This window comes from Cornus florida, unplaced genomic scaffold (assembly GCF_030987335.1).
Source record: "Cornus florida cultivar Cherokee Brave unplaced genomic scaffold, ASM3098733v1 CherokeeBrave_3.0.0_Hap2_Chr01, whole genome shotgun sequence".
In the NCBI taxonomy this organism is placed as follows: domain Eukaryota; kingdom Viridiplantae; phylum Streptophyta; class Magnoliopsida; order Cornales; family Cornaceae; genus Cornus; species Cornus florida.
The window spans coordinates 59,381,860-59,453,948 of record NW_026775571.1 but is presented as its reverse complement, the minus strand read 5'-3'; the positions used below and the strand labels follow the sequence as shown (position 1 = coordinate 59,453,948).

The 72,089-nt window shown below is 35.4% G+C and overlaps 3 protein-coding genes across 3 annotated transcripts; 1 reads left to right on the top strand and 2 right to left on the bottom strand.

The window, feature by feature from the left end:
- Window positions 1-24,461: 24,461 nt before the first annotated feature.
- Window positions 24,462-26,520, top strand: LOC132298366 (uncharacterized). The gene is made up of 2 exons (XM_059794973.1): window positions 24,462-24,880; window positions 25,084-26,520. Exon 2 carries the CDS (start codon window positions 25,325-25,327, stop codon window positions 26,063-26,065), a length of 741 nt encoding a protein of 246 aa, XP_059650956.1. The 5' UTR covers window positions 24,462-24,880; window positions 25,084-25,324; the 3' UTR covers window positions 26,066-26,520.
- Window positions 26,521-29,281: 2,761 nt separating this feature from the next.
- Window positions 29,282-30,097, bottom strand: LOC132273043 (uncharacterized). Its single transcript, XM_059774080.1, has one exon. It carries the CDS (start codon window positions 30,095-30,097, stop codon window positions 29,282-29,284), a length of 816 nt encoding a protein of 271 aa, XP_059630063.1.
- A 5,509-nt stretch (window positions 30,098-35,606) lies between these two features.
- On the bottom strand, window positions 35,607-66,424 carry LOC132298350 (protein transport protein SEC23 E-like). Its single transcript, XM_059794972.1, has 12 exons — window positions 65,426-66,424; window positions 65,163-65,336; window positions 58,209-58,370; window positions 54,550-54,692; window positions 52,877-52,952; window positions 52,551-52,723; window positions 52,189-52,270; window positions 51,341-51,418; window positions 50,747-50,908; window positions 50,344-50,607; window positions 48,452-48,556; window positions 35,607-36,419 (listed from the first exon to the last, which is right to left on the bottom strand). Exons 1-12 carry the CDS (start codon window positions 66,191-66,193, stop codon window positions 36,270-36,272), a joined length of 2,337 nt encoding a protein of 778 aa, XP_059650955.1. The 5' UTR covers window positions 66,194-66,424; the 3' UTR covers window positions 35,607-36,269.
- Window positions 66,425-72,089: the final 5,665 nt, after the last annotated feature.

Here is a 72,089-nt window from a genome sequence, read left to right as displayed (position 1 = left end):
ATAAAATAAACATCCAATATGTCATTCAACTGTTTCCGTTAACCTGACATGAATATATGTAGGATTTAACATTTTAGTTAATCAATTCCGTTATACATAAATAGGTAGAACTTAGAGTTTTGAACTAGTCCATCCCTAATATGCCACCGTCCCATACCCGTGCATATAATGCATATGATCCATAAATGATGCAACAATTAATATCAACATCAAATACATCCAGAATTAAGCATAACAGAAATCAGATATATACATGATCATATTATGCAGCCAATATATGATTAAAATCATATAACCTCCGTTTAAATTGCTAGAATAAAAGTAAACAATTTAAATCATCCATATCCAATAACAATATGTGAATTTGTTTAAAATTTCATATTGTTCTAATCATTAGCATATAGATATAACTTATACATTATGGGATTTTAAGAGGTCTTGAGAAATTATTTAGAATCCCCACAATCAATTCAAATCCATTCTGGAACCCTAAAACACCCAACAGTGCCTAAAAACACATTTTGTACGCATCGCAGCAAGAGAGCATGCTCTTAATTTTTGAGAGCAGGCTCTACCACAAAGGGAGCCGGCTCCATCCACCATGGAGTCGGCTCTACACATGACGGAGCCGGCTCCCCATCCTATGGAGTCGGCTCTTTGCTTGAGGGAGTCGGCTCCCAATTCCATGGAGCCGACTTTCTCTCTCTCTAAGAGCCCTAAACCAATTTTTAAAGGGAGCTGGCTCTATCCCCCTTAAGAGCCGGTTCTCCACCTATTTTACTCCTTCTTCCTTGTCTCCAACAAGTTTTAACTCTTCTGTTCTCCATTCATAATGATCCTAGGAGTCTGAACTATGTCCCGTATCATCCCAGTAATTTATAGAAATCAATTATGCATCATTAACAACAATAAAATAATTAATTATGCCATAAACTTCATGATCAATCAACTGTAATTAAATTCACAAAACTTGTATTAGATCATAATAAGCATGAACAAAAGATTAATTTAAACTCTGATTAATTCCTGGAGACTACCTAGGCATGCACAGAACACAAGTCTAACAAAAGGAGTAAGAGAAAGAACTTGCCTTTGGTTTCAGTTTTGAAACCTTAAACCGTATTCTCTAATTATTTTAACGACTCCTTAATTGCCGTTAAGCTCATTTGCTGCTCCTGGTTCAACCTACAAGCAAACCCTCTTCCTTCCTCCTTGGTCCGACCTTCAATCTCTGGCCAAAACCCTAACTTTTCTCTCAGACCTCTCTGTATATCTCTCTGCCTCTATGTTTATGTGATACCCGTCAACTCCGAGACATGGGTTAATCAAGCCCAAGCCCAAACCCGAGGGAATATCAAATAATTAATATATAAATAAATACAGATGACAAAAAGAATTAAGAAATAAAATAATAAAGCTGAAGGGAATACTAATATAAAATCCTCAAGCATAATAATGATTAATAAAATCCAATCCTTCCAAACCTCCAGGAATACAACTCGAGAATCCATCTAGTGGACCCCTAAACCAAAATCCCAATTGAAAATAACAACTGAAATAAATTCTAAATCTAAAACATGGAATGAAATCCTACGTCATTGGTAGAGTGAGTGTCTGTATCTGCTCTGCACGTCCAAGCTCTAACCCTGGAACTGACGAACACTTGAAAAATAAAAGAGTGGGTCAGACCCACATGCAAGTCATGTCCTACTATGATCCATATTGAAACCCGATACGCAGATACATCCTATATAGCTCAAAAATATCTAGAGTAGTCCATATATGTATAATTACACACTATAGGACGCTCACTAGTCCAATAGTTCTGTCTCAGCCTGAGTAGAGATACCATGCAAATCACACATAATGTGGTCATGCGTACCTAGACCTACCAGGGAACAACACCTATGTCTAGTTATCCATCCTAGGCAATATATGCACCCTAACCATGGTCCTAAGATTCAAACTCATACCATGGCACCGTATACTCCTAATACAAAATATCATCCATCTGATATAGTGGCCTGATATGTGTATAACAATCCATCCAGAAACCAAAATAGTCATTCAATTCTTTATTGATATGACATAAATATGAGTAGGACTTAACCTTTATGGTTAGTCCAAACCTCAATCCAAATTAGGTAGGACTTAGTATTTGAACTAATCCATCCCTAATATGCCACCATCCCATACCGGTGCATACAATCCTCCAAATAATACAAGTCTGTATAATTGACAAAACAGGAATAAATATTCATCAAACCATACTCCAGCATAAGCATGAATACAGTCTAACATGTGTGTGACCAAATTATGCATCCAATATAAGATTTAGAAATCCTATTCCAGTCCTTTAAATTGATAATGTAAGACTAAGCAATTAACTCCTCCAAACAGTCTATAGATTGATGTAGTTTATATAAATTACAACATCAAGTGCTCCAATTAAAGCATAAATATTTCAGATGATCAACTATGCTCATTACAGTGTTGCAACATGATAAACAATATTAAATCATGTAAATACAAATCACTACAAATTTCCGTAAGCAATTCAAACTAATTGACGAACCTTCCACATGCAAGCTTACTGTTTAACTTATATTATTTCATGCTTCAACATATTAATGTTAACATGCTTCCCAGTGGTTTTTTCATGTCTATAACAGGTATATACATCCATTCACAGCAACTGAAACCACATAAAATCCCTACTGACCAACCCAAACTCAGAAAACACGAAAACCAAAGAAAAAGAGGAGGGAGCCGCATCCGAAAACAAGGGAGCCTGCTCTCCCCTTGGTGGAGCCGGCTCCACCCTTGTGGGAGCCAGCTCCACCCCTTGTGGAGCCGGCTCTCTCATCCCTAGAGCTGGCTTCCTCCTTTGGTGAGTCGGCTCTCCTCCTTTGAGAGCCGTAACGCCTAACCTGTTCATCTTCTTTGCCTCCAACAAAGTTCAGAGCCTCTGTACTGTTTTTTATTACTTGTTCTAAGGTTCAATCTTAGTCCTAGATTAATCCTAAACCATTAATATACAACCATGATATGAATTAAACACAACTTTTGAAAACAACGGTAGCAGAAATTTAATTAAAAATTTTAAGCTGCTCATAACAGATTAATTCAATGAAATTAAATAGTCTTTAAACATGCATAAAAAATGTGTTTTAGCATTAGTTTAATCCCTGGAGCCTACCTAGGCATGCACAGAACACAAGTTTAAAGGAAAGAGTAAAACGGAAACTTGCCTTCAGTTTCAGTTTTGAAACTCTAAACCACCGTCTCTGAGTTTTTCGTCAACGTCCTAGACTGTCGTTCTACACTTCCGGTGCTCTTGGTTCAACCCAGAAGCAAATCCGTTCCTTCCTCCTTGAACCTCTTTGTTAATCTCTCAAGTTAACTCTCTGTTTCTCTCTGTCTCTAAATACGTGAATAGGGTTTATTTGTAACCCTATGCAAACGTATCATAATGTATTTATAGGCTTCACTTAAAAACCTAATTCTAATTCTACACCAACTATAAGTCGGCTACAGCGTGAATCATATAAGAAAAATAAAACCATACTTTACAATTAACGCATTAAACTTATTCAAATAATTAAACAATTACAATAATTCAATTAAAGTCAAATAATGAAAAAAATAATTAAATCAATTAATTCAAATAATACGCAATTAAACAATTAAACCAACTAAAAATGTAATTAAACAATTAATTAAATACCAGGACTATCCTTTTAAAATTAGGGGTATTACAGTTTATGTGAATAGGGTTTCTAAACCCTTGGCAGACATATAACATATATATATATAGGCTTATAAAAATCTAATTCTAATCCTATTTGCACCTTAAGTCTGCTAACTTAAGGGAAAAGAAAAAGACAAAAATAAAAATAAAAGAACAAATACATATTAGTCTGTACGCATAAATATATATACAATTAACTTATAACTATATATATATATATATATATATATATATATATATATATATTTATATTTATATACAACTAACTATAATTATTAATATTAATCATTTAAAATATTAATAAATATAATCTCAATAAATATACATATATACCCATATATATATGTACCTACACCGCATGGGTAAATATCCATACCCAATAGTAATAATCCTATCCAAGTAGTCCATGCGACTTATTGGGTGGTCTATTACTACTAACCAAGCCCAACTCCTTTAAAATAAAACAATTAAACATTTAACATACATAACAACTTATGTCAAATAACCACATACACAATAAATTTAAACAAGCAATTAAACAAATAACCAAGAAATCAAATAAATAACATAAAAATGCAAATAAAAGAAATAATTAAATACCGAGACTATCCTTTTAAAATTAGGGGTATTATACGACCCTAAACTTACTCTTGATCTCTGTAAAAAGAATGTTGATAGATCAAACAGCACTCCACGAATGCTTTGACCCCTTCAAAGTATGATCGCTTTGCCCATTTTCTTCAAGATCTGAATTTGATGTAGAAAAAATAAACCTGTTTTCTCTGATCGTTGTAGATGCAATATTCAATAGACTTGAACATGATCAGGATTTGAATAACACCCTAAAATTACTCTTGTGTTTAAGTGTGTGTTCTCAAAAATAAAATCAAAAAAATCAAATTGAGTTTCTGAATAAAAATCTCTCAAAAAAGATTTTTTTAAAAATGAGAAGTTTAATGTTGTTAAATATAAAAGAGAGAAACTGTATATTATATTGATGTGTATAGGATCTATAATACAAGAGTACATGAGGGTTTATATAGGAGAGGTCATGTGTGGACAGCAAGTCATTACCATATAAGGTAATACTATATATGGTAATGAGGATAGGTTAAGATAGCTACCATAGAAGGTAATGTTATATATGGTAATGATATATTATAGAATATTTTCTAACAATATATGGTAATAATATATTATAGAATATCTTCTAACAGCTCCCCTCAAAGTTAAAGTGGGTTATATGAAACCATCTTGAGTTTGAAGATTATCCTTTCACCCTGATGTAGTTGATGTGGCACTGATGCTAACGTGGTTGATGACATGACAACTGAAATGGCAGGTGACTTAGCACTACTGCTGACACCTCTGTTGCGTGGCAACTGATGTGGTAGGTTACGTGGCACAACTACTGGCACCGTACGTTGGACCGACACTGACATAATGTCAGGTAACGTGGGGTAGATCTGTGAAGATCTTGAAGGTAGGTGCAAAGCGTGAGTTTAAATGTTGCTGTCCCCGGTGGTAACTATTATAAATTGATGGGTAACGAATTTATGAAGATTCACCACATTGAAGGCGCATGTGAGCGTATGATGACCACTGATGGCACATGGTGGCGCGGTGACGGAGCTGATTTGACACGTTGAGGTGCGGGAGCTGATCTGACACGTTGGAGCATCTCTGAATGAGGCATCTCGTTAAACAATGAGGCTTCCCTATACGGGGCATCCCTAGGCGGGGCTTCTCTAAACGAGGCATCTCATCGGGTTTCCTGAAGGAAGACTTAGACAACGAGGCTTCCTTGGACGGGGCATATGAAGATCTTAGGAGTGCGGAAGCGTGAATTTACTGGTTGACTGCCGCCGTCGAAAATGGGGCTAATGGTGCCATCCCCAGCGGTGACTATGATAAACCGGTAGATTGTTTACCAGAGATCGAAAGACTCTGATACCATGTTAAATATAAAAGAGAGAAACTGTATATTGTATTGATGTGTATAAGATCTATAATACAAGAGTACATGGGGGTTTATATAGGAGAGGTCATGTGTGGAGAGCAAGTCATTACCATATAAGATAATGCTATATATGGTAATAAGGGTAGGTTAAGACAGCTACCGTATAAGGTAATGTTATATATGGTAATGATATATTATAGAATATATTCTAACAATACATGGTAATAATATATTATAGAATATATTCTAACAAATGCAAAAAGCCACACAAACCTAGATGTAAAAACATGTTTATATAGACTTTTAAAAACCTAGATATGCTTAGAAAATAACTTAAATTCGTGTATAGGTCTTTTGAAAAGAAATTTATATATAATAGGAAGTTTAAACAAATTAGGAAACAAAATTACCAAATATTTCTGAAGACCTTGAATCGGTTCAGAGTCCTCGAATCGGTTCGAGTTGGATAGTGAATAAAAAGTTCGAAGCATGTATCTATCTTGAACCGGTTTAACTACCTGGAACTGATTCAAGTTGACCAGACTTGAACTTGAAGGATTAACATTTAATTTATTCAAAAGACAACAAATTCTGAAGAAACAAATTTTAGTTGCAACATGGTGATGATTCTAACTTTTTGTGAGAATGGTCATTCAAGATAGGACAAAGAGCATTTCAACTTTAGTTTAACCTTTCCAAACATTAAAAATAAATCAAAAGTTACTATAAGACATTTTATTGCATTACATTTTTTTTGTGCACTGTGATACCAGGTTACTGATTTCAGCTTTAATAACAAAATTAGAAAAGTTAAAAAAATAAAAAATATATAACCTGATCAACCCGCTTCATTTGGTTGATCCTTGACCACTTTGAGAAAAAAGGATAATACTCTTGCCTTTTCTTAGTATTTTATTGAAATTTTCACTGTTGAGAATAATATAACTTTGTCTGCTAATTCAAAAATGAAGCCCATTCTTCATTGTCGATGATGTCCCGGGGATGGTAAGAGGAAGAACAACAGTAGAGAGGGGAGGGCGTGAATGTGGGAATGAGTGAAAGAGAGAATAGAGGGTGAATACACTAGGTTAATTACCATACGAAGCGGGTGGATTCGACTTTATTTTTCTTTTTAAGTAGTTTTCTGATTTTATCATGTGTTCATTTGTTGTTGGAAGATATTATTGGTCAATCTATTCAGTGAGTAGGTAAGTATTGTAGGTAAGTATTGTCCAAAAACCATCCATAATGGATAAACTTAAAAGAATATATATCTACTTGTAGGTGAGTATGTAGGTATACTCTACTAATCACCACTGATGTGGCCAATTAAGTATAGATATCATTTCTTTTGTTAAAGAATTATAATAAACGCAAAAAAATAAAAAAATAAAAAAATAAAAAAATCATCAATGACCGGATTCCATTCAGGTAAACACAACTCCATGGACATCATCTATGCTTTCTTCTCCCTCTTTCACCCTTCCAAGTTCAAGTCCTCTATTTGCTTTTGTTCTTCCTCTTATGCTCCCATGGATATCATCACTCAATAATCAAACACTTTTGAAGTGTTGTATTGGACGTGTCATCATCCAATAATCAACATCGATCATCAATTCCCTATATTATGTTTCTCTTTAGTTACGAAGCTTTTGGATATTAATTTTGAGACTATGTGTTTGTTTTATTTTAACGAGACATTATAATGTACTATTTTTTATGTAATACTTGTTATTTCATGTATTTAATTTTTATTTTTATTTTTTTATTTTTTGTAGTTGATTGGAAATTTCATATACTGGTCATGTTATTAGGGAGCTAACATAGTATTTCCTGACTTTCATATATAGGTCATTTTTTTTTTCTTTTTCCCTGGCTTTCATATATAGGGGGCAGCCTTTTGACAATATCAAAAAATGTATTGACATCAAAATTTTATTTTATTTTTTTGGTTTTTTATTTTTTATATTTTATTTTATTTAATGAGACATTATAATATGTTATCTTTTATGGAATACTTGTTATTTTATGTATTTAATTTAATTTATTTTTATTTTTATTTTTTGTGGTTAATTGGAAATTTCATTTACTGGTCATGTTATTAGTGAGCTAACTATTAGGATATGTGTGCCCTAGCATAGCAAATTCTAATTTTGGATTGTAAAAGTCATGGTTTCTTGTCTCGATATTATTATTAAAGCATTATACAATTGGTGAATGGAATGTATTATTTTTCGATTCTTTATGGAATTGATGGTATCCGCTTGATTACAAAATATATTTATATATGTATGTAATGGCAATTAATACTATGATATAAATTAGTAATCATAAATGGTTTAAAGTCGGTAATTATGGATGGATATTTAATTAGTTAAGACTTAAACCGAGTCCACGATAGATTGAAATATATTGTGAGAGCTGTCGTATGCAATTGTTCTTTATCACAGTCATGGCTTTTGACTCTCAAGCATGAGAGAAGTATAGACTCTTTTATTAATTAATAATTACTTTGATTTGTTCGGCGGATACCTCGGGATCCTTAGATCGACACTTTGGTTAGTAATGTAATTAATAATTAGAGGTCTATATTCTCAATATTTGCATCAGTACTATTTGTATTTATTTTGTTTTGATTATGGTTGATCACAAATTAAATTCGAAGGCCTTCGTATGTTTTAGACAAATGTTTTCTAAATCCTTGATTATTTAAAATCAATATACATACATACATACATATATATATATTCATCCTTCCATACAACTCATAGACAAATTAAACTATATATACACATATATAAATAATTATATATATATATATATATATATATATATATATATATATATATACACTTCCTTCCATAACAAATTATTAATTTATTATATTTACACAAATTAGTGCAACTAAATATGTCAGAAATAGTTTCCTTTAAATACTCCATATTGGTTTAAATAGTTTTCCGACACTTTCTCACTAAAACATAAATATCTCCTAGTAGGATGGGAATCTGATAATGAAATTGGTACCATTGGAAAGAAGACGAAAAATCCTTGAATTTGAGCTCAAGAATGACCCAATTTCGATTTAAAATGACTAAGTTATGACCGTTTTAATTTCTAGTGTCGAATTAGGCCAACATAGTTTCCCACGCGCGCCCACGTGCTTACTATGCACTTGCACGCGCTGGATTCAAGCCTCCTTGTGTGCTGGTATTGGCTAAGCTCTTTTAGCTACCATGAGCTCACCACACTGAATCCATCACTTCCTTTATGCCGCATCCAATGGTCATAAATGAGTGCGCAAATGAACACGCTCACACTAGATTATTTTCTATTAACTATAATAGATCTAAGGTCCAGATCAGCGAGTGCACCATCTTCTCATGGTCTGCAATACACCAAATAATCCCATAGTTGACCAGACCACTTCTATGGTCCAGATACACATGCGCACCAAAGTTTTATGCGCTGCGATGCACCATATCAATTCACATAAGTTTAATTAATCAAATGGCCCTAATTGGCGTATACACCCTATTATCCTACACCGCGCCGCACTGGATCAATTCTTTATTGTGCCGCCGCTCCCAGTTACCGTGTGTGTGTATATATATATATATATATATATATATATATATATATATAATTATTTTCCTAACAAATAATAGGAAAATAAATCCTAATAAATTCCTAAAAATATCAGAAAAATTCCAGAAAATTACAGAACAATTCTAGAAAATAAAGAAACCATAATTAACTCTCTTGGGTCACAAATCCACCTATAGATTGATTTTAAAATATACATAACACCTATATATATCAATTAAAATCCAATAATCTAAAAATCAAATATAATAGTTTATACTTTTTAATTATTCCGATCTAACCATAATTTTTAAACAAATAAATTTAATTAAAGCCTTGATACTCAAGGTGAAATCCTTATGAGTTCTAAGAGGAAAGTTAGAGAAAACTCGCCTGAAGGTTTCGAAACAAAACCGACGCTTTAAGCTTTAATTATCTCTTCCAATTCCGACGTCCTCCTTTTCAGATCCGACCTCCTCCTTGTCAGCCCTTCTTCTTCCTCTCTCTCTGTCTGTTTTATTTTTCTAACGTGTAAAACCTTTAACCCTAAAGCCTTATGTGTATTTTTATACACCTTAAATTCCAAATCCTATTCCAACTAGTATTATGAATTAAAATAATAATCTTTAAATAATTTATATCTATAAACATTTATATATATAAATATATATTCCTTCCATAATTAACTCATTAGTTAATTAAATCATATATACTTATAAATATCAATAAATATATATCTATATATATATCTTTCCATAACAATTATTAATTAATTATATTTATATATAATTATATATATATATATATATATATATATATATATATATAATTGATACAAAAGTGATCATTTAAATAATTAAATAACCACGGACCTTCATTAATTAACCCAATAAGGTTTCATACAAGCCCAAGACCACATCTTTTGGTCCAACTTTCCTTAAGCCCAATCCAATTAATTTAAATAAATAAGATAATTAATTAAATACCGAAATTAAAATAACTAATTACATGAAGCACATAAACAAACAAGAATTTACAACTAAGTCATATAATACCAATAAAATCAACACACCAATAATTCAATCAATAATCAACCACACAAATAATCAATCATCATACATAATCACGAAATATAACTTAATTAAAATAAGATAATTAATCTAGCACTCAATAAAATAAAATAAATCATTGAAAAATAAAATAAAATAATTAATCCTAATTAATAAATCTTTTAAAATTATCGGGGTATTACAAAGAAGCTCCTCAAATTCAAATCGATATAAACCATGCAAACAAAAAACCTCCTCAAATTCAAGCTGATGCAGACCATGTCACTGAAGACCAAGAAGCTCCTCTAATTCAACTTTGTGTAAACCATACCAATGGAGGTCAAGAAGCTCCTCAAATTCAGTTAACATGAGGTATGTCAAAGTTCATTATTTCTGTATATGTGTAAATTTCTTCTTGTGTTTTAAACAGCATGAAGGCTTTAGCACTCAATGTATTGTTTGGCTTAAAATCTCTACAGTATGTGTTGTTGTACTGGCTTGTAAAAATTTATAGTATTTGTCTTTAGAAAAGTGGAAACTTGGTTTTTTTTTAATCTTTGCCGTCTTACTTTTTACCTACTTCTCCTTTTTTAAAGTTGGACCATACTTAACTACGCATTGGTTGCTAGACATATATCTTCTACTTACCACTGATTGCATGATGTGATCCTATCAATGTAGAGACACATCTTCATTTATTAATGAATTAAATAAAAAGATAAATATATTGACCCGGATTCATTCGGGTTTTCAACTCCAAACATTTATGTTACTCTTTTTTAGTCCTCTCACGCCGGTCCGTGTCCGATTAAGGATGACAATTAAACGATTTGGGGCGAGAAATTTCATCTTCATCCCTATCCCCATCTCCATTATTGTTTAGCATAGTTACTCTCATTCCCGATTTAAAACTGTTTACTAAACGGAACAGAACAGGGTGGGTGGAGCGGGGCTGGGATGAGTTTTGTAAAGTACTTTTTCAACTATAGTAAATTTTTTTTTTTTTCTTTTATGCGTATAAAAATAAAAATTCAACTTCTCAATTATAACTTCAAACTTATAAGAACATCACAATAATATATAGAAGTTCTCAAATAAAATTAATACAAAATGATATGTAGTGTGAGAAATAGAATAAATCTTGTTTTAATTAATATATATCTCATATTATTAAATATAAAATAAAGTAATAATTACACAATTGTAAGTTATCTCTATAAATGGTGTGGGGTGGGGTGACTCTTCAGTTCCCTCTCTGGATAATATTTATTTTAGGAGGTACTCCCTCTACCACTAGTCAATAACCATGAAGAAGAGCATTGTGAATTGATGTATGCTTTGATACTTGTGTTGATCAGGTTCAGAGCTATTTGTAAGATTTTGTAGTTATATTAGGTGGTGATGGAGTGTAAATTGATTCGGTTTGACATTATTTGTACATCTCTCGTTATCTTTTTGTAATTCAATGATTTCAGAAATTTTAAGGGTGCATTTGAATACACAGGAGAGAAAAGAAATGATAATATTAGTCAGAAAAAAAAAAAAAAAAAAAAAAAAAAAGGGGGATAATAATAATTTATATTCTTATAGTAAGAATTTCTATTTATATTTGGATAGAAAGGAGAGAAAAAAATAAAATAAAATAAAGGATAGTCATTTTTTTTTTTTTTGAAAGATAAAGATAGTATTTTTGTCTGTATAAGATAAAGTAGAGAAAATAAAAGAAAGAATAATAACCAAATTACTATCCTACTCATTTATAATTGTAAGTGGTTAAGTCTCCTTCCTTTTAAGTTCAAGCAAAGAATACTGATTATGAATTTTTGGGACTGACCAAATGAAGTCCTATCCACCAGAAAAATGATGACATTGGATTATCACATAAGCCTGCTAGAATTTTCAAACCCTAGGTATACTACTTTCAGCTAGTTCCATTCATAGCATCAGATCGAAGATTAAGCCTGCATGCATTTTTAAATTTTACACAAGTTGCTAAGATTGACATACTATTTTCTTCTTTACAGTATATGGCAAATAATAACATAAAATGTTGATTAATATCAATTGGCTAAGAATAACATAAAATTGGCTAAACGAAGTGGTGGAGCTAGGAATTCCTTCCATATGGGGCAGCCTTTTGAAAATATCATAAAATAAAATATAAAAATAAAATACCAGAAAAATAAAATAAAATTTTGATGTCAATATATTTTTTGATATTGTCAAAAGGCTGCCCCCTATATGAAAGCCAGGAAAAAATAAAAATAAAAATGACCTATATATGAAAGCCAGGAAATACCATGTTAGCTCACTAATAACATGACTAGTATATGAAATTTTCAATCAACCATAAAAATAAAAAAATTAAGGGTAAAGTATACTAACACCCCCTGAGGTTTGGTATAAGGATAGGTAGATGCAAGTTGCTCTGTTTTTGGACAATCACACCCCTCAAGTTTGATAAAATGGACAAAGACACCCCGGCAATGGTGAATTGACTTTATTACCCTTTGATATAAAATTAACAAATGCAATTGACTTAAATACCCTTAAATTGAATAAGTTCAAATGGGTTATCGGGTACAACCCATCGGATAAACCCAAATTTTCTCTATCCTTACCCTCTTTTTCTCTTTCCCTTCTCAGACTCTAAAGCTTCTCCTCCATCTCTCTCTGTGTGGTGTTATATATATATATATATATATATATATATATATATATATATATATATATATATATATATATATCACCACCACAAATCAGCCCCACTGCATATACCGCTGCCGCATCATCATCGGCATCATCAATTCATCACGGTAATGAACAAGGTAGACAAAACTGTCGGAAATGGACCAGCGTTGGAGGGGTTGATTGTGAGAAATTCATGCTGCCGCCGGAGGAGCATAAGAAAGGTAATCCCACTATCTCCGTAAACCCCCTCCAAAACCCTCTATTTAAACCCTCGTCGGCCTTCCGACCCCTCCAATGCCGTCGGTGATGACGTTAAGGCCGAGGAGAAGATTGAGGCGGCGATGACAAAGGTGAGAGAGAATTCCGGCGAGAAAATTGGGGTTTTGTTTGAGAAGTAGAGCGTATCGTTTAGGTTTTCGATTGGAGATGAAAATGGGTCAACAATTTCACTGCGTTCTACTGTATTGGAGACAAAGATGGAGATTCAATCCGATTGGAGAAGAGATTGATTTTGATTACATAGATTCGTGTTGTATTTTGTGTTGTAGATTTGCTGGTAGAAAGATATAGACAGTAGTGGTGGGGGTTGGGTGGGTGGGTCTCATCGAGGTGTCACGATGGTGGGTTATGGCGAGGTGTCGGTGGTGGTGCAATGGGCGGCAAGAGGTGGTGGGGGTTGTTTAAGTGGTCTGATTGATGAATGGATTTAGTAATTTTAATGTTGTAAGTCTTAGATTGATTGGGTTGGATTGAGGTGCATCTCTATCTTCTCTGTTTCCTCCAGCGAGCCACCTCCACCATCTTCTCCGACATAATGGACCACATATGATGTCGGCAAAGACAGAAACTAGTCCACCGCTGATGAGAGGTTAGAGAAACAAAGGGGTCACCGTCTGCATTGGATTCACAGAAAGCAGTGGCAGCGAGGGTCACCGGACAAAGCACTGATAGAAGTGGGACGCGACGGTGTTGATCGTTGGTGGCTTTGGCCGCTGAGTGTACATATACACACACATTCATATATATATATAGATACAGATGTAATTAGTGTATAAGGGTATAAGAGTCTTTTAAAAGTTTTGATATTTTATAATTTAAATTAATAAAATATTAAAGGGCATTCTTGACTTTTTACAAAATTTAAGGGGCTGTTTGGATCAAAATTTTGACTAGGGGTGTGATTGTCCAAAAACAGAGCAACTTGTATTTACCTGTCCTTATGTCAAACCTGAGGGGGTGTTAGTGTACTTTACCCAAAAATTAAATACATTAAATAACAAGCATCCCATAAAAGATAACACATTATAATGTCTCATTAAATGAAATAAAATATAAAAACTGAAAAACTAAATAAAATAAAATAAAATTTTGATGCCAATATATTTTTTGATATTGTCAAAAGGCTGCCCCCTATATGAAAGCCAAAAAAAATAAAAATAAAAATAAAATAAAAAAAATAAAAATGACCTATATATGAAAAGCCAGGAAATACTATGTTAGCTCACTAATAACATGACCAGTATATGAAATTTCCAATCAACCACAAAAAATAAAAATAAAAATTAAATACATAAAATAACAAGCATTACATAAAAAATAACACATTATAATGTCTCAATAAAATAAAACAAACACATAGTTTCAAAATTAATATCCAAAAGCTTCATAACAAAGAGAAACATAATATAGGGAATTGATGATCCATGTTGATTATTAGATGATGACACCTCCTATACAACACTTCAAAAGTGTTTCATTATTGAGTGATGATATCCATGGGAGCATAAGAGGAAGAAGAAAAGCAAATAGAGGACGTGAACGTTGGAAGGGTGAAAGACGGAGAGAAAGCATAGATGATGTCCATGGAGTTGTGTTTACCCGAATGGAATCCGGTCATTGATTTTTTTTGTTTTCTTTTTACGTTTATTATAATTCTTTAACAAAAGAAATGATGTCTATACTTAATTGGCCACATTAGTGGTGGTCAGTAAAGTATACCTACATACTCGCAAGTATATATATATTCTTTAAAGTTTATCCATTATGAATATTTTTTCGACATATATATATTCTTTAAAGTTTATCCATTATGAATATTTTTTCGACAATACTTACCTATAATACTTACCTACTCACTGAGTAGGTTTACCGCTAATATCTTTCAACAACAAATGAATACACAATAAAATCAGAAAACTTATTAAAAAGGAAAATAAAGTCAAATCCCCCCACTTTGTATGGTATTTAACCTCGTGTATTCACCATCTATTCTGTCTTTCACTCTTTCCCATGTTCACGCCCTCCTCTTTCTATTGTTCTTCTTCCTCTTACCCTCCAATGAAGAATGGGCATCATTGTTGAATTAGCGGACAAAGTTATATTATTCTTGTTGATGCCAAAAATCTACACGCTCCGGAGCCCGTGACGATTCCTGCAAGACAAGAGAAGTGATGAAGTGATGATCGGCGTGGTGCCGGCCGGGTGCACTCCGACGGTCAAGTTAGTACTCGACGATTAAAATATCCAATAAGGATTCCATATGAAATTTATGGCGTACCTTTTTAGGTTGACTGATCCTTTCTTTTATAGAAGCATTAATGGTAGTAGTTTTTCAAGCGAGATTCTCCTTAATCCAAGATGATATCGTTCCCTTCTTACAGGAATGGTAACTCTGGTTACATATGGTATTATGATTCCATGGAGATTTTGGGTAAGATATATCCCTTACCCTTATCTTATTTCTCTTTTGACTTTGAGCTGCCTATTATTTTTATCCTTATCAGTTGCCCCCCATTCTCGTGCTTGCTTGTCAAGTATCGAGAATGTCAAAAGTGTTTTTTTGAGTGACGTCTCTTTGGCATAAATCAATCTCTTTTTTAGGTTAACCCTTGTTGGGCGACCTTTTTTGGTTGATCTCTTAAGATTTATTCGAACTTCATGAGTTGAGGGAGTAGGCTTTCTTTAAGCTGAATGAGCTTACCTTTTTAAAAAAAGAAGTATATTTACGAGCTTTACTCAGCTCGTCCTTTAAAAAGGAAAATATATTTTACGAGCTTCACTCAGCTCGCCCTTTAAAAAGGGAAGTATATTTTACAAGTTGATTTCAACCCCTTTTAATACGGAGGACAACAATTACGAGCTTTATTCAGCTCGGGCCCTTATAGTACGGGGCACTTTTATATCAATCCCTTATAATACGGGGATGGTAATTACGAGTTTCATTCAACTCGCCCTTTAAAAAGGAAAGTATATTTTACGAGCTTCACTCAACTCGCCCTTTAAAAAGGGAAGTATATTTTACAAGTTGATTTCGACCCCTTTTAATACGGAGGACAACAATTACGAGCTTCATTCAGTTCGAGCCCTTATAGTACGGGGCGCTTTTATATGAATCCCTTATAATACGGGGAATGGCAATTACGAGCTTTATGAACTTATCCTTTTAATATGGGAGGTTCATCCTCGTGAGTAACTGATTTTCTAGAGTTTCGTGAGCTCGTATCTTTAATAAGAGAGGTTAACTTTCTGCCCCCATTCCCAAGCTTGCCTCTCGCGTACAAGGAACACTAATGTTCTCTTTCTATTTGCAAAGTTAGCAAAGCAAAAATAAAAGAACAGATGTCCAGTTTGAATGGATAATATATATACATATTTATATATATCAGAATAGGTACAATTAAGACAAAAACTTATCATTGAGCATCATAGGACCAAAATTATCAGTGGAGCTAACGATTGTTCTCTAGAATAAGAAATTTTTTTTTTTTTTTTTTTTTTTTTTTTTTTTTTTTTTTGTGAACAATACCCTCAAAGCGTAGTATTTTATCGGAGGAGGGTCCTCAGGTGAACTACATCATTATGTAGGTGAACAATATTTTGTAGATAATTGGAAGCACATAAAAAATTGCTTCTCTTTAAATCATGTGAGGAAGTGTACACATATATTTTGATATACGCGTAATGCATGAAACTTACCCGGTTAACAGCGATGATGAAACAACTGCTAGCGGTCGGGCGGGACTTTCTAGCAATTTTACCGAATTGAGCAACTGTACCCTTACTTTTGGCCATGCAATCCATGAACTGTTCTCTTTCTTTTAGAGAAAGCCAGATTGTAAAGGGACTGAATTGCTTTTAAGTTTTGTCGTAGATTTTCCTTGTACGAACCATAATTTGTTGGGACTAATATACGTTCCCACAGACGGCGCCAACTGTTGATGCCAAAAATCTACACGCTTCGGAGCCCGTGACGATTCCTGCAAGACAAGAGAAGTGATGAAGTGATGACCGGCGTGGTGCCGGCCGGGTGCACTCCGACGGTCAAGTTAGTACTCGACGATTAAAATATCCAATAAGGATTCCTTATGAAATTTATGGCGTACCTTTTTAGGTTGACTGATCCTTTCTTTTATAGAAGCATTAATGGTAATAGTTTTTCAAGCGAGATTCTCCTTGATCCAAGATGATATCGCTCCCTTCTTACAGGAATGGTAACTCTGGTTACATATGGTATTATGATTCCATAGAGATTTTGGGTAAGATATATCCCTTACTCTTATCTTATTTCTCTTTTGACTTTGAGCTGCCTATTATTTTTATCCTTATCAATTCTCAATTGTGACAATTTCAATACAATACTAAGAAAAGGCAAGAGTATATTATCCTTTTTTCTCAAAGTGGTCGAGGATCAACCAAATGAAGCGGGTTGATCACGTTGTATTTTTTATTTTTTTTAACTTTTCTAATTTTGTCATTAAAGCTGATATCACTAACCTAGTATCACAGTGCACTAAAGGAATGTAATGCAATGAAATGTCTTATAGTATCTTTTGATTTATTTTTAATGTTTGGAAAGGTTAAACTAAAGTTGAAATGCTCTTCGTTCGATCTTGAATGACCATTCTCACAAAAAGCTAGAATCATCACCATGTTGCAACTAAAATTTGTTTCTTCAGAATTTGTTCTATTTTGAGTAAATTGATTATTTATAAAAATAAATAAATAATTGGGCTGCTAGGATATTAGAGCCAAGCAATGGTAGGAATAAACCTCTAGGGAAATCATTTCAACGGGAGACAATGTCATATACCAAACCACCACTTGGCACACCTCAAAGAGGCCTGAAAATATGAGGAACATTATTTATTAAATAAAAGGAAAGAAAAACACACACACAAACTACAAAAGCACCATAACAATAAAAAACACATGAAAAATTGGAACTCTAATGGAAAAGGAATAGCAGCACATATCAAAGGCGTGCCATTTCACATAACTATCTAAGCAATGGGAACACAGTCTAGAACAGACTTGAGCCATGCATTATATCTTTTTGAATGGTAATGATATCTCAGTAACTATTTGCTACCAACAAAATTCTGGTGGAGCAAATTAGGTTTAAAGTGAAAGATATGAGGATCCGAGTCCTTCAATTTGACAGGAACAAAATAGAGCAAAGAAATAAAGAGGTTCTTTCCTCGAACACGTCTCTAACTGTAGTAGAGTAAATGAGTTTGATTTTTGAGTAATGATAGAATTGACGATACTGTTTTACATCGGTGGTTGGCCGTTGCCCACCGATTTAATAGACTCAATAAAATCAACGTCCTTGGAGAAATTTAATGTGGACTTATCCCAATTACTTTGAACTCTCAATCACAAAAGTAATTAATGATATTTTGGTCCAAAATTAACGGTCAGTCAATTCAAATTATGCAACAAGTTCCACTCTACCAGTCCCATCGACTATGCAAGACATAAACTGATCAGTCAAGCCAAATTATGGAGTAGAATAGTCTAACTTGACAGTTTAAATTGGTAGTTGAGTCATCAAACTGAACTACCACGGATGAAATGTCGATAAACTCACATAAATTTTTATGCGTAAACTAATATGAATTAATGTTACCATAGGAATTGTAGCCGGATAAAGTAGCCTCTTCTTTAAATTGGGGAAGTTCAAGTCGCACAAGAAAAATGTGAATACTGAATGCGTTTCACATAATTGTGTCGGTTTTAAGAATTCCAACAAAAAATCTTTGTTGTTGAATATTGTGGGTGATATATATTTTGTAATCGGTTAATTTCAGTGTTAAAACAAGTCTGATCGACTTGTATTTTCAAGTTTAAAATTCAAAATCGAGATCGGTTACGGAATTGAAGAGTTGTTCATATTTAATAGCTTGAAATTTATGCCAAGGTATAAACAACACTTTAGGAACGTTAGGACACTAGCATACATAGTATGTTTTTCAAAATTGCATATTTTCAAGAAAAAAAAATTAATTGTTAATCCTTCAAGTCTGGTCAACTTGAACAGTTGAACCAGTTCAAGATACATACTTCGAATTTTTTATTCACTATCCAACTTGAACCGATTCAAGGACTCTGAACCGATTCAAGGTCTTCAGAAATATTAGGTAATTTTGTTTCCTAATTTGTTTAAACTTCCTATTTGATATACATGAATTTAAGTTATTTTCTAAGCATATCTAGGTTTTTGAAAGTCTATATAAACATGTTTTCACATCTAGGTTTGTGTGACTTTTTGCATTTGTTAGAATATATTCTATAATATATTATTACCATAGATTGTTAGAATATATTCTATGATATATTATTACCATATATAACATTACCTTATATGGTAGGTATCTTAACCTACCCTCATTACCATATATAGCATTACCTTAAATGATAATGATTTGCTCTCCACACATGACCTCTCCTATATAAACCCTATGTACTTTTGTATTATAGATCTCATACACATCAATACAATATACAGTTTCTCTCTTTTATATTTAACATGGTATCAAAGTCTTTCAATCTCTGGTAAACAATTTATCGTAGTCACTACCGGGGATGGCACCATTAGCCCCATTCTCGGCGCCGGCAGTCAACTAGTAAATTCACGCTTCCGCACTCCTAAGATCTTCATAAAGATCTTCATTTGCCCAGTTCAGAGAAGCCTCGTTGTCTAACTCTTCCTTCGGGAAACCCAACGAGATGCCTCGTTTAGAGAAGCCTCACCTAGGGATGCCCCGTATAGGGAGCCTCATTGTTTAACGAGATGCCTCATTCAGAGATGCTCAGTGTGTCGGATCAGCTCCGTCACCGCGCGATCGTGCGCCTCAAGTGGTAATCCCACTCTTCCATGTGCCTTCACGAGCACCAGCGGTAATTCAACACCTCAACGTGTCGGATCAACTCCGTTATCACGCCACCACGCGCCATCAGTGGTCATCATGCACTCACACGCGCCTTCAACGTGGTGAATCTCCACAAATTCATCACCCATCAATTTATAATAGTTACCACCGGGGATAGCAACCTTTAAACTCACGCTCCGCACCTACCTTCAAGATCTTCACAGATCCACCCCACATTACCTGACATCATGTCAGCATTGGTCCAACGTACGGTGCCAGTAGTTGTGCCATATCACCTACCACGTTAGTTGCCACGCAGTAGAGGTGGCAACAGTAGTGCCAAGTCACATGCCACTTCAGTTACCATGTCATCAACCATGTTAGCATCGGTGCCATGTCAGCTACATCAGGGTGAAAGGATAATCTTCAAACTCAAAATGGTTTCATATAACCCACTTTGACTTTGAGGGGGGCTGTTAGAATATATTCTATAATATATTATTACCATATGTATTGTTAGAATATATTCTATAATATATCATTACCATATATAACATTACCTTATATGGTAGCTGTCTTAATATATCCTCATTACCATATATAATATTACCTTATATGGTAATGACTTGTTGTCCACACATGGCCTCTCCTATATAAACCCCCATATACTCTTGTATTATAGATCACATACACATCAATACAATATACAGTTTCTTTCTTTTATATTTAACAGCATTAAACTTCTCATTTTTTTAAAAAGGTTTTTTGAGAGATTTTTATTCAGAAAATCAATTTGATATTTTTTTTGAGAACACACACATAAACATAAGAGTGATTTTAGGGTGTTATTCAAATCCTGATCGTGTTCAAGTCTATTGAATATTGCATCTACAACGATTAGAGAAAACATGTCTATTTTTTCTACATCAAATTCAAATCTTGAAGAAAATGGGTGAAGCGATCACACTTTAAAGGGGTCAAAGCATTCATGGAGTGTTGTTTGATCTATCAGCAATCTTTTTACAGAGATCAAGAGTAAGCCTAGGGTCGAGACCTGTTGAACGGGAAGTTGCAAAGCCAGGGATTGTCAGCAATTGGTTTTTGGTAGAACGATAGGGTGTGAGCCTGAGTCAAAGTTCATTGTACTTTGTTTCAAACATAGTTGATCATTTTTCTCTAAAGTGCACAATCCACAAGGTTTTTCCCATAACGATTGGTCTCTTCGACCAATCGGGGTTTCCTAGTTAAAAATCCTAGTATCATTTCTAAACTTTACTTGCATTTATTTTGCGTGTGATTGTTTAATTATTCAAGTAATTTTAATAGAATTAATGGAATAGTGAAGCACGAAAGATAAAAACTTAAACTTTCCACAATTTATTCCGCTGCAAAACTCACATTTGGTATCAGAGCCAATCTCTACACTTTCAGTTGATCATAGTGGGAAGTTTTTGCTTATTTTCAAAAATTCTTTCATCATGTCTTATGTTTTGAAAAAGGGTGGATCTAATCAACGTGGTCCCTTATTTGAAGGTGACAATTATAATTTTTGAAAATCAAAGATAAGAGCTTATTTACAAAATTCAGGAGGTAAAGTCTGGGCTATTGTTGAGACATGTTTTACACCTGTAACTGAGGAAAAAACTGCGGATGGTAAGGTTGTTCAAGCTTTAAAAGATACTTTCACCTTCACTACACTTGAAATTGAGCGCAATGATGCTAATGAAAAAGCTTTGTATGCAATTATTAATTTTATTGTTCCATCTTAATATACTAGAATTTCTGATTATAAAACTGTTAAAGCTGTTTGGGATATTTTGCAGGTTACTCATGAAGGGACTTCGAAAGTTAATGTATCCAAAATTCAATTTCTTTCTCATAAGTTTGGGAACATTATGATGAAAGAAGATGAAACTTTTTCTGATTTTTATTCTAATCTTCTTGAAATTATTTCTGAACACCGTCCCTTAGGCAAAAGAATTAGTGATAAGAAAATCTGTGAGAAAATCTTGAGATCTTTACCTAAAATATTTCAAATAAGGGTAGAAACTATCACTTAACATTGTGATTTGTCTAGTGCTTAAGTAAATGAGGTTGTGGGTTCTTCAAAAAAATTTGAGATACAGAATTTTGGTCAAACTCAAAAAGAAAAAAATATTGCTTTAAATTAAGTCAACTCAAGTTGAAAACATTGATAATAATTCTGATGAAGATGTGGCTCTCATATCTAAACAATTTAATCAGTTAAAAAGACAACAAAGAAGAAGGAATGGCAATGGGGCCTATCTTCAAAATTTTGATAAAGGGTCAAATTTTAAGATAAATGAAAAGAAAGGGGAAGAGTCTAAAGAAAGTGAACTTACTTGCTGAAATTGTGGTAGCAAATGTCACACTTCTAATGTTTGTTCTAGTCCTAAGAAAGATCAAAGGGATAGGAATAAAAGAAAAGCAATGAAAGTTTCAGTTTTTGAGAATTCTATTTCTAGGGATAATGAATCTTCTCATGATGATTGCAATGATTTTTCTTTTGTTGCTTTTCTTGATAAAGGTCCTCATATTATTACCTTGACTGATTCTGATATTTCAGATGATGAAAACAATGAAGTTCATGATGAGCAGGTTCAAGAGGATGAGATGGATGAAGAAAAATTAAAGAAGATGTTTACAGAAACTATTGAAGTTAATTAAATTGGCAATTAAAAAGTTAGCAAATGAACTTATTCGAGCCAAAGAAGAGAATGATGAATTGAGAGAACAGATTGATGACAAGAAAAAGAATACTTTGGAAAGCAATTCACTCATCACTGATCTCAATGAAGGAATAAGTTTTTTTCAAGAGGAGGTAAGTATAACTAAATCCTTGAAAAAGGATTTGGAATCTAGAGTTAATTTTCTTGATGTTAAATTGACTAAGTCTCAAGAAAAATTGATTATTTTTACTTGTGGACAAATCAAACTGAATAAGATGATAAATATTGGTAAGAGTGTGAATTATAAAACAGGCTTAAGATTTGTTAAGGGCTCATCGAGTAATTAGGGTAAAGCAATTTTTGTGAAACCTGTTAATCAAAATGTGCCTGATCCTATTTTAGTTGATTCATTACATTTTAATGTATCATGTGTGCCTAATGTGTTGCATTGCACTTTCTGTGGTAAAATTGGACATAACTAACATTATTGTTTTCATAAGAAAAAAAAAAAAAAAAAAAAAAAAAAAAAGGTTTTCTGATATTCATTCTCATAGGTTTCATGCTATGAATCGGGTGCATACTAAGAAAAAAACATAATTTTGTTTCACCAAAAAATTCTAAGGTTAAAAATTTGCTTAAGAAGATAGTCAAATTGGAAAAATCTTTTCAAAATTTGAGAGTGAAGACTATGTAGATCAAGAAAGAAGACTTAGTCAATTATGTACCAATTGACTTTATGGAACTAGTTTCCAAAAGGTCATTAGGTGCAAAACATACAAACTAAGTCCTAGGATGGTTAAGTGATCATGGAATGTGTTTATTGAAAAATTTGTTGCAATTGGATCACTTTTTGAGAGTCTAGGGTTTGGTTATGGATTTAAGGAAACATTAATCATTTTTTTTTTTAGCATATGTGAAAAATTCTTTCAGTTGAATTTATGATATATCTATGAATGCAAATTGGGACACATGATGATTTAATAAAAATATGGTTTGTAATCTATTCAATGAAAAATAATTTGCTTTGTTTATGTGATTTTTATATTTAAATCTCTTGTGTTCATATCTTTTTGTGCACTAGCCATCTCTGAGAAAATTAATTAAAAAGCATTGGATTGTTGACTAGGTTGTATTGCTCATAAAAGGTATAAAGGTTATTCTTAAAATATATATATATATCTAGAGCATGAAAATAAAAAATAAAAGTAAATTTTTTTTTTTCAACATAAAAAGAAAAGAACAAATTGAAAATGCTAAAATCTTTATTGAGGAAAAGACTACCTATTAAGTTTGGGTCGAAAGCTACTATTAGACTTTGAAATTGAGTTAATTATTTAAATAAAAAGAAAGGTGGAGACAAGTTGAAATAGAGAATTGTTATCTGCTCCTTAAAATGAAAGTCGCCTTGTTTAGAAAATTTACTCAAAAATAATCTTATCTTGATATTTTTCGATTCATGACTTAGACAATGAGTTGATGAAATTTGATTGAAATTTGATTGAAATTTGATTTCACACACACATGAACTTGCTAGATAAATCTCTAATTTTTTTTAAAAACACAAGTTGAATTTTATGTTGTGATTGCATTATGAGATTTGAAAAATATTTAAACATGTGTGGAGTCAAAAATTTGTGTTCATAGGCATTCATAAAATTCTCTAAAATTTTGGATCGTGTGTTGACTTGAAAATTATGAGATTGAATTACTTAATGTTTTGATTTAAAAATAAAAATAAAAAATAAAAATAAAAACACATACACATAAACAACAAAAGGATTTTTGTGTTTCTTTATTTTGATCATTGGGTGTTTAAGATAATTTTTGAGAGGTTCTGAAAAAATTTAGTCTATGGATTCAATTCTGGAAGACTTGAACGGGTTCCATGACCTTGAACCGGTTCAAGAATGCAAGGCAGCTTTGAATTGGAAACTGCCTATCTTGAACCGATTCCACCCCTTGAACCGTTTCAAGATGCCGAATCTAGGCACTTAAGTACTTCAGTTAAGTGCGTTGTTGGGTCACATTGTACCCCTCCTTGGCTGCACTTTTACCTCTTTCCATTTCCTCTCTTGCATACATATATACATATTATCCTATATCTCAATAACTTGCATCATAATCTTCTTTCCTTATTGCAATATTGTGATCCATGACATCATTGAAAAGTTGGTAAAGAATATTTGTGTTGTGTTTGAAATTGCAGTTTGGAATTGAAACTTTGAGGCACTTGTTGGGTTTGTATTGCAAAGCTCATTGTGGTGAAGAAACTTGAGGATTTGGGGTTGAATTTGTTGCGGTTTTGTCTTTGCTATTGCATTGTTGTTGAGTTTTAGGGCTTGGAAGCAGTAAATTCAGGCTTTTTGTAGAACACTTTTGCACACCAAGTGTTCGACGAAATTCCTGAAAGAGTATTGAAGCTTCAAAGTGAATTTTCTGAAGATCAAATGGCTTCAAGGCTGTCTAAAGAAGCTAAAGGCAATGTAATTGCAGCTCCTAAACCACCGAACAGTGCTAGAACCGGCATTGTCATTCGCGAGCCTCACGATGAGTTACACACTCCTTTGGATACGACATCATCTCCCATGACGTCTCCTCCATATGAGATACCATCTGGGTATCCCTCTGTTTCAGCCACTAGGAAGATTGAGTTCACTGTAGAACACTTCTACGATGAACACGCTTGGAAAGCTTACAATAATGTCTACAAGGACAAACCGATCAAGATAGAGAGGAATGTAAGTTTGAACAAGCTAAGAGACAATGCAGGGAAGAAACTTGTGGAGTACATTGAGAAGAACAATGGGCTCTTTTTTACACGAATGGAAGGTGGTTTCTCACCGGATATGGTTCATTACTTTTATTCCAATATCTGCAAAGTTTATGCCGGATACTTTGAGGTGTCAATCTTTAGCAAAGATTATCTAGTACGTGAAGATGATACCTATGATATTTTGGTAGTTCCTAATAGGGTGAATAGTACAGGATACATGTTACTTATTGAAGGTCCGGGTCCAAAATTGCCGAAAATTCATGATACTCTTTGTGTTTTGGATTCATACGGGTCAAACAATTCTGCTCCAACCATTTATGCTACTTTTTTTCCGCCCTCTCACGGCAGTCTGATTAGTGACGGCAACAGGGCAGTTTGTGGCGGGATATTTCATCCCATCCCCATCCTCGTTTAGCATATGTACCATATACTATTTCTATATATATGGTTGCAAATGTTGATTTTGTTAAAAAAATGCTAAAATTAGTGGGAATTGAACAAGGAAACGATAACTTCTCTCATGTAAGGTCAGTAAAAGGCTCTCTGTAACTATATTTACTCATGACTAACTTGTTCTATACAAAGGTACGAATGGATTTTTTCATCCTTGGAAATGAATCTCATCGGATGAGAATTATCAAGATCAGTGATCTAGAATGATGATGCTATCTTGGAAACAAAGGACAAATGAAATTATTCTTCCATGTGCTTACATTGAAACATAGAGGGGTGTAAGTGGAATATTATCAAATCTCAGGGGGTGTGTAGGTGGAATGTACCTTTTATATTTTGAAAAGTCCAATGGGTTTTTAGGAGAATAAAATAAATATGTCAAATGGTATTGTAAAAGAGATTATTCAGAGGATCAATAAGATTATTCTGCTCCATTTTTCATCTTCTTCATCTCTCTACACAAAAACTTGATAGTTGGTTAAAAGTTTGAAACTCCAGCTGACACCTAGGAATATCAAAATATTCTCTTCCTTCAAAGATGGGAGCGAGCCCTTTTTTTTTCTTGAAGATTATGGAAAGAAAATGGATTTGAAGTGTCAGACTCAAGAATTTGTTCACTGGGCGCCATTGGAGAAAACATAATTGAAGATAAATTTTTTTTTAAAAAAATAATAAATATAAGAACCAAATTTTAATTGATAATATTTTCCTTTATTGCATTTACAAAAATGAGAGGGGATATGGATGGTGGACGAATAACACAAAATTAGAGGGAAAGGGTCGAGTACCGTCTAAGAAGCATGGTCACCGCAAGAACATGACATGGACATACAATACAACAAATTTGCTATTTATGTTTTTAATTTAATTACATTACATTGTGAAATATATATTTTGTAATTGACTAATTTCGTTGTCAAAACAAGTCCGATCGAGTTGTAAAATTTTGATTCAGAATTTCAAGATTCAAGATCGGAAGCGAATTTGAAGAAGTTCAAGTGTTCATTCTTTAATATACTCCGGGATGATGAAACAATGTTTTAGAAAGGTATGTGTGTGTATGAGAACACTTAGGAAGTTTGGGAAGTTCAAAACACAAGGTTTTAGGAAGATTTTACATTCTGCCCAACTTGAACTGGTTTAAGAATCTTGAAACAGATTCAACTTTTGAGGTTTTTGGTGTTTTTCAAGTCTGACCATCCTGAACCAGTTCAAGTGTCAAAGTTGATTTGTCACGAAAATTCACTAGCCAACTTGAACCAATTAAACCACCCTGAACCGGTTCAAGGCCTTCAGATCAGTTTTGGTAACTTACCTTCCTGATCTGTTTTGATTCCTATTGGGGGTATCTTCCAAAAACATATGCACAAATTTGACTTGGTTTCCAAGTATTTTTTAGGTCTTCCAAACTTCTATATAATCTCTCTTTTATTCAACATTGAGGTTTGGCTTTTTAGAATAAAAATTCATTATTTTGAGAGAGCTTTTTGAGAGATATTTTTCAGAAAATCAAATCTGATTTTTTTGTTTCTGTTTTGAGGGCACACACATATATACAATAGCGATTTAGTAGTGTTGTTATCTATTTCATCAGAATTGAAGCATAATTGAAGATTCAGAAATTCCGAAAAGCAGATCTATTTCTTGTACATCGAATTCAGATTCAAATAAGAAGAATTTCCAGATAACACTTTGAAAAGATCAAGGCACTTGCGGAGTATTGTTGATCTACAAGCAATCCTTCTACAGAGTTCGAGGCATAAGTCTGAAGTCGAGAGCTGTTAGACATAAAGTCGCAAAGTCAAATACATTCAGCAGATTGGGTCTTGGTAGAGTGAAAGGGTGTGAGCCTGAGTTAAAGTTCAGTGTACTTTGTTTCATACATGATGGATCTTTTTACGCTCGGGACAACGCAAAAATCTTCGAGATTTTTCAATTGGTTTCCTCACTAAAATCCTAGTGTCATCTCTCTTACTTTACTTGCTTTATTTTTCAATTTATATCTATAATTGTGGATGCTTAATTGATCATAGTCTTGAGTAAATTAATCAATCACGAAAATTGGACAACTTGACCTACTAATCTCATTTAGGTCATTTAGGGACTTAATTACAACTAAATCAACTAACAACTATCGCACCGCCTAACTCACATACATGACCCCACTGAAAATTTGTTTGCTAGGTCGGTGCTTGATTTAGAATGTTTCAAATTTGCTGTGCAACGCTGATCTAGTCATGGATGCTTTTGGTTTCGAGCCCACCTTCTGATTTCGATAAATAAATAGTGTTCCAAGCCACTAGCGCCTTTAACTCCATATAAATTCTCTCATATTCTGTGCAATACTCTTGACCACATTTTTTGAAACAGAAAAGATTGACGACCAATATACCTGAATATCAAAAACATATAAGAGTACATCAAATTTGACATTTGACATAACAATGTTCACCAAAGATATGCCATCCTTTTTCCATTTTTTCTTTTTTCCGGTGAGTGAGTGAAAAGATATGCCATCTTGATACCTCAAATTCTTGAAGTTTACATAGTTATAAAAATGTCCGACCGGTGACACTTTCCCAACAAGATGAAAGAAACTCCCGCATGCATAAGCTTTGCTTCTTTGATATGCATCTTATCCAAAATCAAGGTTTTTGTAAAGTCATACCTATTTTGAGCATAGGGAAGAATAGGCACCAAACCTTTCGATTTTGTAGTTCAAAAGACGAATTGATAAAGTCTCAGCAACAATAAAAGGGACCGAATTAAATTGTACCACGCTGTGCTTTTCATGAATAATTATTCAGTGTGTTTGGTGTACTGTACATCGGACTAATCCATACCTATTTGTGCACGTACGGCTCTGATTAGCCTAGTGCACGCACTATATACCTACTTGCTTTTCACACCTTCAATTGAACTTATGCTCAAATCCATTAACATTTTTTAAAATAATAATAGCCCAACTTAAAATTGAGATTTTAATTAAGTCAAACCAATACATTCTGTGCTAAAGATTTCATGCGGTTTCAAAGACAACTGAAAATTTACGCACTCTACATAATTAATGAACTTTGACAGCCTCATGTTTACTGAATTTGAGGAACTTCTTGGTCTCCATTTGCATGATTTAAATCAACTGGAATTTGACCTTCTTTTGCTCATCCATTGACATGATTTACATCAGCTCGATTTCACCTCCATTACCATTGTTTACAGCGGCTGCATTTTGAGGATCTTCTGGGGCTCCAATATTGGCATTGTTAGCGGCAGCAGCATCTTGAGGAGCTTCTGGGCCTCCAATATTGGCAGTACTGCTTAAGGCAGCTGCATCTTGAGGAGCTTCTGGGTCTCCACTATTGGCATTGTTTGCATCTGCTGAACTTAAACTTCTGCTTCTGCGACCTATTAAAATACAAATTGATACCAAAATCACGAGAAAACAAACTATTATCAGACCACCGATTGCAGTGACATTTGCAATTTTACTCATTTGAGAATTGAACTCTTTTATGTTCTTATGTGGAGTCATTCCGCTAAAAGAAGCAAGAACAACCAAGAGAACCGACACAACTGTCAAGCATGTGGTTGTAATCAAAAACCACAGAATAAGGTTGTTGTTCAATGCCAATGCAACGATGAGTAAAAGAATTGATAATAAAGATCCAATAAAACCCACTAAGTTAGCAATATAGAAATTTGCAAACGAAACCGGATTGTTATAAAACATTACAAATTCCCCTGCTTTGTGTGGATTTGGCACAGAGCTACCCGGGAGATTTTTGGGAGAGTCGTCTTGCCACACACCGCCTGGAGGGTTTATAGAAGCTTGGAAAGTCACCGTCGCGATTAGACACAGCACCAACAATAATATGCTCCGCCACTCCACCAGCCGCTCCCTCATAGTACGACCATGTTGCGAATTGGTCCTGGGTGGTATTAATAGGGGCATGGAGTTGGGGCTAATGGTTTCGTTTGCGTTACCAGACGACATATTTTTGGCTTTTAATGCTCTAGCTTGCTAGCTCGTTGAATTAAGTGAGTCCCGATCTCCAAATCCTTCACATTTCTCTGGCTTTTTGATCGATAAAATGTGCAATGCAGTCAACCAACCAAGCTCGAGAGCTAATACTTGACCGTATGCGCAAATCAGTTCTGTTCAACTTTATTTGCATAAACATTTTGGCTGAACAAGATGGAGTAATTAAAGACATGTCACAGTTCTGTTCTCTTATTGCTTGCACAGTAAGTTAAGAGATGGAAATAAGAAAGCCAGGACTAGCTAGAAAGCAGATACTTTTACAAAGTGATAACAATGGGTGAGGGAGGAGAGTGAAAACTCCAGATATACATGTGTTGCTTTTTCTAAAAAGTTTCTTCTTCTTTTTTTCCTTAATTTCTTTTTCTAAAAAGTTCACTCTCTCTTACATTTCATCTATCTATACCAAGTATTAAAGTGTCCAAAAAGTTTGCTAACATTTATTTATAATACATATTTAATATTACAAATTTAGGTTTTTTTCTAAGGAAGGCTCGCACTCACTTTTTTTTTTACAATTATATTTTACTTTTTTTTCTTTTAAAGAAAAAAACAACAAGATCATAAACTTATTAATACATTATCTTTTATTTTATAATAGCATAACTACCATTTGACTATAATATGTCATCATCTTGTAAAAGGTTTTCCCACTCTGCCAACCACTCCGTTAAAGTACCACTACAAGGGTGGAGGGAGGGGAAAATTTTGGGTAACGTCCATTAATGGTGTGTATTTAGAGTTATTGATGGTAATTTAGTATAGAATAATTAGAATTGCACACCACAAAAATTATTTGTAACCTCTATATTTATAGTTATTAATGGTAATTTAGTATAAATAAATTAAAATTGGCTCTCCAAATTTCTAAAAAAGTACTTATTTTGTTACCTATTTGTATGTGGTTATTAAAGATATTTTTGCAAAAGAAATAACTTGTGTTCCATCCAAAGTACAATGAATGTTTTGTCTTACTTTTAAAATTCATATATATTACCAAAAAACAAAAACCATGTTAATTATTATTGTAATGCCTGATACAACGTATTAGAACTCTTTGCACATACACACTCAGTAAAAAAATAAAAAATGCACAAAAAAAATTGTACCCTTTGAATTTCAAAAATAAGATAAATTGAATTTTAATATCCCTTGATGCAACACATTAGTACCATTTGCATATACACGCGCACATACATTTATTGTTCTTCTCTCCATTTTTTTTTGCTTGTTTGATAGACATGCGCTTAAAAATAAAATTCAAAATGCAATTATTTTATCTTATTTTTAAAATTCAATTTTATATCAATACACCATCTAGGGAAAAAAATAAATAAATTAATTTGGCCCCTCAACTTAATATTTCTGGCTCCCACACCACTATGTCGCAAATCTATCCTGAATGGTATACCTAGGGGCTTAGAGTTGGACCTAATGGTTCCATTTTCATTGCGGGATGTTTGTCGAAGTGAGTTTTCAATTTTCAAATTCTTCACATTTCTCCGACTTTGTGCTAAAATGTCCAACGCATTCAACCCATTGACAGTATCGCATTTCTCTATATTCTGGAGCTCAAGAGCTAATAATTTACCGTCTGCACAAATCAGTTCCACGTTAATGAAAATAAATTCAAATTTGACTACTTGCAAAACATTATGGCTCAACAAGATGGGGGTAAAGATAGCCTAACTAGACATACACACAGTTTATACTTACAGTTCTGTTTTCTTATTCCTTGCGTAGTGAGTAAGAGATGGAAACAAGGAAACAAGGAAACAAGAACTAGAAAGCAGAAGGTACCTTTACAAAGTGAAAAGCAGCAGATACCTTTACAAAGTGAAAACAATGGTGAGACCCATCAAGACGGTAAAAAGAAAATGAATAGATGAATGGTAGCCCCACAATACAATCCGCATTTTATAATAAAGTCTTTATTATTATTATATATATATATGCGTGTGTGTGTGTGGACGGATTCACAAAATGAAAATCGTTTTCAACAATAATATATAGTGGTGTATCATTATAATTTGAGTGGCAATATATTTAAGATTTTCACACAAAAAAAAAATGGGTACTTTCAAAATTTTCATAAAATTTTGCAGGTAATTTTGTAAACTATGCCCTTCATGGGTCCGCGCATGTATATATATAGATAAAGTATATATAAATTTATGAATGCTAAATTTCGGATTATATTTTAATAATTATTGTAGGGTTTGCAGATTATATTTTAAAGTTGAGTAACTTCCTTTTCATAAAAATTTTTGAGTGCGAAAATTTTGGTGTCCCTTGTATTTTGCAAAATGGTATTCAAAAACTTCATGGTGGTAATAGTTTTTTTTTTTTTTTTTCTACTCAACATTGTGGGATGACGTGAATTACTCTCTCTCAAAAAAAATGTCGCGTTTGGGGAACCGTGACTCTCTCTGTCCCAAAATGGATGTCGTGTTTGTGAGTCACGGATCTCCAAACGCGACATTCTTTTTGGGACAGAGTGAGTCACGGTTCTCCAAACGTGACATTTTTCTGACAATTACAATGCTCAGATAGTTTTTTGTATTGCTTGGAACTGCTTGGAATGACACACTCAAAACAGTTGTTTGTACTCGTTAGTGTCAAAAACACAGAAGACTCGATTTGTACTGCTTGGAACAGTTTTTGAAGAACCTTTTTAATAAAACTGAGTTAGAAGGGTATATGGCTCTTTTGAGAACAACTTAAAGTTGTTTTGAGAGTTCTCCAGAATTTAGAAAACATGGAAATAATATGGTGACTCAAAAAACAAACGTTAAGGAGTTGTCGTTTAAAAGTCCCTCTCTTTCTAAACCTAAACCGTACCTCTTTCTCTCTTTGCCTCTCTACTGTAAAACTCTTGCGCTTTCTCTCTCTTTTTGTCCCATGTTGGTGAGAGTTTTTTCTCTCAGTTTGGGATTTGCTTTCAAGGAATGGAGCCCTTCTCCCGATTTGGGTTTAAGGATGATGGCTTCTTCGAATCCATGTGTTTTTCATTGATTGTGGCCTGATTCTTCTTCTTTCGTTTTTTTTTTTTTTTTTTGCCATGACATGTAACTTAATGTGTGTTTTTGGTGCGATGAGATGCACTAATTGCTATGAACAGGACAGTTACGAACAGAACAGATGATGTGAGTCGATGTCAAAGTGTTAGGGGAGCCTTGGTCTAGTATTTTTGAAAGTAGAGATTGATGGTGGTCTGCTTCTCAGAGACCACAATGGAAATTTGGTTGCTGCACCAACCTTTTTCTCTTCCAATATACTTGATTCTCAAGTTGCAAAAAGACATTGCTCAAACTGACTGATCCAGGGGTGGGCTTGAGTAGGCCCACCCCAAAAAAATAAAAAAAATAAAAAATAAATTATTTACTATAATAAATTTTAGCCCAATCAAAAAAAAAAAAAAAATTATTACTAGTTTTTACATCACCCAAAAAAATTATTACCAGTATTAGCCCACCCCATTAATAATTTCTCAATTCGTCCTTATTGCTGGTTCTTGAAAACTGAAATTTCACTTGGGTTCATATAGAAATGGAGCTGAAATTCCAATTGGGATCAGATAGAAATGGATGTTAAATCTGATTCAAATTGTGAATCCTAAGCAGCTTTGGCGACATTATTGATTGTTCGGAGCTTGTGATTCCTTTGCTGTTTAATTTATCTATGGAAAAAGAATGGTTGTAATCACACATTAGCTACGTTTTCTTTACAATCTAGAGCTAGTGTGTGTTTTACTAATTCCTTTCTTCCTGCTCTTATGAGAGTTGTATAACTTAATTGTATTTAGTTATTAGATTCGTTTGTTGAATAAAATCTTTCCTTGGATAAGATTTTTTTTTTTTTTTTTCGGTCATTGTAAGGACACTCGCATAAGATATATATATATATATATATAGTATACAAATCAATGCAATATTCAATGTGAGATTTAGCAATAATTTTTTTATTTATTTTTTTCTTCTGATGTTCAAAAAATTACTTTTAGATAACTAACCAATTTTTTGAGTTTTTGTTATATGAAAATTGTTTTGGAGTTTTTTCAAAGAAGTAATTTTTCAAACTCAGAAGACTGAAAACTATTTTCTCTCCTCGTTCTCTTAAAATTGTTCTTCGAAACAGTTCTCAAAGCTACATTCCAACGAAGGCCGAAGATGCTTAGTTGTCATTTTTGCCCTAGTGTGTGTTTTTGTTGACTGGGACGAGTGGTTATACTATTATTTTTTACCTTTTTTAGTCAATGTTAGGATTTTGCATGTTAAAATTTTTGGCTTAGTATTAAAAAAATTTGTTTGGTACTTCAAAAATTATTAGTACTAAACAAAAATTTGTGTGATTTGACCACATCAACAGTGGTAGGGATGTCTTACTCACGGGACATCCCTAAAAGGAAAAAGTGATTTACAAATATAGTTAAGGAAGTGATTTGCAAATTCAAACATGGTTAGGGGTGCACTTTATCCTAAACAATAATACCTTTTCATAGATAATTATTTCCTTATGTGAGAAATAATTTTTTTGTTCAACAAATAACAAAAAAAAGAGTATGTTTCACTTGAAAGTCTAATGTTTTCCTTCACTTTTCCTTTCCCTTCTTGATCAGCTTAATTAGCAATTTATCAGGCATCCTATCAACCGTGTTTTAAAATCAGTTTAATCAGAATAAACCATCGTCCCCAAACACTCACTCATCATCTTTTTCGGAAACCATGCCCGGCCACTGGACGGTGGGATTGGGAAATATAGGAGTGTGTTTAAAAAGAATATATGCAACCGGGTCAATCTAAAATATATTGCTTACAAGTGCCAAAGACTATAACTTAATAATACTTCCTCACTAGATGAGCTGAGCATGCCATGTCATTGATATGCCACCCAATCAACTTGAATCATTGAATGATGCATATTAATTGGGTGGACTGCCAATGACATGACGTGAACGGCTCACCCAATTTCTCCTCGTGGGTGCATTTCTTGCCTGGGTAAAAAATAATAATAATAATAATAATCTCATCATACTTGGTTATTGATATAGTACTAATAATCTCATTTCATTTCTTCCACTTTAGCATCTGACTGGTAGCTTTTCTTTGCCCCCTCCAGAAATAGCTCATCTCATTTAAATACACTGGACCCATTCTTGTTTGTTTTAAATATTATTAATTAAGGGTGGCATCTTTTGTTGATATAATGATCTCTTCTATGCATGCTTATATATGTAATCGCATAATTAGCAATGTACTGTATATGTGTGTGCGCGTGCGTGTGTGTATATATATATATATATATGTTATTATTGTCCACTATGGCTTAATTAGTTCATTCTAACATAATGGAGTATAATTAAGAAGACGTTATTCCATCGTAACGCATGGAGGCGCATGACAATAGTTGAACGGGAAAAAAACATGGAAGTGCATGAATGGAATCGGAAAAAAAAAAAAAGAAAAAGAAAAAGAAGAAGATAATTAGAGTAGGATTCGAGTTTTGTTTCTGCAAATAACACACACAATGATAATACAAGAGATTGAAGATAGAGCAGATGGTGAGCTCTTCCACGTGCGCATATTAGTACTATATCAATAACCAAATATGATGAGAATGTGAGAGAGAGACAAGAAACAAACACAACTTTTTTCTTTTCCTAAATGGTAAAACAAACAGAACTTGTCAACCTAGGAACCTAGGCTTCAAGAATATAACCTTAAAATTCAAATACACAGAAGATAAACTTCTGACCTAGCTCATAGAAGACTTTGGGGGAAAAAATGACAATGTCTTCCCGTGACCCTGCTGCTGAAAACAGGGGAGCCACTTAACTTACATCATCGTCCTTTACATGGCGTACTCGAGGATCAACCGACCTCGTATCCCTTATTCTTTCAAGGAAGCAATTACCTCCCCAACACCCACAAAGAATGATAAGTGCTTTTCTTTTACGCTCAAATAATGCAGGGTCTGAACTCTCTCATCTAACCAATGGTGGAAAGAAAGCTATAGAACTTAATGGAACAAGAGAATATCGGAGAAGGGTTAAAAAAAACTCACTCCACGGATTTCAAAAAATCAAGAACCCACAAATAAGTGAAGAATTCTCCATCTTTCAGTGGTCTCAAGACGATTGCACAGCCAGCCTCTGAAGATGCTCAAAGAACACTTGAAGATTCACATCGTCTGTGAAGATCATCTCCGTCCCAGCAGCCATCTCATGAGCATTATTATACGTAGCTGATGGGTTCAACTTCGCTAATAGGAATCTTGCCTGCTCAGAATGTCATAAAAATATAAAATAAAATTTGAGTTCCAAGATCAGTTTCCTACTTAAAAAAAAAAAAAAAGGAGAGGGAATAAGTTTCCTGTCCAGCAGTTTGAAACTACACAAAAATGTCTTACAAGGGAACTTTATTAATATAGATATATATATATATATATATATATATATATATATATATAAAGATATATCTTACAAAACTATGATATCCAACGCATATATAATACATTTAGCTAAAGAAGACTTTAGCACATTATGTGAAAAAAACTTAGTGATACTGATAATCAGCTAAATGAAGCCAGAAAACCGATCTACTTCTCAGCTTCAAAGACCTCACTATCCAAGGAAAAATATAGTACATTACAAAAACTGCCAGTGGTTACTTTATTAAGTGTGTTAGACATTGTACAATTAATTACCTTAATGATTTGAATTGAAGTCCAAGATTGAGTATCACTGTATGCTAAATTTAAGTGAAGGTGACTTTTAAACAATCAAAATTTACAAGGTCACTCATAAACTTCTAGGATTACAAATTCAGCTGTACTTGAGGTATCCAAGAGACTAATTCAGCACTAGAATGTTTTAAGTGCATAACTTTCCGTGCTATCAAATATCAAATGCATTTATGGAAAATGGAGATTGTTTTCACACAAAATGCATTTGTTTGGACTGAACCATAAGCAAACGCTTTAATAGTTGAGGATAAAATACATGTCTTACAACTTGGGGTCTGTCGTGAATATAGGATGTTAAGAGCCTGTTATTAATTGAGAGAGCCGACTATTCTGATGCACATAATCTGCTAGCTTGATAGGAAAATTCTGATGCATATAATCTGCTAGCTTGATTGTAAGAATTGATATTGGATTAGCTTAAATTCTGGTAATTGGCTAAATGATTGTACTGATTGTATGTCTTGGGTTCCTATATAAACCCACATGTACTCACATCTGAGATATACAAGAATTCTTCTCTTCTATTTTCTAGCTCTTATTTACAACATGATATCAGAGCAGGATGCTCCTGAGACCCAAATCCTATCTTCCTCCTCCTAGAAGACACCAGACCTTCGATGCGAGAACAACGGAGATGCGGAGCAGAGGTAGGCTGGTGATGCAGAGGAGATAATGGGCTCGTGTATGGACTAATGGCACAGGTTAAAGGCCAGAAGTGCTTGGAATATTACAATTGATTTTGATTCCAATATATTGCTGCTTAAAAAGGCGAGAAGTGCTTGGAATATTACAATTGATTTTGAATCCAATATATTGCTGCTTAAAAGAGACCTTCGATGCGAGAACAACAGAGATGTGGAACAGAGGTAGGCTGGTGATGCAGAGGAGATGATGGGCTCGTGTATGGACTAATGGCACAGGTTAAAGGCTAGGCAGAGGAATGGTGGAGACTGGGTTAGGAAGAGGAAGACAGGATTTGGGTCTCAGGAGCATCCCACTCTGATACCATGAGGAAAATAACAGCTAGAAAATAGAACAGGAGAATTCTTGTATATCTCACAGACGTGAGTACATGAGTTTATATAGGAACCCAAGACATACAATCAGTACAATCATTTAGCCAATTACCAGAAATTAAGCTAATCCAATATCAATTCTTACAATCAAGCTAGCAGATTATATGCATAAGAATTTTCCTATAATCAAGCTAGCAGTTTATATCCATCAAAATAGTCAACTCTCTCAATTAATCACAAGCTGTAAACATCCTACATTCAGCCTATATTCACGACAGGCTCAGATATAAATGTTATTCAGTCCTTACTGTAAGGAACCATTTAAAATTGGATCTACATTTAGGGAAGGTATGTGATACAAATTAGGGTTTATACCTACTTCAAATGTCATTATGTAGCAACCTTTTTTCAAATGGATCTAAAGATAAAAATAAGGGAAAATGAAAACTTCGGGAATATGGCTCTCTATCTATCTTGGTAATGCCTAAATTTTATAAGAATTCTATCAACTTAAAACCAATACATTGTGCCAACTTGAAAGTAAAATCTTATATTTGCATAAAAAATGGTGTTAGAACCCACTGTTTGGAAGTTTAGTTTTATGATTATGGACACCACCAACAAACTAGGGCCTTAAGAAAATGCGTCTTTTGGATGTTTTGCTCCACTTACTGTTTCTCATAAAAATTGTTGGAGAATAATTATATAAGTGATTTAAGCTCCTTGAGAGAATGTCAACATTTCTATACTTGGGCAACAAGTTGTTACCATATTTGTATTTGACATTCTATGTAATTCCTTTATTATCTATTCTCTAGTCTTCCCTAATTCACCTATAAATAGAGGTGGTTATTGTAAACAAAATCAAGAGAGAATGTAATGAAAGAGATGTAGACCTTTGGGCTTTGTGTGTTGTAGATATAAGCCCTAGTGGCTGAACCACGATATATTCTTATGTTATTCATGTTTTAATTTCTCTCTTCAACTTTTATATCTTTAAACATGGTAGTAGAGCAAGTTTATCATACCTGTTAGCATTTATGATACCACGATTTATGGTATAACTTACCATAATAGCCGAGATATGATAGGCCCAAATCATGGGATGTGATTTACCATATTATCTGTGAGATATGATAGCCACTAATCATGTATTTGACTTTATTTACGCATATATCTAGGCATAGAATATCCAATGATTTGATTTTATTTCCTTTCTTGTAATATGAGCATGTGCTCATTTTATCTATAAATACTAGAGCTGTGAATGGGTAATTCATCTCATTCAAGCCTTTACGCAATTCTCTCTTTTCTCTTCTTTTTATATTTCTACTTGGTATCAGAGCCAACACCTTTCCACACCTTTCAGCAGCCTTGCTACTTGTGCAACAGCCACCTTAGGCTGTTTGTGACATCATGTGACGTTGCTTACACATGTTTTTCTGTGTTGCTGTTTTGTGATCGAAAACAGGTATTTTTAAGTTTTACAATTTCTTTTTCACTCTTCTAGGGTTGGGTAAATTGGGATAGTTGGTTTCCAACACCTAGAAGGGCTTGGGTAAAAAAAAAATTAGTTTACAAAGAGGTTCCGAATATTAAGGAGGAGACTGTCTGGCTATATATAAGCTGGCAGCGCTCCTTAAAAAAGGTATGTATTTGGATTTTTTGAGAATAGTCTGAGGAGACATTGTTTATGGTCTAAGGAAACCCTTTGATTTATTAACAGAATTTGTAGTGTTTTTGGAGTTCTTTTTATTGTCGTGTGACAGATTATGGCAGATTCAAGGTCCTCGACTGTTAATTCTCTTGGCTCACGTTCTGTGGGTGGTGGTGCCATATTTCCCACCAACTCATCAGAAAATCCAGGACTTCAAATCACCACAGTGAAGTTGGATGGTTCCAACTATTTGATTTGGGCACAGTCTACCAAGATGTTCATTGGTGGCAAAGGCAAGATTAGCTATATTACTGGTTCTGAGAAAGAGCCAGCTAAGTCAGAGAAGGCATATCCACTGTGGTTTGCAGATAACGCTATGGTTATGTCTTGGCTAGTCAATTCGATGCAACCAAACATAGCTGTTGGCTATATGTTTTTGAAGACTGCTAAGCAGATTTGGGATTCAGTTCAACGCACTTATTCTCAGAGGCAGAATAATGCACGAATTTTCCAGCTGGGGCGAGATATCACTAGGATTTCTCAGGGTGATTTGACAGTTTCAAGTTACATCGCCAAGCTTGGTGCTATTTGGGAGGAGATGTCATATTATGATTCCTTCCACTCTTGGAAGGATCCAGATGATGCAGTTTTATATGCAGGAATTGTGGAGAAGAATCGAGTATTTCAGGTTCTTGCAGGGTTGAACAACGAGTTTGAGTATGCTCGTGTTCATTTATTGGGCTTATCTTCATTCCCTACTCTTGAGGATGCATATTCCTATGTGTTGTCAGATGAGAGCCGCCGGACTCATCCATTAGGTGTTGCTTCTATTGATCGTTCTGCTATGGCAGTTCGGATTCCCAACCTTTCAGGAACTTCACCATCCCAGTCAATTCAGAGCACTACCACCGGTCCTCCTCTGGGACGACAATGTGGACAGTGTGACCATTGCGGAAAAAATTGGTCACATCAAATCTCGTTGTTATGCTCTACATGGACGTCCACCGCAATAGAAACAACAGCCTCGATCCTCTGCACATTCTGTTACACAACCAGTCTAGTTGTCAACTCCTGACAACCCTGCCTCTACATCTTCTGCCACAGCTACCTTGACTCAAGCTGATTTGGACAAGTTCAAGCAATTCTTCAACCAAATGGAGGCATCATCTCAGCCAACCTCCACTTATGCCCACTCAGGTACTATTGCGTCTGCACATAGCGTATCTACATCTTCAACACCCTGGTGCTTCAGACAATATAACTGGTATGTCCTCACTCTTCCAATCTTATAGTATCTGCTCTGGCCAACGCAAGGTCCGCCTTGCGGATGGCTCCCCATCTTCCATTGCTGGGAAGGGTCACATATCAGTTACTCCTTCATTAACTTTGTCAAATACACTTCATGTTCCAAAGTTGACTACAAATCTTATTCTTGTTAGTAGCGTTACCAAACAATTAAATTGTAGTGTAACGTTCTTTCCCTCTCATTGTATTTTTCAGGATCTGGTGTCGAAACGGACGATTGGCAGTGGGCGCGAAGTGGACGGTTTATACCTGTTGGATGCTCCTTTGTCACCGCAAGCACATTCAGCTTCATTTTCTAATATTGTTTCATCTAATAAAACCCAGCTTATGCGTTGGCACATGCGTTTAGGACATATTTCTTTTGGTTATTTGAAACATTTATTTCCTTCCTTATTTTGTAACGTGGCAGTGTCAGATTTATCCTGTGAAACATGTCATATGGCTAAACATGTTCGTTCCAATTATCTTGCTAGTAGTAATAAATCTGCTTTAACACCTTTTGATCTTGTTCATTCAGATGTGTGGGGTCCTTGCCCAGTTACTTCTAGTCTTGGATTTCGATATTTCGTGTTGTTCATTGATGATCATAGTCGTGTTACTTGGGTTTATCTTATGAAAACCAAAAATGAGGTATACACCATTTTTAAAAATTTTATGACAATGGTTCAGACTCAATTTGGTCGTACCATTAAAAAATTCTGATCTGACCAGGGTAAAGAGTACACTTATGGGGAGGTACAACGGTTATGTACAGAATTTGGGATTGTGCATCAGCTGGCTAATGTTAAAACTCCTCAACAGAATGGTCATTCTGAGAGAAAGAATCGCCACATCCTTGACTTAGCCAGAGCAATACATTGGCATGAATGTTCCCCAGTCATTTTGGGGAAATGCAGTTCTTACCGCTGTTTACATCATTAATAGACTCCTTTTAGGATTCTTAACTTTGCAGCCCCACTCTCAATCTTACATCCCAATTCATCTCTATTTTTTATTCCTCCACGAGTCTTCGGGTGTGTGTGCTTTGTTCAGCAGTTGGGGCAAACTCGTACAAAGCTTGACCCCAAGGCTTTGAAGTGTGTGTTTTTGGGCTATTCTCACTCTCAAAAAGGTTATAGGTGTTACCATCCTCCCAGTCGTCGGCGGTTTATATCCATGGATGTTACTTTCTTTGAGCATACACCATACTATAGTGGTTCAATTGGTTCTCAGAGTGAATGGTTCCCATTGAATATAATGGATAATCACCTTCTTCCATCTTCAACTCCTTTACCATTACCTATTTCTTCTTCTATAATTCCTCCTCGTGATACCCCTCCAGCAGGGGGAATTGTTCCTTTTTCACAGGTTTATAATCGGAGACAACAGGTACAAGCTTCTACTCCCACGATCGACTACCTTGTTCCTTCGGCACCAGCTCCACCTTCTCAAGCTATTGTTTCGCTTGATGATCGCCCCATTGCTCTTCGAAAGGAGAAACGTTCTTGTACTTACCCTATTTCTAATTTTGTTTCTGATAATGCTCTCTCACCCTCCTATCGGAGTTTTCTTGTTTCTGTTGCCTCGATTCCTGTTCCTTCCAGTGTTGCAGATGCGCTAGCACAACCTCAATGGCGTGATGCTATGACAGAAGAACTACAAGCACTTGAGAAAAATCAGACTTGGGACATGGTTCCGCTTCCTATTGGACGACAGGCTGTGGGTTGTCGTTGGGTGTTTACAGTCAAGCATAATCCAGTTGGGTCAGTTGCTCGTTACAAGGCCAGATTGGTTGCCAAGGGTTATGCTCAGACTTATGGCATAGATTATCAAGAGACTTTTGCCCCTGTTGCCAAGATGAATACCATCCGTGTATTATTTTCCGTTGCTGCAATTCGATCTTGGCCTCTATTTCAGTTAGATGTCAAGAATGCCTTTCTTAATGGTGATTTGCAGGAGGAGGTGTACATGGTTCCTCCTCCGGGCTTTCGTTCTCCTGCTCATTCTGGTATGGTATGTCGTCTTCGTCGTATTCTATATGGCCTCAAGCAGTCTCCTCGAGCTTGGTATGATCGCTTTGGCACTGTTATGCTCAAGTTTGGTTTCCATCAAAGTGCAGCTGATCATACCTTGTTTTTACGTCATTCAGGCGGTAAGACAGTTGCCCTCATTGTGTATGTCGATGATATTATTCTTATCGGCGATGATACTACCGGAATTAATGAGGTTAAGAGCTATCTTGGCCGTCAGTTTGAGTTTAAGGATCTTGGTCCCCTACGATACTTCTTGGGCATTGAGGTGGCTCGCTCCAAGACTAGCATTTTCATCTCTCAACGCAAGAATGTTCTTGACTTGCTTTCTGCTTCTGGTCAGCTTGGCGCTCGTCCTGCTGATACTCCGATTGAGCAGAATCATCGATTGGCTGATTCTGAGGGGGAGTTGTTATCAGATATTCGTCAGTATCAACGACTTATGGGGAAGCTCATCTATTTATCCATGACTCGACCTGACATTGCTTATGCCGTGAGTGTCGTGAGTCAATTCATGCACTCTCCTCGTGCCCTACACCTTGATGCAGCTATTCGGATTCTTCGCTACTTAAAAGGGTGTCCAGGCTGTGGTATTTTGTTTGCTAATCATGGTCACTTACGTGTTGAGGCTTGGACAGATGCTAATTGTGCAGGATCAATTTCAGATAGGAGGTATACTTCAGGTTATTGTACCATTATTGGTGGTAACTTGGTTACTTGGCGCAGTAAGAAGCAGGATGTTGTATCTCGATCTAGTGCAGAGGCAGAGTATAGGGCTATTCCTCTTGGGGTAGGTGAGTTGCTTTGGCTGAAAACCTTGATGACAGACTTGTGCCTTCCAGTGTTGCTTCCATTCTCACTCTACTGTGACAACAAGTCTGCCATTAGCATAGCAGCAAATCCCATTCAGCATGACAGGACTAAGCATATAGAGGTGGACCGTCACTTCATTCGAGAGAAGATCATCTCTGGTCAAATTTGCACTCCATTTGTCACAAGCTCTCAGCAGCTTGTAGACATTCTTACAAAGAGCGTCAGCAAGATTGTGTTTGAGAATGCATTGTCCAAGTTGGGCGTTTCAGATATCCACGCACCAACTTGAGAGGGAGTGTTAGCATTTATGATACCACGATTTATGGTATAACTTACCATAATAGCCGAGATATGATAGGCCCAAATCATGGGATGTGATTTACCATATTATCTGTGAGATATGATAGCCACTAATCATGTATTTGACTTTATTTACGCATATGTCTAGGCATAGAATATGCAATGATTTGATTTTGTTTCCTTTCTTGTAATATGAGCATGTGCTCATTTTATCTATAAATACTAGAGCTGTGAATAGGTAATTCATCTCATTCAAGCCTTTACGCAATTCTCTCTTTTCTCTTCTTTTTATATTTCTACTATACCCTACTCTATACTTTACTCATCTCAAATCTTCGGATCAACTCGTCTTGGATCTCCGGCTTAACTCGTCTTGGATCGGATCTTCGGATCAACTTGTCTCAGATCTTCGGATCAACTCATCTCAAATTTACTCATCTCATACTCTCGACAACTTCATATTCATATTCAAGTTGGACACTAAAGTTAAATCCACGTGTACCAACTTGAGGGGGAGTTGGAGAATAATTATAGAAGTGATTTAAGCCCTTAAATCACTCCTTGACAGAATGTTAACACTGATATACTTGAGCAACAAGTTGTTGCCATATTTGTATTTGATTTTCTGTGTAATTCCTTTATTATTAAATACTTGTAAAGCAAGAAATTTCTATTTTCTAGTCTTCCCTAATTCACCTATAAATAGAGGTGGTTATTATAAACAAAACCAAGAGAGAATGTAATGAAAGTGATGTAGCCCTTTGGGCTTTGTGTGTTGTGGATGTAAGCCCTAGAGGCTGAACCACGTTATATTTTTGTGTTCTTCATGTTTTAATTTCTCTCTTTAACTTTTATATCTTTCAACAAAAATAATAGAATTAGAAGTATTGATCTTGTTAGCTATCCAATGGATAACCAATGGTTGGTAGGGATTTATTGTTTTATTCTGGTTTCCTGCTGATCTTAGAACTGCAACCAAGACAGATAAAAATCAAAACCTAACTTTTAATGGTTTTTTTATATGATACAGGATCAAATCAGGTCACTGCAATGGAAAAAATACCTACCTACATTGAGCAACAATTTCTTACAAACTTGTCTCAGGCCACCGCTTTAGGTGAATTCATCATGGATAGCACTAATGAGGGAGAGGAAAACATGAGACTGACGTTTCTATAAATCTTAGATCAAAGAACAAAGAAAGAACTGACCAACTCCAGAATCAAGTGCAGATGTCAAAGAGCTAAAAATAAAAATAAAAATAAAAAATCGGGCAATTGCTAAGAATAAAATGGCAGAAGCGAAGTCGCTCAAGCTTGGTGTTTGGACTGTAAATCAAAATGATGGTCCAAATCAGTATAAGTAACCAAGTAAGCTATCAACCTACAAAGAAGACAAAAATTAAATTTAAAATAAAAAATGATGACCCCATCGATCATCAGTGTTGTGACAGTTTTCAACACAATGAAGATTCACAGCCAACGGGTTTTAGAGGTAGTAGAAAATAAGAATTAAAGAAAAATTTATAGAGAAATTAGATAGGAAAAAACAAAAACAAAAAAACAAGGAACTGTAACGACTTGATGCAGATTTTATAGAGAGAATAATTCAGTCAACAGCCATAAGTGATTAGAATGGACATCATGCAATCAAACTTAACGCAAAGTCAACAATGGTATCAATCTGATGGAAATAGAGCTTAGGTTCATCTTGAAACAAAATTATGATAATTATAGACTGTTACATACGTATTTATAGACATATCTAAACCTCCTAAATTTCTTTACTTTTCCTTCATGATCCACAATTTATAAAAGAATCATGCAATTTATGCCACTGCAATAAAATTGAATCCGTTGAGACACCCACGATCTTTCCTTTAGCTTTTTTCCTGTCACATGAATCATATGTAGTTGTGGCCTCATCTTCCACATTAAAAGAATTTTACCTTCACTTCTCTCTCTCACACACACACAAAAATAAAATATATCTATCCATCTATCTACCTATTCAGGCACCAAGCATAAGAGCTAAGAGCCATGTGTTGATCTGTGTAGATATACATACAAGGGAAATGAAGAAGAAAGAAGTGAAATGAAGACATGATAAGAGTTATTTATGTTAATGGCTTTGGGCACATGTTATTCTATTTGAAGGAGATTGTCAAGAAAAAATAATAGAATGACATCTGACGATGTGTATTTTGGGTTTATTTAGTAATTTAACATCACCACTAACGGTGTCAAATAAGTATGGCCTGATTTGCTAACTTTTAAAAGTTCAGGAAGGTTTTCTGTTTCATGAGGGGTGCTTGCAAAATTTCAATAGTTTTTTGCATTTTACAAACAACCCCCCCCCCCCCCCCCCCCCCGCCCCCCCCCCCCCCCCAAACAACCACCACACGCACACACAACCCACAAGAACAAAGACACACAAAGGCTTAAACAAAATTAAGCAAGGATCTATTAGACATACGACTAATTAAAGGTGTGCCTTTTGTGCTTCTTTACACCAAAGTCCAGCAGGTCTAGACCTCATGCAATTGACATTTTAAGGCTTACCTCTAATCCCTTAGGCAATCGACAAGTTGATTATGTTATCATGATAAATAATATTTCAACCACATTTACTTTTATACACTTTGTAAATCATATCCACTGTTCCATTTGAATGCACAGTGTGGGTGCCAACCATGCATTGCCCACATGGCCAAACTAACGAGTCAGAAAGTCCAAAGCACATTGCCTCTGTGCCCAGCGCTCTCAAAAATCCTCAAACCTCGAGAGATGACTCACAAGTCCAAAACCAACCCTAAGTCACCACCTTAGTTCACTCCAAACCTCAAGAGATGACTCTTGACCAAAAACCCTGGGGCATCACCTCAAGTCATTCCAGAGCTTGAGAGGTGACTCTTGAATCCAAAACCTGGGCCATTACCCTAGATCATTCCAAACCTTGAGAGGCAACTCTCGAGTCCAGAACCCCAAGTTATCACCTCAAGTCACCCCAAACCTCAAGAATTGATTCTCGAGTCGAAACCCTAGGACATCACCCCAAGTCATTTCAAACCTCAAGAAACAACTCTCTAGTCCAAAACCCTGGGACAGCACCACAGGTCTCCCCAAGCCTCAAGAAGGCAACTCCCGAGTCAATAAACCTGACATCATGACAGGTCACCCCAAACATCAAGGAAATAATTCTCCTCTGAAAACCGAACAACTGCCGTACCTGACAGACAAATACAAAGAAGGGCATAGATAGGTCCCGTCACATATCCTCAGCCACTTCATGGGACACTTGGAAGGATCTTGTAATGGCGGATGAGAAGTTAGAATCTGCCCAAAGCAATCACATAATGAGCCAAACCAAGGGGACGGTGATCATGCGCCATGACATAAAGACTTACTATTGCGCCGAACACATTTAATGGGGTGTCCTGGTCATTTAATGTTCAACTGCCACTGGTTAATATGACCTGCTAAAACCATTTAATACGCCGCTGCTAAACCTGGCAGGAACAGATGACGAATTGACTTAATAGCCTCATAGAAACAACTAACTCGATAACCTCAGGCTTAGGTTTTGTGCTATACCTGGTAAGGGCTCGACCCTATGGGTATAAACCAACAAACCTCAAACCATAAATACAAGATACAAATGAGCATTAAAGGGCCAGAGCATCAACAACCAAGAATCACCATAACTGAAGCTCATTTACTCTCAGTCATGGTGCACTAACATTCCTACCTTCACCATTCATCCTTTTATCTGTCTGCTTCTTCTCCTTCTTCCAAATCACCCTTTTGAGTCCCTCACACACATTGTGTGTGATATCTCATTTATTATCCTTTATTGTTGTTCCATGAAAGGACCCTTACACACCATTTATATAAATCAATCAAAGATCAAAGGGTTAACATTTTGTCTTCGTTAACAATTCTTGTAAGCTCTTAAAATAACAAAAGAAAATGTTTATACACTTCATTTATTTCTTAATAAATTATTTCTGGTAGATATTTGTAGTCTATTCATTTTTATTTAATATTTTTTTTTTTTTTTTGATAAGAAACATTTTTATTTAATATTTTATCTTTATAAATGTATACAAAAGAACTAGAAGGGTTACCACTATACTCATTGGAAGTAAATTTCTAGCCTGAAACTTTTGCCTTTAAAAACTGACTCTGAGAACAACACTTTATGACCAAGTTAGCTTTTTCATGACTCAAAGCCACTGATGTTTTGTATCACCATAAATTCAAGAGACATAACAAGTATCCAAGATTTTAAATGGGTTGGTGTTATGTATAACACAAATGCAAGCACGCATGTACTAGTGCACATGTATATTGCATATACATATACATATATATATATATATATCTTAATCAAACACAGGGTAGGACAAAAATTATGATATATATATATATCTTAATCAAACACAGGGTAGGACAAAAATTATGACCTGGGAGCCATGCTGATCGCATACCACCAATCTCGGGACAGGGAACCGATCTCGTATGATCAGTTGGGCATCATCATGAGGAGCTTGCAACAACTGTGCAAATGCCTATACGAAGGGGAAAAAAAGTAATTTATTAGACGAAAAAACTTGATGCACATACACATTACATATATTGTATTGCTGGAAACAAGCTTGCTTAATTCCCAAGAAGACATTCAATGAAGGCTCAAATGGAAAAAATTTCATTAGAAAAAAGAACTCCAAACAAATAGCAAAACAGATTTTGCAACAAATTCTGCATTTAATATATTATAATATAAAGGCACCGCAAAAACCACTACAACAGCAACATACAGCATTACCAAGTAATAATAAAAAGTTCCCAGACAGTCACAGGAGTATATATATTTCTAGAGGAAAATGAGAATCTACTCCTCTGCAAAATAATGAAATAAATGAAAAAAAAGAAAAAAAGAAGATGATGGTTTGATTAGACTTGTTAAAACTAATGACAATATGAAATTTGTTCTCAAACATCCAGAAAGTGACCAGATGCTAAGGAGCAGGCGAGAATAGATAAATAATGGAAAAAAAAAAAAAGGTGATGGTTTGATTAGACTTGTTAAAAATAATGACAATATGAAATTTGCTCTCAAGCATCCAGAAAGTGACCAGATGCCACCTAAGGGGCTATAGGCAATATCAATTGCCCAGAGAAAACTAAGGCAAAGGCATTGTCAGAATCCAACATTCGGCTTTTTTATGCCTAATTTAGCAGTAATGCTAATCATGGCACATGTCAACACCCTACACTCGATTACAACAGGCCAATATCTTTGCTTCGAAATATCATTATGATATTCCTGATAACAGTGGAAGAGTCAAGAACTAATACTTCATATGACATGTTATAAATAATAATCAAAGTTCCATTCAAATAATGAGCCATCCCGAAAGGTTTCAAGGTGAGATAGAGCAGTAAGAACTAGTAAACGGCAACAGCGCTAAACAAGGGAGTACAAATTAAAAAGTTATTGTTAACCATCTACTCTAAAAGCTCAAACTATTAGAGAGGGTGTAACTTTAATAATTTTAATCTCCAACACGTGTGGCCTTCTTTGGTTCAACACGTGTTTCAATTTTAATTATTAGGGTGGCGGTGAAGCTTGAACTAAGTACTTTCTACTCTAATACTATGTCAACCACTGTCTAAACTAAAAGCTTATGTTGTTAGAGAGTTGTTAGAGATGTGTGATTAGGTTGGTGGTCTGCAATATTTCCCTAAAAAAGGTTCCATCTATTCAAAAGATCATGGATAATAGTAGTTTTCCAAACCAGATGTTGTCCATCGGGTCATAAATTCATGCAATGGCATTCTACGGCATAATTAAGATGTGGACTCAAAGAGTGAATCTTAATTTGGAACAACTAATTCTATGTAGCATAACTAAGAGGTGGCATAATTAAGATGTGGACTCAAAGAGTGAAACTTGATTTGGAACAACTCATTCTATGTAGCATAATTAAGAGGTGGACTCGATGGATGATCAAAATTTGGAACTACTAATTCCACGCAGAATTGAACCATTTGTTAGGGTCAATGTATAAAGATAAGATTCTTGTGAATATGACAAAGGGATGAATGAATTCAAAGCAAAAGGAAGTCCTCGTTAATCTAATCATCATTTTATTATTGCTTATTCAGACTGGTAAATGACTCCCTCTATGGCAAGAATAGGTTCCAGAAGAGACCAAATTGGTGTGCATCTGTAGGAGATCAAGATGTTCAATTCCTACGGCAATTAGATCATTTGGTGTTAAAGGACCCTATCCTTTCATGAGTCCACCAAATATCATAGAGCAAGAGCAGAACAGAAATAACATGCACGTACCTGGTGTTCGGGTTGACTTTGGTAACCCATGTTTCGCCACTGAGCGATTGTCATTCCATGGAAAACAACTACACTGAAATAAGAATCCAGCAAGAGAATACGATCAGCTGCTATAGAAGCCACATCCAGCAAAGCTGGTGCAGGCAGCGAATTGAACGAATATGATATTAGTGATGGCTGTATCATGACGGCAGAGTTGGCTATATTCTCTCGGTTTAATAGCATGCGGAAATAGGCTGTTTCATCTGGACTATTGTTAAACACCTACCAAAAAAAAAAAAAAAAACAAAACAAAAACAAAAACAAAAACATGAATATAAAATAAGAATTAAACACATATATTACACCACAAACGTTTGAAACAAAAGAGAATTAGATAAAAGGGCATACAAACTTTAATTACCTGCACAAATTGCGACCGACGTAAATTAAACATAAACTGAGGGAACAATGAAAAACAGGGGTTCAGCGTAAAAGATGCCGGATCATCCTTCCGGTAGTCACCAAATTTGGAACAGAGACGAATAAGACTCCGATCCAACCACCGTGTCGCATCAAACCCTTCCTGACAGTTAAACAGTCTATTAAAATTGAGCTAACTTAATTGTACAATGAAAATGTCTACATGAGTAATCATAGAGTTCACATAGAAGAGAATCAAAAAAACTCAATTTGTACTTGGGAAAGCAGAAAAAAGATAAGCATTCCAATGGTTACATCAGTGTAAACTACTTTCCAATCATCAGGAAACAGAATCTGATTATCAGGTAAAATTTTAAGTTTTCAGAATAATATCTTCAGTAGAGGAGCGATGGAGTTTAGCAATATAATTACGCCCTCCATTGTTCTTCCTGGTGATTTGAAAATAATCCCATTAACGAAACAATTGACAATAAACGTGAAGAAAAACTAATAATGCAACAAGAGTTGAATTAAGTATACATTAATCCACGACTGTCTGTATGCCAAAGACAATTTTCCAATGTCAGTGAAATACCTCCATTTCCATTTTATAAGACGTTAATCTTGCCATTACTACAGCAGCAGTTTCCTGATCAAATCCTTGTACTAATTCCTACAAAAGCAATAATATTCCGTGTTAGCATTAACTTTTCAAGTTTCAAATGATGTGATTCCTGAAATTTTCGAAAACAAAACGTACAACACTAAAGTGCCTGTAAAAAAGAAACATAATGTGTATATTGCACAAAATGAAATATAACAAGAGAAAAAAATCACGCAATAGAAACTTCAGAGGTTCCTAAGAGTATCCAAATAAATGAGAATATAAAGTTATAAACATGACAAGTTGAATTCAATTCTACATAATCACGTTATAGACCCAGGATCGGTAGGTGACAATTGCAGAACTTGTGGAATTGAACCCATAAACCTTTGAAACAGGAAAGAAAGACAAGAAAGACAAGAAAAAAAAAAAAAGATAGTATAAAGAAATGAAGTTTAACGTAACTGAAGGAACCCAAGCCCGATAGTTGATTATATTCAACTATTTCTATAGGTTTATGAAACCCCCATCAAGTCTAAAGATCAATTCAAGTTAGTTATGTTCTTTCATTTATTCAGAACTATTGTTCAAACAAAACAGCAGTCAACAGAAAATATATGATTCATTAAGCATGTATAATCTAGCATGATAAACAAGAAGCACCTTCAGAAAAATTTGCATTCCAAAAACCTAATCTTCATAAATTCATGATATATAAGATGGCTTTCTGTGACATTTTAATAAAGTTTCTATAAAATTTGTACAAGTACAACAATAAGGCAAAATTATTATTTACTGATAAAAATTAAGCAAAATAATTGGACTTTTTAGTTTCACACCTCCGAACCAACAGCACTATCTATCCATCTTCTAGTGATGGTTGTAACTCGCAGCCTTGTTTGACCTTCAGGAACCTGGAAACTGCATTTAAATTATGATCATCAAAATTCAATTACATCCAAAACATTTTTTAGAAAGACAAAACAATAAATAAATAAAAATAAAAGAGTTAATGTTTCAATATGAAAAATGGAGACTACAAACCATACATACTACAGTTATGAAAAGGGAACTGGAAAACACAAACACAAATTACAGAGAACTTCAGAGGCTGACAGTTGCAACACAAAAGGAAACCAAAAAATCAAACAAACAAGCAATGACAATTACAGAAGCAGATAGGTCTAATTCTCCTGCATACCTTGTAAGAATCTGTATGTACAACTGTGGATTTGAATTTCCTGAAGGATCGGATTTTTCACTAGATGAAATATCAAAGAAAATGGTCAAGCAAGTACTTTTATCGAGACCACACATCTTCCAAGCTGTAGTATTCCCTTGCCCGATGATTGTATTGGCTACACTAGGTCCTTTCTGCAAGGCTTGTAGTAATCAGTATCGACCTTACAACAAACCTTTTTGATTCAGATTCCATTATACGTGCCAAGAAAAGGATGGCATTCTAATTCCAGATACAATGTGAACATGCTAAAGAATATTAGGTTGCTATCTGTTAAATGAACCAACCTTCTCCAAAGACGTGCAAGGTCCAATGATTCCTTGAATTTTGATATCCTTTGAACAGTTGATCTCGAGTGCACCACTGAAAGAAATAAATCAGTATAAGCAAAGACAAAATTATTTTAAGACAACATAATCCATCATTGGGATGAATGGCAGTTGAAAGCCAAGAGTAACAGAGAAGGAAAGCTACCTGGCATATGCATGTGTGCAGAAGCATAATGCACAGAATACATTTAGAAATACAAGAAGTCTAGAACTTAAGAAAACATATCAAGGGACATCAGTGGCAATCTTTACACACAACTCATAGTGTAACTGCTGATTGATTTAGAACAACTTCTTGGCAAATGAAGTCAAAACCAAATAGCAGACACAGAAAGCCACATAATAATGTGGCTACCACGAGATCATGAAATACACAATACTTCTAATGCTGCAAGTAGGGCTGCAAATGACCGAACCGTTCATGAACAACTCAGGATGAGCTCGTTTAATGCTCGGCTCTAGCTCGTTCATTAAGTAAACGAGCCCAGCTCAAAATCAATTTCTGATCTCATTTAGTAAATGAGCCAATCTCAAATATTGTTAGGCTCAGGTCGAGTAGGCATGGTGTTCATGAGCCTATGCTCATGAACACATTCATAAACATAGGATTGTCTAGGTTAATGAACATAGGCTTGTCTAGGCTCGTATAAGTTCGTGAATCAACAAGCCAAAGCAATCTTGAACAGACACTCAAACCAAGCCCGAACACTAAACAAGCCAAGCTGAATCTGAGCTTTCAAAATAATGACGAGCCGAGACAATTACAAGCTAAGCTTTTCAAGCTTGTTAGGATCCCAAGCCTAGCCCAAGGAGAACCACAAATGAACAAACCGATGCCAAGCAAACTGAAGCTCGGCTCAACTCGTCTCATTTGCAGCCCTAGCTGCAAGTGACATCAACTTGGTTATAACACAATTTCTATAAATTACTTCATAACCAGATAGCAAAGATCTAGTAAAACACCTACTACATTGCTCCAATGCATTCATGAAATGCATGCTAATTCTATAATGTTGTGACGTCCACTTGCTGGATTGTCAAAAAAAAAAAAACGTAGACACATTTCTAGAAAATAAGATCAAGTTGTCAAACATATACTGTAAGACAAACAATATTTCGCTTCTCACCATTGTATGACACGAGAGTAGAATTTCCTTATTTATTTACTTCCAATTAAGCACATAATATTTAGACCATGCAGCTAGCATAAACATATTAAATCATGGCTGACACCTGTTAGTATCTTGCTATGTATACGTGGATGCCTAAGAGTGTATATTTGTGGAAAGATAAAGATATCCTCGACATATATGCAAAGCTAATAAGAATAAATGAAATACCAATTCAGTAAAACTAGAAAGTGAGGGGACCGTGATAATGGACAACCAAGAGCACTCAAATAGAAATATAAAGTAAGAAATAAGTGTAATCGTAAGTGATATGATTCAAGTTGGAGACAATAAGGACAAATATGAAAGAAAGTCGAATAAGGTGGTCTGGTCATAAGAAGTAATCTTACTATTTAAGTAATTTAAGTTTTTGCAATAAATTTAAAATAATGCCATTTTAAAGTGTGATTAGATAATACAATGCCAAACACGTTTTCAACTGTTACATAATGAAGAACTCACTTGAAGGAGAGGCCAAGAGACTGCTCCCCATCTTCAAAAACACGCTTGAAAGAATCTTTGAAAACAGAATGACCGAAACTTTCAGCTAGAACAACTAGGCCACCAGTTCTTTCAATAGCAACCTTCATCTCTGCAACCCCAACCTAAGAATCTTAAACATGATTAGAGTCAAATCATGATAATGCAACTTCACAATGAAGTAAGGAGCATCATCGATTAGTATCATAATGTTCCAAAATCACTACAAAAACATTTCCTGAGTCCTATATTGGAAATCGAAGAAGTATGCCACAATTTACCCACACAGAATACCATCAGATTAACCACAGAAACCAAGAACACACTTATCCCTTTTTTTTTTCTTTTTACTTTTTTTGATAAGTCAAGAACAGACTTGTCCCATATGGAACATTTTGTTTTGTTCTTCCAACATTTCTGATCCTATCTGATCCAATTATTAAGGAAAGTATAGAGCAATAGAATCACAAGGAGCAAAATCAACTGTGCTTCAACTTAAAACCTTATAAAGTTAGAGCATAGCTGCATTAGTCCTCTCTACTAGGGTTATACTCTCCCATAGTTTTTTAATCAAAATATTGTAAAATTAAGTAATTAACAGCTCCCTAATGATTTTGTTCCATGGCGTATACTATTTGTAATGATAATGTTTTTAATGATGAAACAGAAAATCATAACTGAGTACTAAATTAGATGTCTGGAGAGAGACTCTAGAATAAAAAATGTTTAGAATAAGTAACATAAAAAGGAATATATGGAATATAACTTCAATAAAACAACAAAAAGAAGTGGGTATATGGTGAAGGTCAACCTTTTCGGGAAAAAAAATAAAAATGAAAAAAATAAAAAAGAAGAAGAAGAAAAATCCTTTTCAAAAAAGGTATAGTGAAGATTGAAGGTGAAGAGATATCAAACAGCAACAATTTCTTTACCTTTGCTTGCTTATCAATAAATAAATAAATCTTCACCTTTGCTCAATTAAGAAGATCATGTCGCTCACAAAAATCAAAGCTTGATAAACTAAATGAAGTGTATATTACAAAAGAACCTTTGCACTGTTCAACTTTTGCAGATAACAACATAAACTAATTTTCAAGCCAAAAAAAAACACCCCATCCACTAAAATTGTGTGTATTGCCCCTGCTGTCAAACAGTCGGCTAATACTTTAACAATGACCAAAAGTGACTTTGAAATTCAGTTTTATGACTAATACCCTTTTTGAATGACCATTTTACACTTGATCCATTTGTCTCAAGTCAATATCACTTTGAACCAACCACAAACAAGTTGACAGGAACTAACAGGCTTATGTCTCTTCCAGTCCCTTTGTTCACTCTATGGTCTCTCTATAATGGCCATTACGTATTTGGTGATTCGATGAACTGGCTTGCAGGGCCTTCCCTTCCTGCTATTTCACTAAACTTGATTGCGTTTTTACGGTTTTACCCCAATTTTCTATCAAATTCAATCTCGGTGCTGTATATTTTGGGATTCGAACCCAACAGCAACCTTTTTTTGGGGTTAAGTACCAACAACCACCTTTTCAATTCGAGATCACTTCTAAATGTGAGAATGACCAGAGAAAAACATACTTTGTTTCCACTAATGGTGAACACAGTTTATGACCATGCTTACTCTCTTCTTTCTCTCCCGTTCTCTTTTATTTTTCCATGTCTATCCCAAACAATGGCTCATTGGATTATAATCTATACAAACAAATACATGTGCATATGCACAGCCTTTTTGTATTAAGCTTACTATATAATATGTATATGGAGTAGGCCATAGATGAAAATTCAACATGCTACTAGAGATGATGAAGATATATTGTTCTTTGAATTATATAGAGAAGAAATTGTATACATATTTAAATTTTTGTGTAAAAATATACACACACGTAAACATTTACAAATTATTGTTGCATCAAGAATAAAAATGAAGAACAAATGAAAATACACCATTTAACTAAGAGTTGTTTTGCTATTTCACGAAAATATTAGCTTGTAGTATTTTTAAAATAATATCTGTAATTTTAAATCGTCAATGATGACAAACTGACGGATGCAGGAGTTTCATAGATGGGCAGTTTTTTTTTACATAAAAGCTGAATAATACAGGATGTTTTCGCAATCTACTCTTAAATGAATACTTCTGCCATATTGTGTAATCAATGTATATCCATAAACTTCAAAACAGTTACTAGACTGCTCGTACTTTATGGGACCATAAATTGATCAACAAGAAACAACATATTTATCAAAATGAGTGTCTTTAAAATACACAGATGTAGAGATGGATGTGTGGTAAGTGAAGAAAAGATTATTAAAAAAAGCATTCATCACACAGTTGCGGTAGCACCCGTTGGAGCCAAAATGAGATAACATTAATTAAAATAGTTTCCCATGCTAAGTGAGGACCAATAATTGAACCAGTAAAGAGAAGTGATGTGATCAGCATTAAGTATAAGATCAGAATAAAACAAAAATAAACATGGTTGTTTACTCTTTTTTTTTTTCTTTTTTTTTTTTGATAAGCAAAACATGGTTGAATACTAATCAAAAATACTGATAAAACACCATGTAACCAATGTTATTTATGGCTTTAGATAGAGGATAATGACAATATGATTCATGCAACCTCTGTAAGCTGCCAAGAAACAAGATGGTGTCACTTAAGAAACGATTATTGACTTCTTTGAAGTTTAGAATTATAATCTTTGGTGCTACAACAATTTATTAATACCCCAAGAACCCACAATCCTGATCAAGCCTCGCAAATGCAATAGACTTGTTTTCAGAACTTCCACTAAGTAGATTTAACCAACCAAAAAGTCCTTTGATTACTTTTCATGATAACTTTAGGGGTAAAATAGAATAATAACCATAGCACATCAAAATACTGACGGACATAAAGGGCCTGCTTGGTTTGTAACTATGCAAACAGTTTTCTGTTCTCAGAAAATTGAAAACATAAAACTGTACAAAAAACTCTGTTTGGTTCAGTTTTCTGAAAACTCAGTTATAAAAAGGCCTGTTTTCAAATAACAGTCTTCTAGAGTTTTCAGTTAACATAATTTATTTATGTAAAAGCTTCCAAAAAATGCGTAATGGAACTTGTATATTTTAAATGTAATGTTTTTTAATGTTTCATTCATCATCTTTTAAAAATAAAAAATAAAAAAATAAAAAAACAAACAGACAAACAAACAAACAAAACAAACAAACAAACAAAAAAAAACAAAACAAAACAAAACTTTGTATTTAAAGCCATTAGAACACATTTGACCACTAAGCCTATATTGTTGGTCCTGTCTTTGGGTTCTGAATCACAGTTCTTGTCCACCCAGGTTGAGTGTCCTGGTTCTCACACAGCAGCCAGAAATGTTGATGGGCCACTGTTGGACTGCCAAGTTGCAGAACCAAGCGACAGACTGATGATAAGAAGTTATCCCCTAAGCAAAGCCACAACCACCCCCCGGACATGGGTATCAGTATACCGTGATAAACATACAAATTGAGAATCAAGAAGCAATTCAAACCATGCACAAACTTATGTTTTTTGATAAGTCAAACTATGCACAAACTTATATGCCATAATTTGTAGAATACATAACCACATTTGGAGGCAGACCAATACACACCTGATCAAGTGCAGAAGCAAAAAGGTCCAAAACATGACCCTGGCTGACCAGCTGCTTTGCAAGTTCATCGTAGAATTGGACTGCTTTTCTGACAAATGGTGCTGCATCCTTGTCAAGATCTTTATGGGAACGAACTGGATCAGAAAGATCTTTTGATACAATCTGCTTGGGAAAGAAAAAAAAAATCTCCCAATAACCCCAATAATTAAAATTAAACTAAAACCAGAACAAAATAAAATTGAGAACCAATTAGCAGTATATTGTTCATATCTCTGCAAAAATAAATGGTTTTTTTTTTTTTTCATTTAGAAAAAAACAGTTTCCCCTAGAAAAAGGAATCAGCTAAATTAACTTTATTGCCACTCTTTTGTGTTTGATCAACACCTTGTAAAGACGAGCCAATCATTTCAGAAATTACTCAAACGACATGTAGGAAGTCAAAGAATACGTAAACATCTCATTACTGCAAATGATTTCATTTTTTATAGATATTTCATCAGCCAACACTGTTAATTACACTATTTTAAATCTCAATTGAGTCAGCATGCCGGCAAGACCCAACTAACACCAAAGAGAGTAAGACACATGTCCCACAGATCTCTAGCCACCGAACAATGTAGAAGCAGATGACCTACCGTCTCCTCATCCTTCTTACAAATACAACACCAGTTCACCAATATTTGAACTCTTCCTCTTCCTCAATTTGTCAATTGTCAAGATCCTCTCTAATACAACCGTCCATCTGTAAAAAGTGACCTTGAGAGGGGCTTTGGTGCACCAAACTGCCCTCCAAGGAAAGAATGATCCCCAGACGTCCATCACCTCTAATAAGTGGAATGCACCTAAAACACGCCATGCTTGGACTCCGCCTAGAGCCACTCATCTGCCCCTTCCCGACCACCCCCTAATGGTATTACTGTTGGAAATTGTGTCTCAAATTCCTATCCTAATTAGGATTCTATTTTAGAGTTGTATTCTGTTAGGTAATTTCTTGTTTGGCAAGTCTTGGCCTCTAAGGAATTGTAATCCTTGTCCAACAAGAAATTATGTTTGTAACTCTATAAATAGGTACATATGTTGTGGGTTGAGACTTATGAGATTGAGATAGATGTAGTCTCACGAGGAAGTTGATGGGTAGAGGTAGTTTATGGGTTGATTAAGTAGGAAAAACACCGGTGACACTGATAGTGAGGGATTAGGCTCTTGGAGTGGTACATGGTAAAAAGGCATATATATGGTGTTGCTACTCTATTGTTGTAATATCTCTACAAATCATAGTGGAATCTCTTCTCATCCATGGGCATAAGCCGATTTTGGCTGAACCCTGTATATCTTGTATTTGTGTGCGATTGCTTTGTTGGCTTTTATTGGATATTTGTGTTTCGCACGCTTCCGCTACCCAACAAATTGGTATCAGAGCCAAAGGTGAAAGAGATCCAGAAAACACAAAAAGTCTCAATATGTGCTGCAACAGGCTTCAGTTGTAGGTGGAGTCCATCGGCTTGGTTACATGGCATGGAGCTCGAGTAGTCAAGGTGGAGCCTCAGAGATTTGACTAATCGATTAGCGTAAAGTGTGGACAATCGAAGTTTTGTAGGAGGATCGTCGAGATTGAAGCTGCAAAAGAACGGTCTAATCAATGCCGTGGAAGCAACGATTGGCTGGATGGAATTTGAGCCAAGGTAGAGATTGTTGGAAATTGTGTCTCAAATTCCTATTTTAATTAGGATTCTATTTTAGAGTTGTATTCTATTAGGTAATTTCTTGTTTGGCAAGTCATGGCCTCTAAGGAATTGTAATCCTTGACCAACAAGGAATTGTGTTTGTAACTCTATAAATGGGTACATATATTGTGGGTTGAGACTTATCAGATTGAGAGAGATGTAGTCTCATGAGGGAGTTGATGGGTAACGGTAGTTTATGGGTTGATAAAGTAGGAAAAACATCGGTGACACTGATAGCGAGGAATTAGGCTCGTGGAATGGTACATGGTAAAAAGGCATGTATATGGTGGTGTTACTCTATTGTTGTAATATCTCTATGAATCATAGTGGAACAGTCTGCACCGAGACCTGTGTCTAAAGTAATCATGAATTGCACCTCCCAAGTAATATATAACCGAATATGCTTTAAAAATTCATTTCACCCCTTCCGAATGAATTTTCAGACCCCCACACCAGGTGGAACGCTCACATCCCTAGAGCTCCATGCACCCAATTCTCCCTAAACTTTCTCCAAATATCCCTTTTCGATAGCATAAACTCCACCCCAAACCAACAAAGCCATTTGCATAACAGATCTTTGTTGACCAAGTCAAGCCTCCTAACCCCCAGAACTCCAGACTGTAGGGGGCTTACAAACTTTCTCCCACTTCAAAAAATGATGGTTAAACTCATCATCCATACCACACCAAAGGAAATATCTCTGCAAATTCTCAATCCACATCACCATGGAAGTAGGAATCTGAAATAAGGAAAGAAAGTCTGCAAGGAGGCTCGAGAGTGTACTCTTGATAAGACAACTGTCACAATCCTACAATACTCCTCTTAATCCGCTCCACAACTGGATCCCAGAGGATACACGCCTCGATGGCATCCCCAAAGGCCTTGCCCAGAATGTCAATGGGATGGACCCAACACCGCACACCAGGATGCTAGCCAAATAAGCAATCTCACTAACCTCCCCAACCTTTGAAAGCATTTTGACTCACCAAATGACTTATCAAACAAATAAACGGATAGTCGAAGAAAACTGAGACTCTACTACTAACAATCTTCCATCTCATCACCTCCTCCCAACCCATGCCAACTCTTTTAATCATAAAGCAACTCTGTGAACCAAACAATAAATTCCAACTCCTCATCATGTAAAGCCCTCTAACAAAAAATGGCTCCCGCACTATCTGACCTCTGAATAATCTAAAATTCTCTGCCACCCTGGCCCCCTTGTTAAATTCAAATATGCAATGGCAAAGAGGTTAGTAAACTACTCGTTAAAAAGGGCCCCAACACACCATAAATGATGCCAAAATATGAGTCACTCACCATCAACTTCCATCACAAACCTAGGTAACACAAATCTCTAGTCATGTTGAGTGCCTATTTTGAACACCAAGTATCAAGGCAAGCACCTCGCCTTATTATAAATAAATAAAAAATTTGAGAATGGCAAAGAGATCAGGAAACTACTCATTCAAAAAGGACCACCCCACACCATGAATCAGCCAAAAGTATACTCACTAACCATCACCGACCCAAGCAAAGCAAATCTAGTCAAGTTAGTTGAGCAACATGTATCAAGGAATATACATCACTAAAGTTGAACTCTTTAACAAACCATAAAACTTCAAATAAGGAGAAATATTAGCCAACATAATCTTACCAAACCAAATGAAGTCCCATACTGTTCCCTAGGATTTGGGAATCTCGAGTATCTTGGAGAAACAAGAGGGGAAGGGAGAAAAAAGAAGTAACATATAAGCACGACTGTACGTTCTAGTTGCTCAAGGCACAATTCAATATTTCTGGTTATGCTTTTTCACTCCATTTTAATTATATTTGCCAAGGCAGAATTTCTCATAGCTCATGAACCTAATGCTGTTGAAAGTAATGAGTTAGCAAAAATGATACTGATGATGTTAGAGCTACTCTTATATGTTCACTTTTTATTTTATTATAAAAAAATTTCAATATATAATCCACAGCATAATCAACTAAATGACTAATTTTTTTCAGAATTTACATATCTTACCTGCATCATTCATACCCTCAATTTTGTTCATTTCAATGAAATGAGGAAAAGAAGAAAAAGGATCTCATATCATGTTATACGTTCATTTTACAATTATTGCAATAGTTAATACTAACGACAATCATGACATTTATATTGTTCAAGTTATATTTAATAATTTATTTTTGAGTGATATTTTCGGAAATTTACTTCTTCTTCTTTTTTTTAATAAGTAAGATAGATATAAAAAGGCGTTCAAAAGGGGGATGCATCCCTCGAATGCTACATAAGGCCAAATAGGGCCTCTACACTCTCATAGAGTCCAAAAAATCAACTATATGCAATTACAATTTCTCCCTAGAGCCCAACAAAAAAGAGTGCTAATAATGGAGAACTTCAGCGCACCGATAGGAGTCTCCTTGCCTCCAAAGGATCTCAAACTTCTTTCAAGCCATAAACACCACCACACAAACAACGGTGCAACCCTCCAGAAATCACGGGTTTGGGCCCCCACTATACAACCTCTCCAAGCCTCAATCACCTAGGCATAACCCCCTGAACCCCAAACAAACACAACAACAAAACCCAACAATCTCGAGCTACAGAGCAATGCAAAAGAAGGTGATCAACCGTTTTCTCATCTCTCTTACACATGCAACAGCAATTGACCACAATCTGTCTCCTCCTCCTTAGGTTATCTTGGGTCAAGATCTTCCTGAACACAAATGTCCATGCAAAGAAAGCCACCTTGAGGGGGGACTTAGAATGCCAAATAGTTTTCTACAGGAACGGATCCCCTGGGGCATTCATAAGACACCTATAGAATGACCGAACATCAAAGCAATCGTGGGAAGCGAGAATCCACGCCCAGGAATTAGAGACACCACCCACGATCTCCTGGCACAAAAGCTCCAAAAAAATCAATGGCATCCTCAATCTCCCAAACCTAAAAATGCCTAAAAAAAAACGCACATCCAAGACGTTCTCCCCCCATCAAGTTGATAGCAGTCAACCACCAAGGCATGTCTATTCATGGCAATCCTAAACAGTCTGGGAAAAGTGAGAGCAACAGTTCGGTCACCACACCAGATGTCCTCCCAGAAACGAATCCTCATCCCTGACTCAAAATATGATACATTTAGAAAATTCATGCCACCCATCTGAATGAATTTCCAAGCCCCAACTCCACCTGGGAGGCTAGGATTCTAACCTCCAAAGAACACCATCCTCTCGCCTCCCCAAATCTGCTCACAATCATCATCCTCTAGAGTTTGTGCCTCTGCACCTCAAATCTCCATAACCACTTCCCCAAAAGTGCCTTATTGAAAGGCAATCTTCTAGTACCCAAACCTCCCATCCAAGTCGGACAACAAACCTTCTCCCAACGAACCAAATGATACTTGAACTCCTCCCCCACCCCTCCCCCATCCCAACCCAGAAGAAATTCCATTGCAATCTCTCATTCCTCTCAGCCACAGAAGAGGGAATCTGAAAGAGAGAGGAGAAATAAGGTGGAAGGCTTGACAAATTGCTCTTCAACAATGTGATCCTCCTACCTTTAGAAAGATATTGTTTCTTCCACCTTGCCAACCTCCTTTCGAACATCTCCACCACGGGATCCCAACTACCCACTCTCCTCAACAGCACACCAAGAATGGCAACCAAAGTGGAAATCTCAAGAACCTCCCCAAGCGGGACCAACACACTCTTTCCCATGTTCAAGACGACTTCAAACCAAATTAGAACCCATCTCAAATATTTCATCTATGACACATCTGCAACACAGAAAATCAAAGTGTCATCTACAAACATCAAATGGGAAATCTCTAACTGACTAGCAACATCACTACCCACCCGAAACCCTCTCAAAAGCCCCAAATCCACCGCCCTCCTCAATAATCTGCTAAGAGCCTCCATCACAATAAGCAACAAAAAAAGGGAAAGGGGATCCTCCTATCTTAAGACCCCTCGAACTACCAAAGAAACCCATAGGAGTTCCATTCACAAGAACCAAGAAGCAAACACTATAGATGCAAAACTTTATCCATTTCCTCCATCTCTCTCCAAATCCTAGCCTCTCCAATAAATAGAGAAGGAAGCTCCAACTAACATGATTGTAAGCCTTCTTGATGTCCAGCTTGCACAAAATACCTAAAACCCCACTGCATAATCTGGAATCCACACACTCGCCACTCGCCTGGAACCCTACTTCATATTTTTCATAGGTTAAGATAACCACTAAGGGTGCCAGCAGAGTCATACCCATGTAAAGGTGATGTATACAATGAGTTTCATATGTATTTTCTTTTATAGCTCCTTACATCTCTAAGCTCTTGCCTTGATGCAGTAAGGAACTAAGTATGAATTAATATTTTAAGGACTATTTTAGAATCAGCTCATTGGCATTATTGGGCCCAAGCATCTTGAGTACACCTCCGCCTTTAACTACACAGTTTGTGATGTATATTCAATATTGGTTATGGGATGTCTTCGACCATCGGAGTCACCAAAGTTTAAATTCGTTGGACAAAGGGACCATAAACATGAAAGTGTCCAACTTTTCTTCTTGTATATCCTAGTAAGAAAGATGTCCTATGTAATGGCCAATCATTTGACATTCCTGAGAAAGAAAAAGGAATAGAATAATATTTATGAATTTTGCCTCCAGATATCAGGTCACCAAGAAGATATTCACTTCTGTGTGGGTTTTAGTTTGCCCCAATCCTTGTGAAATCAGGATGTTCCTATTAAAGATATACATACAATAGTTCAACTAAAAAGTGGTTTCATTATCCATATGGCCAAATTAAACCCCCACCGTTTCTTGATTGCATTTAGTGAGATCAACATACTAACAAGTATAGCATTACTTGGGCAACAACTATCATTTTTGCTTTCTTTAAACCTAATGTGGAGACATATTTGCTTTTTTTTAAACCTAATGTGGAGACATATTCAGAATATTAATTTAGTGTTTTTTTTTCACAAGCGTATTAAGAATATTAGTATAATTAGATGGTCTGTTTATCTTGCACTTAATGGAGTTCTCTGATCAACCATAACTTGTGTTATCTCAAAAATTGTAGAAGTTATTTGCACGTAAAACCAAAATCCACTAAGGATCCAGAGACTGCCACTGAAGTTAAGGCCAATAACTAGATAACAAGATAGTGCATTACTTAGATTACAACAAAGTTTACATAAAGAAAAGAATCAAGATCCTACCGTGCCCGGACCTTCTGTGCATGGACCACCCACTAAAGCTATAATTCGGGCTCCAGTTCCAGGCGAACAAGCTCCAAGCAAACCAGTTGCGATGCTCAATGCTACTCCCGTGCACCGTAATGCCCGACTACCGGGTGTAACAGGCCACTGATCCGTGCCTAACTCGTCCAACAGCTGGAAATTTACATAATCCAAAGATACATTTGTTTAATGTTAATTAATAAAATCGAATTAAAGACAATGATCATGTCAGAACAGCTGACCGAATCGAGGGTATATTCACATTCCGAAGCCGGCAACAAAAACCTCGTAATCCCTGAATCTGGAAGCCCACCTTGTCCCCCCTTCGGAAACCCAGGTCCGGTTCTCCGCCCTGCACCGCGGAGTCCCAACTGCTCCAAAACCTGATCTTTCGACATTTGCTTCGAGCCCCGAAACACATAAACCTTTGACATGTCCGAAAACCCCAATTCATGAACCTGAACCTGCGTCCCAAACGAGACAAACCCAACCAGAGCATTATCAGGCAATAACCCAATTGCCTGCTTCATCGCCGATTTTACAAACTCCAATTCCTCCTCGATCATGACCGTATCAAGGACGAAAAGGTACACCGGAGACGGCACCGGAGGAGGAGAGGGGTCGGGGTTGTTGGGGCTCGAGAGAGAGTTGGAGCTGGGGAGAGAGTATTGGATGGTTGTGTATTGGGGGTAGAGTTCGGCGGGGACATTGGTTTCGGAGACGGCGGAGTAGTGGTGGGGGAACTGGTTGCGCTGGAAGCAGAAGGGGCAGATCCAGATGAGTGCGGCGAAGTCGACGCGGCAAAAGGGGTTGAGCACGGCGGCGCAGGTCTTGCATCGCAGCGGCGCGTAGGGGAGGGTGGCGATCTCGGGGTGGGGACGGATCGGAGAAATGGATGCGGCGATTGGGATGACACACTTGCTGGCTTCGACCTTGGTGCGAGGCCAAACGTTCCATGTCATGCGCACTCCGTCGATCCCCTCCGGATCTGTTGTTGCTATCTCCGACATGTCTGGTTCTGGCTTTTGAGTTTGAATTGAATTTTGCAGTAGCAGATGTTTTGTGTTGAATTTTGCAGTACTGCAGATGATGTTTTGTGGTTTTTAGACAGGAAGTGATAGAGAGAGAAAGAGGGGCGACCCCTTGAGGAAGAAGGAAAGGGGGTCACCGGTAAGTAAGAGAGGAGAGAAAAGTGGGGGGAGAACACAAAAAGAGAGGTGTTTATAGTACGAAGTTAGTACTAGATCCAATGGGAATCTTGCTACGGATTTTGGAGAAACTACTGGTATTGTGCATATTTCGATTTGTCCACTGTGAAATAAAATTAGTAAGTTACAAAGAACTGTTTGGTTTGTAATTTCAATACTTTTATACCTTGAGTTGTCAAAAAATTAAACCAAGCAAAAAAAAATTTATAACTTTTTATTTTCAGTTTCCTGAATTATTGAAAATGTAATAATCTTTTGTACTCCTTTTGTTTTCGTTTTGGTGTTTTTGTTTTAACTCAAAAAAATAAATAGAGTGCTCATTAAAGTAAAAAAAAATGTACAATGGTAACCCTATGATTTGGGATAAAGAATGTTATACACAAGTCATCATATTTTTAGACAATAGCACCCCCTCAAGTTTAATAAAATTGACAAAGACACCCTGACAAAGTAGTATAATATAAATTAAATCATGTGTGATGCCTCTGACTATGCCATGAGAGCAGTTTTGGGGCAAAGGATAGGGAAACTTCCATGCGCCGTATATTATGCAAACAAGACCCTCTCGAGAGCTCAGTTGAATTACTCCACTACCGAGAAGGAATTACTAGCTGTAATATATGCCCTTGATAAATTTTGGTCCTATCACTTAGGTTCAAAAGTCATTGTCTATTCTGATCATGGTGCTTTAAGGCACCTTTTGACTAAGAAGGAAACAAAGCCTCGTTTGATAAGATGGATTTTGCTTCTTCAAGAATTTGATTTTGAAATCAAAGATAAGAAAGGTACCGAAAATGTGGTTGCCGATTATCTTTCAAGATTAGTGGTAAAATCTTCCCTTAGCCCACCAATTCATGATTCATTTCCAGATAAACAATTATTCCAAGTTTCTAATGGACAAATGCATTGGTTTGCCGACATCGTGAATTTTCTTACAATTGGCAAGCTTCCGACCAATTGGTCAAAGCAAGCAAAGAAGCGTTTATTTGCTAACATCCGGAATTACTATTGGGAAGATTCTGCTTAGCACTTTATAAATTTAAACTTGGCCACACTTTCATTGCAACTTGTTGGTGTTAACACGACCTTAGGAAGAAGCACACCAAGTTTTTGTGATGAGCGCTGAAAAGTACGCATTTAAACCCCTTAAGCTTGAGTATTCTAGGACATTTATCTATCTTACTTTCTCGTTTTAGACTAATTTCATGTTATTGTCCTTTTCAGGCGCTTATCCCCAAAATAAGTCAATTCAACCAAATTAGAAAATAAAAGAAGCAATCTCAAGCTGAATGGAAGAATGGAGCAAAGTGGTGGAAATCAGCAATGTTCGATCGATCAGGAATACTTTCGATCGATCTCACAAAGATCGATCTCACCTCACCAGAATGGATCAGACCCCTTATCCTTTATCATCAAGAAATTCCATTTTCGATTAATCCAACTTTCTTCAGATCGATCGAACTTCTTTGATCTTATCCCCACCTACCACTTTTGTCTTTTTCCCAAAATATCCCAGAAATATCTCAGATTTGTCTTATTTCAAAAAGGCGCCACCTTGGATTGATCGATCTGGCCTGCACGAGGCCTGACCATTGGGTGTGACATTTAAGCTACCTATATAAGGATTTTGAGCTATTTTTATATCATATCTTCATATCTTAACATAACTTAGAATCATATATCACATATCTTGGAGAGGAGGCTAGAGCTTAGAGAGACATATACTGTTTTGGGAGTTCTTCCATTCTTCTAGAGTTTCCATCAAAGAGAAGAGCATTTCTACCATGGAGATGGCCCTTGAGGGTTGGATGACTACATCATTGAATGGCTAAACATTTTCTTGGGGCTAGAGTTAGCCCTAAGCATGCCATCTAGACCTTGATGTTTTGTATTTTGAGGGGATTTGTGTTGTAATCTTGTCTTGACATTTGATTTATATATGAATCTTGTTCTTACAATAATTTGTGTTAAGTAATACTTCCAATTGACCATTTCATTCTATCCATATGTCTATGTATGCTAGAGTAGATGTTCATGTGTTTATTTCATTTTGTGATATTGATGCATGTCTGTGTGTATTGATGCTATGAATCTAGAGATTGTCAAGACATAGTGCTTAAATAGAATACTATTGTGGTTTGTTTGATGGTTCATACTCATTTCTTGATGGATTGTGCCTCTACCTTAGATTAATATTAATTTTCATGTCCTTAGCTTAGAAGTAGTGTAGTTGCTTTACTTTCTTACATGTGAGGACAATCCATACTTGTTGTTGATGTTCCATACTTATGAATGTAAGTAAAATAATTCTTTAACTTGTTAGTGTGTTGATTGTGAGCTTAAATGAAGGAATAATGGTTTAGTTTGATATATTGTGCTATTCACTAGGTTGTCTAGACATTATATGCTTAATTAGTCAATCCATGATTGTTGATTCAATCAATCACACCTCTTTGTATTGCAACACATGTTTCCCCTCATTCATTACACATTAAGTGTCTAGAATGATGATGTTTAGTGGTGACCTCTAGATCCCAAGACCTCTCTCTCTCTTGTTCTCTACCCTTTTATTTACTTTAGTTGTTTAGTATTGAATTTATTTATGTTGTAGTTTAATTAACAAATCAAAACACCTTTTGATCACTCGACCTACTAATCCGACCTTATTTCCATATTAACATAGCCCCCAATCCTTTAGGATGATCCCTACTCACCCTAACTATATGAGTAGTTAGAGTTAGTAGTGACACTTTATAAATTTAAACTTGGCCACACTTTCATTGCAACTTGTTGGTGTTAACACGACCTTAGGAAGAAGCACACCAAGTTTTGGCGCCATTTTACAAAGTCATCAAATATGTTTAAATGAGTTATCGGGTACAACCCATATGAAAACCGATTTTTTCTCTGTCATCTCTCTCTTCTTTTATTTCCCCTTTCAAACTCTAACCCTAACAAGCCAAATAGACAACAAGGAAAATCGAAGGAAAAGCCTGATAATAAAAAATATATATAAGGAAAAAGTAGCTCGATAACAAAGCTTCTCCTCCCCCCCTCTCTATCTTTCTCTCTCTCTGTGTATATATATAGACGCGCATACACAAACACATATCTATCACCACCACCAATTACCCCCACAACATATACCACCACCATCATCGCATCATTATAACACCTCAACCGCCACAGCCCCAGAACCACCACCCCACCATTATCATCATCATAGTGAAGAACTTACAGTGAAGACGGTGAAAAACAGACCAGAGCAAACTGTCAACGGCAAAGTGAGACCCGGTTCGGTGAGCTTACCCTACACCGGAGTACACAAGTCCTATGAAAGTACCATGCGTTAGGGTTAATGGCAGCAGTGACAATGGTTGTTTGGCGAGGGCGGCGATGAGTGTTCTCACTACTCGATTCATTTTCTCCGTCTTCGGTAACGATGTCGATGGAGCCCGATCTTGATCTAACCCACAGTGGCTATCAAAGTTGGGCCTGATCTTGATCTAACCCATGATGACGACGACTGTGGCTTCAAGACGACAGCGGTTTCTTCACGACGATGAGGGAGCTGCAACAAAGCCCCGAAAAAATAAAGGCCGATTAAATTCACCCGCACGGATTGACCGAAATAGAGCCCCGTAGCGATTGCCGTTAACGACCACCAGAATGGGCTTGTGGTGGTAGGTTATCGAGAGAATCGGAGTAGTTGTACTCCTCTGACTCCGATTGCCGCCGTGACAGTGGTGTAATCCGATTTGCCTCCTATTCGTTTTGGGCTTAATAGGAAGGCGGAGGAGGTGGTGGCTTGTTTTAGGCGCAATAGGAAGGTGGAGGTGGTAGTGGGTGATCTAAGTTAGGCGATGGCGATATTGGTGGTTAGGAGGTGTGGAGGCGGATGTCATGGCAAGAGTTTGGGGCCTAGGTGTATGGTAGTGGTTTACAATATATATATATATATATATATTTCTATAGAGGTGTAAATGTAATGAGTGTATAAGAGTAAAAACATTATTTAAGAGTTTTAATATTTTAAAATTTAAGGCTAAAAGGCAATCTTGACTTTTTACAATTTTTAAGGGGTTGTTTCGATCCAATTTTTGACAAAGGGCTGTCATTGTCCAAAAATATGACAACTTGTGTATGACTGTCCTTACCCCAAACCTCAAAATGTGTCATTGTACTTTTGCCTAAAAAAAAATTGGAAGTTAAAACATAAAGGACAATACTTAGGTGAGGATGTATAACGTCCTCACCGCCGATATAGACCGATAACAAATGAACACATCATCTTGCACTTACCATATCAGAGATGGTGTATGCACCCGTTATCTTTGATTTGATAAGTGAATATGTATCCCACCATCTCTGATTTGGTAACTAAAGAGAACGTATATATTTATAATTTGTCCACATTAGTAGTGTATATTCTTACTGGTGAGGACCTAAGTTGTAATACCCCTCATTTTTCAAAGGATTATTTAGATTTAATTATTTATTTTATTTGCATATTATTTGATCATATGGATATGTGTTTATATGCTTAATTGATTTAAATTGTTTAATGTGAATTATGTAATTTTAGTTATGTGTACTTGTTTAAATTATGTGTAATTATTTGTAATTAATTATTAGGTTTAAATGTTTTATTTTATTTTATTATATTTTATTTAAAATGATGGATTTAGATAGTAGTAATGGATCAACCAAATGGGTTTCATGGACTACTTGGATATAAAGCTTAGATGGGTAAAGATTATGACCCATTAATGCATATATATATATATATATATATATATATATTATTTGTATTATTATTATTATTTTTATTGCTAGTTAGTCTTAGGTTAGGATTTGGGTGTTAGTATATATAGATGTAGTAGTTAGAAGAAGAGGGTTTTTACATATACGTGAGTTGCAAAAGAGGCATAGATCTAAAGAGAGAAAGAGAGAGAGAAAGAGAAGAGGAAGAAGAAGGTGACCGGAATAGCTTGGAGGTTGCTAGATTTAGAAAAGAAGACCAAATAATTCATATAATTGGTTTTCAATCCGAAAATTACAAGGCGAGTTCTTATTCTATCTCTTTCCCTTTGAATCTATGATCTCTCATCACATGCTAGGCTTTAGGAATTAAATCAAAGAATTAAACAGATCAATTAATTGCTATGTATGAATTGTAATTGAAGGATTTTGTGTTCATATGTAATTATTCTTCAACTTGGAAGATTTTTTTATTTAACTCATAAAACTTGTTTTAAATTGTTGGATTTGATGTATAGTTGTTGTATAAATCATTGATGATCATATGGGACTTAGAAAACAGGTTTTAGACTCCAAATCGTGGAGTTACAGGTTAAAATCGGATCAGAGAATTTTGCCCAGCAACTTTGTGGGTAGAATTCGTAGGGATTTGTGCTCGAGTATAAGGCCGCGCTCGAGCACAGATGGGTTGTGTTTGAGCTTTGGGGGTTGTTTTCTCTAAAATTGTTTTAAATGACCCCGTTTTAAGTGTAATTAATCCCGAACATGCTTATGAGTATTGGGAACAATATTATAGGTCTAAAATATATATTTTGGTAATACATCTTCATGTTTTGATATTAGATGGGAAAGATTAAATTACTTAAATAAAATTGATTTAGCTTTTTGTAATATTTAATTTGTGTAATTAAATATGATTGTTGAATACACTATTATA

Coding starts and splice junctions, on each gene's coding strand:
- LOC132298366 (XM_059794973.1), top strand. CDS start 25,325: ATGGCTTCAAGGCTGTCTAAAGAAGCTAAAGGCAATGTAATTGCAGCT.
- LOC132273043 (XM_059774080.1), bottom strand. CDS start 30,097: ATGTCGTCTGGTAACGCAAACGAAACCATTAGCCCCAACTCCATGCCC.
- LOC132298350 (XM_059794972.1), bottom strand. CDS start 66,193: ATGTCGGAGATAGCAACAACAGATCCGGAGGGGATCGACGGAGTGCGC. Junction 65,337..65,425: donor GTGAATATACCCTCGATTCG/GTCAGCTGTTCT, acceptor GTAAATTTCCAG/CTGTTGGACGAGTTAGGCAC. Junction 58,371..65,162: donor GCACAGAAGGTCCGGGCACG/GTAGGATCTTGA, acceptor TTTCCCAAGCAG/ATTGTATCAAAAGATCTTTC.